This window comes from Mobula birostris, chromosome 2, assembly GCF_030028105.1.
Source record: "Mobula birostris isolate sMobBir1 chromosome 2, sMobBir1.hap1, whole genome shotgun sequence".
NCBI lineage: Eukaryota > Metazoa > Chordata > Chondrichthyes > Myliobatiformes > Myliobatidae > Mobula > Mobula birostris.
In genome coordinates, this window is record NC_092371.1 from 35,533,249 (window position 1) to 35,605,337 (window position 72,089).

Here is a 72,089-nt window from a genome sequence, read left to right on the forward strand (position 1 = left end):
TGACAAAGGCAATGTGGCTGTGGTTTCACGATGGACTGCTCTGAGCTCTGAGATATATTTAGTGCTTTTGAGATAGTTTTATACCCTTCCCCAGATTTGAACTTATCTATTATGACTTCCCTGACTTGTTTTGAAGCTCTTTTGTCTCCATTTTGGTTTGGCCTGTTGAAAATCTGCCATACTGTTGGACATGTTGCCAGAGAAGAACAGCACTTGTAAGAGCGGCAACCATGACACCAACAGTTGCTTTGGGTGAGCTACAAAAGTCATCGGCTGCAACTGGAAATGAAGTTCATGGCTCCATAGTTTCTAAACCCTTGCACAAAAAGGTATTTATGGAACAGTAGCAAGGAAGAAACCCTGGCTGAAAAAGCATATCCTTGTCCTTAAGGTCTTTGCAAAGTGGAACTTAGAAGATAATATAAAGATGTGGAAGAAGCTATTGTGGTCGAGTGAGAAAAAAGTGGAACGTTTTTGGCCTCAACACTAAGCGAGTACATCTAATACTGGGCATTAGTCAGGGAACACCATCCCTATTGTGAAGCATGGTGGAGGTAGCATCGTGTTGTGGGGATGTTTTCCACAGTAGGGACTGAAAATCTGGTCAGGATTGATGGGAAGATGAATGCTGCTAAATACACAGGGATCCTATATAAAAACCTGCTAGCTTCTGCTAGAAAGCTTAGGCTGGGAAGGAAATTTATCTTTCAGCGAGGCAATGACCCAAAGCACACCGTCAGAGCAACTATGGAGTGTTTTCAAATAAAGAAAATTGATGTCCTTTCGTGGCCTAGTTAGAATCCTGACTTTAACTCTATCAAACATCTCTGGTAGGACTTCAAGATTGCTATCCACCACTGCTCCCCATGTAACCTGGCACAGCTTGAGAAATTTTGCAAGGAGGAGTGGGCAAACCTTACTCCATGACATTGTGCAAAGCTAATAGTGAGTTATCCAAAATGACAATCGCTGTGATAGCTGTGAGAGGTGGTTCAAACAAGTAGTGAACAAAGGGGGCTGAATACTTTTGATGTGCTAACGTTTCAATTTTTGAATTTTTAGATTCTCATGCTTTACAATTTCCCTGGTTTTTGGGCTTTATTGTGAAAAAAGAAGCATACGATTTACAAATAAAAATACTCAGCTAAATTGTTTAAAATCCCTGGTTGTAATTTATGTGAACAAAGCATTGTTTGCCGAATACTTTTTCAAGGCACTGTATTTTCAGTATATTTTAGTCAACTCTGCCTTTGTACATTAGTAATTACCTTTATTTAAAGTTTAAGGTTTTAACTCCAAACTTGTTTTGTTGCATCTTCGCAACTGAATATCAAATAAAATTTTAAAAATGTACACATGGGAGATAGCTTTAACTGGTGTATTCACATTGCAGAGAAAGAAAGAAAGGGATCAATAGGCCTGTGTAGACAACAGAACAATACACATGTGTAGATGACAGATCATACATAGCGCTAAGGGAAGTCATTACTTTAAAAGACATTGATCCATACATTACACTTCCTCCCTCTTTAGATTAATGTAATATAAAACTGAATATCTACAAAACATTCAATTTCCCTTTATCAAACCATATTCAAATAAACATGCTTTCACAATAACAGTCCACAACTAAAGTCACAGTTCTAAAGATTCCGTCTTTTGGGTGGTGCTCTTTTTTCTTTCAGGATAGTGCTTCTGGACCTGTGGAGCAGAACCAGGTTTGGCAGGTGTCTTGTCAATGACAATGTTCTCAATTTCCTGTGTCATGTTGCTGTTAGTGACATGATCATCACTGAGAGGTAAGTCCGGTGATTGTAATTTGTCCATCTTGTTGGATGCAGTTGACTCAGGTGTGTTCTTCGGTTGTGCATCTAGTATCTGGTTTACATGACGTTTCCATGTATGATCTCCAACATCCACTGTGTACATCAGTGGTCTAGTTCTTCGTAGCTATCCTACTGGGTGTCCGCTTGTCTTCTTGATAATCACCCGGCTAAGATTTCCTGTTCAATTTTGAACCTCCTTGTTGATCCACCTGGCAACTGGCTGAACTGTTTATTCTGCACTTCCCTCCTTAGATCTCACTTCAGGAGGTCTATGCAAGATCTCAGATTCCTGCTCATGAACAGCATTGCAGGTGTTTGATTTGTCATCATATGAACAGAGTTCCAATACATAAAAAGGAAGTTCTCCAGCTTGTGCTGTAGAGAAATATGCTCCTTGTCCATCACTTTAATGGACTTTTTGAAGGTTTGGATAAATCTTTCCACTAACTCATTCATTGCTGGCTGGTGAGGAGCTAAATTCAAATGTCTGATGCCATTTTCCTTCACGAACAGTTGAAATTCTTCTGATGTGTATTGTGGTCCATTGTCACTCACAATTTGTTCTGGTAAGTTATTTCCAGTGAAGATAGTCCTCAGAATGGAGACGGTCTTTGCTGAGATGGTTGACTTCATTGGTATAACCTCCAGTCACCTTGAATGAGTATCCACAGCAATCAGAAACATGGAGTCCATGAATGGTCTTGCAAAGTCAATAACTACTCTTTGCCGTAGTGATGATGGCCACTCTCACAGATGTAACAGTGACTGTGGGGATGCATTTTGAACTTCTTGGTATCATGAACAGCTTTTGCCCAGGTCTTCAATCTGTTTATCTATTCCCAGCCACCACACTTAGCTCTGGGTGATACTATTCATCTTAGCTATACCCAGATGTCCTTCATGCAGATTCTCTAACACGCTAGTGTACAGTTTAGAGGGAACCATAACACGAGATCCATACATCAGCATTTTTTGACATACGGGCAGTTGGTCTCACCTTACTGGGAACTCTAGGAACATGGGGTTACCATGAGTTGGCCACCCTTGCATGATGATTTCATAGACTTCTGATAATGTTGGGTCATTCCTTGTCTCTCTTTGTATTTACAAGTTAGTTACTGGCAACTGGTCGACCAATGCTGTATGGAACACTTCTGCTGGGTCACAGTATGAAGACTTTTCTTTTTCAATTGCCAGCAGTGGAAGATGTGACCAGCCGTCAGCTTTGCTGTGTTGTTTGGTACCCTTGAACGCTATGTTTTAAAAGCGGGCTCTGAGGAACACAGCCCAACAATGTAACTGGGTAACAGACATCACTGGAATTCCCTTCCTGGGACACAAGGGGATGATGATCTGTCACTTTTGCATGTAGAGTAAGTGGTGGAACTTCTTTATTCCCTATACTAGACTAAGGACATCTTGGTCAATCTGTGTGTAGTTGCCTTGTGCACTTGTCAGTGATCTTGATGCAAATGCAATCGGATGTTCAGATCCAGCTTTCATAAAAACAACTCCAATGCCATATGGGAACACATTGCATGGCAGTCTGACGGGAAGTGATGGACCATAATGGGTGAGCAGTTCATCTAATGTTATTAGTCTCTTAGTTTCCTTGAATACTGTTTCATATCTTTCTGACCAGTCCCACTTTGCTCCTGTCTGTAACAGTAGAGTTCAATGGGTGCAGCTCTGTAGCAACATTTGGGAGAACCTGGCGGAAGTAGTTTACGAGGCCCAAGTATGACTTGAGTTGTGACACAGTTTTCATTTTGTGTGCCTGTAGCACTGCTTCAATCTTCTCTTGTGTGAAATTTATTCAAGCAGTGCTTGTCAATGACATGTCCACAATATTCTTGGAAAATGTCATTCTTGAAAAACTCACATTTCTCTCTCTTTGCACACAGACCATACTCATTCAGCCTGGTAACACTTAACCAGAGTTTAGGAGATGCTCGTCATCATTCTTGCCAGTCACAATGATGCCATCGAGGTAACGTTGTAATCCCAGGATGACTTAGAGCACTTGATCTACTGCTTTTTGCCCAATTGCTGGAGCAGATGTGACACCAAGAGCAAGGCAATTACAAAGTCCCTCGTGACTCTTGGTTGTGAGGAACTTCCTGACTGACTCCTCAATCTCCATTTGCAGACAGGCTTGTGACAAGTCAATCTTTGAAAACCTCTCCCCACCTGCCAAAGATGTAAAAATGTCTTCTATTTGCAGCAGGGGATATTTCGCAGTATGCAGTACTGGGCTGATGCTTGATTTGAAGTCCCTGCATATGCAAATGGTTCCAGGCTTCCCTTTCTTGATCAACAGGACAATGGACATGGCCCAACTGCTCCACTCAACTTTGGAGAGAATTCCAGATGTCACCAAGCTCTGAAGTTCAGCATCAACTTTAAGATGTAGTGCATAAGACACTGGACATGTTTTACGCAATCTTGGTGTTGCTGTTTCATCCAGTTCACTTCTGGCCTTCATGCCTTTGAGTTTACCAATACCTTTCTCAAAAACATTCTCATTAGCATTAAGTAGCTGTGCCAGTCTCATATGGGCTGCAGTTCCTTGTTGATGCCACATTGAGAGCTTTGACTGATTGCCAGTCTGGTTGGATTTTTCTCAACCATTCACACCCAAAACCGCTGGCCCTCCAATTTCAATTCATAAAGCTCTAGTTGCTATGTTTAGCCTCCATACATCATATTCAGTTTCATTTTCTCTTTGGGAGACACTTTTTTGCCTGTGTGGGTCCTTAGTATCACTGAGGTCTTCTCTAATGGTAGCTTTGAAAGCAGTCTGCTGTAGTTAGCCTCTGATATTATACAAACTTTGTAGATAAACCTGACCCTGTATCCAGGTTTATTTTCAGTTTACACCACATTCATCTATTGTGATGCATGTGATTTTGTGATCTACTTCAGTAATACTGTGCAGTTCTAGGCATGACAGCTCACCTTTATCAAACTCTGTGTTGTTCCAGCTTCTGCAGATTTTCTCTTCTCTGTGTTGTTTATTTCACATTTGGTCACTTTATGCATTTGCTTAGTTTTATGCATGAGACTTTTCTCTCGGTGTGATGTTTCTCTTTGGTTGTGCTTTTTGTCTGCCTTACACACACTCACTCTATGAGACATTGCCTGTGACACTTACCGCAAACTTCTTCTTTGAACCAACAGTAATTTGCATCATGTGAGGATTTGCTATGTCGATAACAATTTTGACTTTTTGCACTATTCAGAGATGTTTTGTGCATTTCACATTCTAAACTCCTTTTCTGTAGTTCTGTAGCATCCTTTGCTGCAGTCTCTAATGATATTGCAATGGTCAATGCCCATTCTAAGGTTAGGTCTCTTTCTGCCACTAGCTTCGTTTGAGTGCTTTGACTATACATGCCACAAACAAGCCTGTCCCTTAATGCATCAGAAAGTCCACCTCTAGAATCACAGTACTAGGAAAGTTTGTGCAATTCTGCAATGTATTCAGCAATGCTTTCATCCTTTGACTGTCTCCTTTTGTAAAATTCAAATGTCTCAGCTATTGCTAGTGGTTTAGGGCTGAAGTGATTTTGTAAAATTGTAACAATTTCATCAATTGTCTTGCTTGCTGGCTTTTCAGAGGTTGATAGGTTGCATAAGATACTATGTCCTTGCACACATAAAGCTAAGAAGTGTGGGGAGCTTTCTTTTGCTCATCCACGTCGCTTGCCTTACAAAACAGTTCAACCCTTTCAATAAATGACTCCCAGCCTCCATTAGTATCATGAAATTCATCAACTTTTCTGACTAAAGCCATTGGAACATTATTTTCATTTTAACTTTATTGGTTGTGAATCTTTCAGTGTGCACTATGCAGTGTACTCATGTGTCCCTTTGTTAACATCCATGATGGGCTACTCCATACTGTTTAACTCTTTCCTTTCACTGTTTCGTCCCATAACTATTCATGCAGTTTGTGATATCTTTCTAACATTCATGTTTGTACTCGTTGCCAATTTGTTGTGTCTGTGCAACTATGTATCAATTAAAATAAAAAAACTCACACGCGGGAGATGTCTTGATGTCTTTAACTGGTGTATTTACACTGCAGCGAGAGAGAGAGGGCAATCATTAGGCCTGTGTAGACAACAGATCAATGGGCATGTGCAGACAACAAATCGTACATAGTGCTAAAGGGAGTTATTGCTTTAAAAGAAGTAGATTCATAAATGTTTCACGCTGTCAAACTGAAACCCATGCTACAGTCTAGCTTCTGCTAGCTTCTACCTATAATCTACTTCCTTCAGTGACTGTTTTCCCTTGTTACTTTGAATATCCATCCAAACTGATTCTATATCTTGATCATCTGGGCCAGATCTTTTCTCATTGCTGCAATTATTTTACAGTTTATTGATAGAGATACTTCAGCTGCTTTTCTCTTTCTGTCTCAAGGTCTATTGATTTTCTAGTTGAATCATTCCTGAAGTCAGGTTAGTGTTGCTATTTGTGTACATTAGACTTAGCCAGACAACAATCAGATGGCCAATTTGCTGGATTTTATTAAGCAATAATGTTGGCTTGGACATCAAGCTTAGCATCCTTCTCTTCAGTCCTTTTGAAACATTTATTGCTACCTTAGAGGGCAGATTTGGTTCATATGCACTGAAGTTCATTCCCAGACAGCAACACTAAATGCACTGCATAGAAACATCAGTCAACAGAAAGAAATTCAGAAACAAAATATAATGTCCTTTTGCTGCTATAAACAATGTTAATGCTGTAGATTAGGGATAAATCTCCTGGAAGACATTTTTTCCACGTCATGTCACAAAAGACAATGATTAATATAAGAAATCACGATAATTTATTTTTTTTTAATCTATGTTTTTATAACTTTTGTAAAAAGTCTCAAATCTTTCTGTGTTGTTGAGGCAAATGTAAAACCATTATATAAGCATTTTCAGATTACAATTTTATTCCACAGCAATAACAATGCAGTGTTACGAAAATGTGAATGAGCAACGTAAAAATTCAGATAGTAAGTTAAGAAGGTGCATCTTAAAACAGAAGGTGCTTACATTGTGCCTCTGGGAGCCTTAAGTCCTTCAAATATAATCAGTCAATTTGACAAATCTATTTCAAATGTCTTCCTTTCCAAGCTGATATACCAGAGCAAAGTTAAATGGTGCAATTAGAAATAATAGAAGCCGGTCCATCAGTTGACTAAACACCGGATTGTGCATATTTTAGATTAAAAGTTAAAAAAAATACTTTAACTGAAAGTGTATAAAACTGGAATAGAAATGCTAGTAATCTCCAAACAATTACAAAACAGTATTCCGGCAAAATCTACAATAAGAATTATCTTCAAACTGGAGCTACTTTGCAATGAAAATTTGATACCAGTTCATGTTACAGAATAGTAAAATAGAATCTATAAAAATCACGAAAGAATTACATTTAAGATGTGGTTATTTATTAGCTGCATGCATTATAGATATTTTAATGAATATCTATAGTTCTAACATTATTAATGATTGCCTAACAATAATTATAGATCAACCACTGCTATCGTGCCCTGGCATTTACAGGTGTCCTGAGTCTTCAGTTAAGATTTGCAGTCCTCTAACAACACAATTTTGACAGCCAGCACAGAGATTTATTGCTCATACTGTGCTGTTTGGGGCTGAACAACAGTGTCTTGGTCTCCAAGGACGCATTCTGATAGATGATGTTTCAACTGAGGAATGAATTTTGTTATTCTCAGCAGCTTCTTGAATAGTAATGAAGCTCTTCAAACTGCAGGTTATGCAGTTAGGTAGGGTTTGGAAATAATATACTACACACATGGTCATGCTGCTGTGTAGGATTCATTTCCCTCGGTAATTAGGGATTCTGTTTGAGGAACAATAAAACAGGTGTAATTATATGTAGACATTCAAAATTACCCCTCCTCTCTAACATATATCTTTCACATTCACTCAACATACAGTAGTCCAATAGTATAAGCTCAAAGAGATAGGAAACACTTAGAAGATTAAATACAAGCAATGAAAAGGTCTAAAATCAACTGGGGTGAAAAATATTATTGCATCATGACAGCCAATACAAAAGTTAAGACAAACCTACAGCTTTGAAGAATATTTGGTAAATCTTCAGTAGTGTGAAATTGAGCTTGCAGTCATAGTCAAATTATCCTATGAATTGAGACAGACTTTAATCAACTGGGCTTTGGGGCAAAGGAGTTGTTGGAATGGAAAAAGCATCTGAGGAAAACCACAGAGCTAATTAAAAAAAGATCTTCAATATTAGAGTTATCGAGTGATACATCATGGAAGCACATCCCACAGCCCAAAGAGACAATGCTGACCATCAATATTCTGTTGATATTATCTACCACTTTCTGATGTATTGCTTCAAATTTAAGTTTGCTGTAGTTTGAAGAATACAGCAACGATTTTTAAAAATATATGCATGACTTACTTGAGGGACAGATTCAACTGCATTTGCGACCGCGTCATTGGACTCCACACAGAGAAATACAAGGGAATTGCCCTCTCTGTGACAAGTCAGACAAGCCATTAGCTTAGATTTGAAATTAGTTTGAATGAGGATTTCTGATCAGGAGATTTGGAGCCAGTTACTTAATTTAAACTTAATTATATCTTAGCATCTTAACATGTGTTTAAATAAGCCCATCTTTTTAAAAAATCTGCAATATTTTCTGCCTTTTAAAAATCATTTACATTTACTGTCATAACTTTTAAATATTGCTGAGGTAAAGATTCACCTAGGCTTCATAGATAGGTTAATTAATTTCAGTATCTGCAGTGACTTTGAGTATATTCTTGATATGGTTCCTCTGACTACATGGTAATTGCTTGCCGTGATGGAGCTTGGAATGATGCATGCTAACAAAATGGACTGCCTATGGGAGCTAACTGAGCATAATTAAGTCATTAGTGTTAGTAATATTGACCTATGAGATGACACTGATGCTGGTTTGCTTACACTAATGGGTCTGGAGAATTTTCCAGAGCCAAGTCTGTTCTCGTCTGTTAGGGGCTTATGGTGCCTGCTACAAGTAGCTCATGCTTTAGAAAAGCAAAAGAGGTCAAGGATCACTATTAAGTAGTGGACTTTCAACTTTATGCCAAGATTGAAGTTTTGGTCTTCAAATGATCTTTCCACAGACATTCAAAGGCTGTAGGGTGATGGGTAACGGGGATGCGGCATGATCAGAAGCAGGATTGGGGCGAAGGGTATGGACAAGAATAGGCTGGGAGTGTGGGAGTGGATGTGAGTGAGCAAAACGCAGGGGGTGTCTGAACTGAAGCCAGGATGAGGAGCATGGCTGGGTGTGGTTGCAGGACAGAGGTGTGACGAGAACCATGGTCAGCAGTGTGAACAGTTGGGGTGCAGTCGTGCAATTGTGGAGGGACAGGTGAGCAACTGGGAATGGTAATGAGTCTACTAACATAGGTCTGTCAATATTAACCATCCCTCACCCTAGTGTGGCCCTTTACTGATTGTGAAATGCTCAGTGATGGTGCAAATATAGGTCAGCTGTCCCAAGACTTTATAGAGACTGATGGAGGATGTAGGGAAGAGTTGGACAATAAGTGCCGTGAGAAAAAGTGAGTGCGGAAAGGAAGATGGGCCAAATTTGGAGAGTGGAAAAGAGAATGAAGGGGCTTTAAGTGTTGATGGGTGGTGTTCTGAAGGAAGGTGTGAGGTAGTCGGGATAGGAGGGGAGATGCTAAAGAAGAAATTCAGGGATGGAGTAGGAAAAGTGTGTGAATGTCAATGGTAAAGACTCAAGGTCCTTGCAACAAAATTTAATTCAGTTTCTGTTTAATAATCATTCAACCATACATGAATTCTCATGAATACAGCCAAATGTGCTGGGGTTACTCTGGGGCCAAGGTGCAAAACAAAGTACCAAAACTCACGCAGTACACATAGCACATATAGCATGGACAAGTACATAAAGCAAGCACATTAATAAGATGCAGACAGCCACACAAGAGAAGAGTCCATCAATGCCGCAGTAATCTGGAGTTCACCACAACAGAGAGCTTGTTCTCTGCTGAGCGAACACTGGGAGTGGGGCATGGGGACAGCCCTGACTCCAGCCCGGATGCCGTGACACACTGATCTTGGTGGTACAGACTGGCTTCAACGCCTCTCTGCTGGTGGCTGTAACCAGATGACACCGCAGCTTGACGCCAAGTCTTCACTATAACTGAGGCCTTGCAGTTCCCCCACCATTTTCCCCTGCTCTCCGCTAAAAAAAAATCAGTGAATCAAACTTGCAGTCTTCCACATTAATGATGTCCAACAGGATCTTGCGATCACAAGAGAAGTGACCAAGACTGTCACTTGCTCGTAGACTATGCACCTCCTTCGACACAGACAGCAGCACCATGTGCAGCTCCTTCATTTTCTCCACCAACCAGCAGCTCGCTTTTGGGGTACCTGCAGTACTTTAAGTTCTTAATGTATAGCAGGATCTTGTAATCATTAAAAATACATTTAAATGGGACAGTAGCACTTCTTGTTGACCCGCTGTGACTGAATAAGCCACTAACTTACTGGAAGTAAAAGTTGTTTCTACCAAAAACTGAAGGCAAGAGCAAATGCATCACAGCATGGTGTAATCCTCCCAGTAGACCAGAGCTCTCTAAAGAAGCTGAGAAAAGAACAAACACTGACAGATTGGTGTCTATTGACTGGTTATTGCTAATAATCAGCAATTAACTTGCAAATGTTAATGATGTTTTTGAATTTGTGCTACTGGAATGTTCTTTTTACTGCTGAACATAGAAGAGCTGGGCTGAGCTCCAATTTGGCAGCACAGGGTTTGTAAACACGGAACTTTGACTGACATCACATTTTGTAACTTGGAGGATATCCATCTGCCAGCAGTATCATGCACATCAATGCTCTCATTAATACTGTCTCCAGTCAGACCCATGGTGCAAATGCATTGGTCATCACACCTTACTGGAACTAATTTGGCTCTCATAGCTTACAAACAACACAGTACAAAGACAATCTTGTGGCCGAATTATTAATGCAAATTTTGTCCCCTTATTTAGTACCTTTTGAATAAAATGAGCATTCTAATTTTGGCTCAAATTGACATATACAAATTGCAATCATTTTGATGACACTAATGGGAAATGATAGCTTGAAGTAATGTAACCACTGTTTCTCAGTCATTGCAATAGATGTAGAAACCGGCAGCCATAACTGCTAATAGTGGTAGCTGAATATAGGAGCATGAAGGCAGTCATGAGAACAGGATTAATTTAAGAGGGTTACTCTAGCTATCTAATACTTCTGAAGAAGATCCATAAATAGTGAGAAACCTCACAACTGAATGGAACCAATTCAGTAAGTGACAATATATCTGTTACACTACAGGCATGACATGTTTCTTAGAATTAACCTCCTCCTTCAATTTTTTCTTGTTAGGGCTATGAATAAATACATTGAGAAGGAAGCACAAAAATAAATATCTTGAGAAAGTATAGAAATCAACATGAGAAATTTAGCCTTCAAGAAGGCAATACAGCGATAGCACTCTGTAAGAGCAGTCCAGTTGTTCTTATTGTATAGTACTTTGCTCTCTTAAGTATCTATCTAATTGTCCTTTTGAAAGTCATGAATTAATCTGCTATTTTTTTTTCTGACAGTGAATTCCAGATCATGATCATTGTGAATTGTCTTGTGATTATGCTAGGGTTAAATCGGGGGTGAGGCGGGGGGTGGGGCGGGGGGTGGTGGGTGCTGGATGGTGCAGCTCAAAGAGCCAGAGGGGCTTATTCGGTGCTGTATCTCAAAACTTCAAAGGTTACAAAAGGTTTCAAAAGTACATTTAATGTCAGAGGATTGTATACAATAAACATCCTGAAATGCTTTTTCCTTCGCAACCATCCACAAAAACAAAGGAGTGCCCCAAAGAATGGACGACAGGTAAATGTTAGAACCCCAAAGTCTCCCCCAGCTCCCCTCCCTCCCACATGTAAGCGGCAGCAAACAACAATCGTCCCTCATCCCACCAGCAAAAAAAAGCATTGGCACCCACCACCGAACACTCAAGTGTGAGCAAAGTAACAGCAAAGACACAGACCTACAGTTACCACAAAGACTTTGCATTCAACCTGGTTTTCAACATAACATAGGCTCTCTCTCTCCCTAATAAGGGAGAAAGAGGTGCTTCCATTTTCACAGTGAACGGGAAGATATAACAACAACTCTCTGGTTTACGATGTTAAAAGTCCATTACATCGCTTTTTTTTAAGCTCTGTGCCCAAAGATCTGGGCACACAGCCATAGATATTCAAACACTTCGACAACACACGGGTCTCCTGCCATGACACCGATCTTTGATCCGTTCATCTCCAGAGCCCCGAGGTCCTAGGCCTCCAAAGCCAAGCCAGACTCTTAGGCTGAATCCTTGGCATGCTGAACAACAATGGCCAGTTATGAAACTCCAAGAGCGGGTCCCATTCCAGCAAAGAACTGTAGTCAGCGTGTAACTCCAGGTCAGAGTCTTCAAAAGAGCACTGAGAGGGAAAATAAAGATATTAAAAATGGAAATAGAGCTGTTTCTGAAGATGCAAGCAAAGGAGTTGCTGTTTGGCGCCATCATCACGCCACCTCTGTAAACTGTAAACAAATAAATAAATATTGTACTACGCAAATTGTTTTTCTCGTGTAAATCCTGGTTTATTAGACAGTCACTTTATATCTGCCTTTTAACTATTGATACCATGTCAAAAGCAGCAATTTTTCTTTGTTACCTTTGTCCTGACACCTTAAGATTTTGAAAACCACCATCAAGTTGTCTCCTAACCTGATCTTCTATGAGGAGAATTATCAGACTTCCTGAAGTCTGTCCATATATTTGTCATTTCACATCCTTTCTGTAATGCAATGGTAGAAACTCAAAGTCAATTTCCAAGTAAATTTATTATCAAAGTATGTATATGTCACCATTTGCTATTTGAGATCCATTTTCTTGCAGGCATTGACAGAAAAATAAAGAAATTCATTTGAATTTATGAAACAAAAATACTATACATTGATAATGACTAGCAAACAACCAAGGTGCAAGAGAAGACAACTATTGCAAATAAATAAATATATAAAACTGAGAACATGAATTATTGAGTCCTTAGAAGTGAGTCTGTAGGTTGTGGAATCAGTGCAGAGTTGAGGTGAGTAAAGTTTTCTGCAATGGTTCAAGAGCCTGATGATCATAGGTAACAACTGTTCCTGAACTTGGTGGTCGGGGACTTCGGCCTCTTGTACCTCCTTCCTGATAGTAGAAGCAAGAAGAGATGGTTGTTACTTGATGATGAATGTTGCTTTCTTGTGTCTGCATTATCATCATCATCATCAGGTGCCATGCCCAGTTTGAGTTTTGACTGCCATGGCCCACACACTCCTGTTTCGGGTCAAGTGGATCAATTCATTGGTATTCATTTCCAGTTCTCTTGCTGCGGTCTCCATCATCATTTGTCTTTGTCTTCCTCTTGCTTTTTTCCCTTCAATCTTTCCCATAATTACTGTGCATTCTAACTCCTCTTTCCCTATCACATGTCCAATGAAGTTACATTGCCTTTTCATGATCTCATACATTATTTCTCTTTTTGTATTTGGTCTGTTCATGAACCCTTGTAAATGTGCATAGTGGTGGGGGAGGGCTTTGTCATTGGTGTTTCCATACCAGGCTGTGGTGCAACTATTCAGAACACTCTCCACCATGCAAATACAGAATTTTGTCAAAGTTTTAGATGGCATGCTGAACCTACACAAATTTCTAAGAAAGCAGAGGTGCTATTGTGCCTTCTTTGTGATGGCACATAAGTGCTGGTCCTTGGACTGATCCTCTGATATAACACCAAGAAATTTAAAATTACTGACCTTCTGCATCTCTGATCCCCTAATGAGGACTGGCTTATGGACCTCAGGCTTCTTCCTCCTGTTGTCAATGATCAGGTCTTTTGTTTTGCTAATGTTGAGTGAGATGCTGCTGTGGCACCAAACAGATTTCTATCTCCCTGCTGTATCCCGACTGGTAATCACTTTTTATTTGGCCAATAACAATGGTGTCATCACCAAAATTAAAGTGATATTGAAGCTGTACATAGCCACACAATCATAGGTATGAAAAGTAAGTAGAGCAGGGGGCTAAGTACACAGTCTCATGGTGCAGCTGTGCTGATGGTGATTTTGGAGGAAATGTTGTCGCCAATCCATACTAACTGGGATCTGCAAGTGAGGAAATCAGGAATCCTGTTCCACATGGAGATATTGTGACCTAGTTTTTGGATCTTATTGATTAGTTTTGAGTGGATAATATGTTGAATGTTGAGGCACAGTCAATGAACAGCATCCTGATGTATGTATCTTCATTGTCCTGATGTTCCAGAGCTAAATGACGGCAAAATGGTATCTGGAAGAGGTGGCGGGGTGGGGGGGGGGGGCGTCGATGAGGAAGGAAAAGATGCTTGAAGTACAGGAGACCCCGGGGGATGTAAACAGGCTCACGCTTTTGGAAGCTGTCGGGACAGAAGACACTGCCAGCCTGAGAGGTGGTCAGGTCTGCGAGTCAAAAGTTGGTGCTGAAGCAAAGCCGAGGAGACAGACGCCAGGCAGAGCCGTGGTAGTAAGGGACTCCATAGTTAGAGGTACAGAAAGGAATTTCTGCGGTAACAGGCAAGATTTAAGCATGGTGTGTATCTTCCCTGGTGCCAGGATCCAGGACATCATGGACTGATTGCAGGACATCCTCAAGGGAGGAGGTGATCAGCCAGAGGTCGGCACAAATGACGTGGGGAAGAAGAGAAAAGACATTCTACAGCGTGACTTCAGAACTTGGAAGAAGGCTGAAAAGCAAGACTTCCAGGGTGGTTTTCTCTAATTTGCTTCCAGTTCCTCATGCTGGAGAGGGCAGGAACGGGGAGATAATGGATCTGAATGTGTGGCTGAGGAATTGGTGCAGGAAGCAAGGATTTACATTCTTGGACCACTGAGATCTGTTCTGGGGCAAGGATGAATTGTACAAAAGGGACGGGTTGCACCTTAATAGGCCGGGGACCAGCATTCTGGCAGGCAGGTTTGCCACTGCAACACGGGTGTGTTCAAACTAAGTAGTGGGGGGGAGGGGTCGAACTGGAAACATAAGGATGGAGATAAAGGAAAAGTGAGAATAAGAAAAGTTAAGAAAGACAACAGAATCAATGGAGCAGAAAGCTCAAGAAGGGATCGTACAGTATGGCCAAGTGAAATAGGAATTGATATGCAAGGGGAGGGGAGTAATGAATTAAAAGTATTATATGAATGCATGGAGTATAAGAAATAAAGTAGATGAGCTTGAGGCACAGTTGGAAATTGGCAAGTATGATGTTGTGGGAATAACAGAGACATGGTTTCAAGTGGATAGGGCCTGGGAAATGAATATTTAAGGGTATACATCCTATCGAAAGGACAGATTGATAGGCAGAGGGGGTGGGGTGGCTCTGTTGGTGAGGAATGATATTGAGTTCCTTGAGAAGGGGACATAGAATCAGGAGACGTAGAGTCAGTATGGATAGATCTGAGAAATTCTAAGGGTAGAAAGACCCTAATGGGAGTTATCTACAGGCCCCCAAACAGTAGTCTGGATGTAGGGTGTAAGTTGAATCAAGAGTTAAAATTTGCATGTAGCAAAGGTAATGCTACAGTTGTTATGGGAGATTTCAACATGCAGGTAGACTGGAAGAATCAGGTTGGTACTGGACCCCAAGAGAGGGAGTTTGTGGAGTCCCTTCGAGATGGATTCTGAGAACAGCTTGTACTCGAGCCTAACAGAGAGAAGGCAATTCTAGATTTAGTGTTGTGCAATGAACCGGATTTGATCAGGGACCTCGAGGTAAAGGAGCCATTAGGAGGTAGTGACCATAATATGATAAGTTTTAATCTACAAATTGAAAGGGAGAAGGGAAAATCGGAAGTGTCAGTATTACAGTTGAACAAAAGGAACTATGGAGCTATGAGGGAGGAGCTGGCCAAAGTTCAATGGAACAATACCCTAACAGGGATGACAGTGGAACAGCAATGGCAAGTGTTTCTGGAAATAATGCGGAAGGTGCAGGATCAGTTCATTGTAAAGAGGAAGAAAGATCCTAAGGGGAGTAAGGGGAGGCCGTGGCTGACAATGGAAGTAAAGGACAGTATGAAAATAAAAGAGAAGTATAACATAGCAAAGACAAGTGGGAAGCTGGAGGACTGGAAAACTTTTAAAGAGCAACAGAAGATAACTAAAAAGGCAATACGCAGAGAAAAAATGAGGTATGAAGGTAAACTAGCCAAGAATATAAAGGAGGATAGTAAAAGCTTCTTTAGGTACGTGAAAAGGAAAAAAAAAATAGTTTAAACTAAAATTGGGCCCTTGAAGACAGAAATGGGTGAATTTATTATGGGGACCAAGGAAATGGCAGACGAGTTGAACAGGTACTTTGGATCTGTCTTCAATAGGGAAGACACGAACAATCTCCCAGATATAATAGTAGCCAAAGGACCTAGGGTAATGGATGAACTGAAGGAAATTTATATTAGGCAGGAAATGGTGTTGGATAGACTATTGGGTCTGAAGGCTGATAAGTCTCCAGGACCTGATGGTCTGCATCCCAGGGTACTTAAGGAGGTGGCTTTAGAAATCGTGGACGCATTGGTAATCATTTTCCAATGTTCTATAGATTCAGGATCAGTTCCTGTGGATTGGAGGGTGGCTAAAGTTGTCCCACTTTTCAAGAAAGGAGGGAGAGAGAAAACAGGGAATTATAGACCGGTTAACCTGATGTCAGTGGTGGGAAAGATGCTGGAGTCAATTATAAAAGATGAAATTACGACACATTTGGATAGCAGTAACAGGATGGATCTGAGTCAGCATGGATTTACAATGGGGAAATTGTGCTTGACTAATCTTCTGGAATTTTTTGAGGATGTAACTATGAAAATGGACAAGGGAGAGCCAGTGGATGTAATGTACCTGGACTTTCAGAAAGCCTTTGATAAAGTCCCACATAGGAGATTAGTGGGCAAAATTAGGGCACATGGTATTGGGGGCAGAGTACTGACATGGATTGAAAATTGGCTGGCTGACAGGAAACAAAGAGTAGCGATTAACAGGTCCTTTTCAGAATGGCAGGCGATGACCAGTGGGGTACCACAGGGTTCAGTGCTGGGACTGCTGCTGTTTACAATATGCATTAATGATTTAGATGAAGTAACATTAGCAAATTTGCAGATGACACAAAACTAGGTGGCAGTGTGAAATGTGAGGAGGATGTTATGAGAATTCAGGGTGACTAGGGCAGGCTGGGTGAGTGGGCAGATGCATGGCAGATGCAGTTTAATGTGGATAAATGTGAGGTTATCCACTTTGGTAGTAAAAACAGGAAGGCAGATTATTATCCAAATGGAGTCAAGTTAGGAAAAGGGGAAGTAAAACAAGATCTAGGTGTTCTTGTATGTCAGTCACTGAAAGCAAGCATGCAGATACAGCAGGCAGTGAAGAAAGCTAATGGCATGCTGACCTTCATAACAAGAGGAATTGAGTATAAGAGCAAAGAGGTCCTTCTGCAGCTGTACAGGGCCCTGGTGAGACCACACCTGGAGTATTGTGTGCAGTTTTGGTCTCCAAATTTGAGGAAGGACATTCTTGCTATTGAGGGAGTGCAGCGTAGGTTCACAAGGTTAATTCCTGGGATAGAAGGACTGTCATATGTCGAAAGATTGGAGCGACTGGGCTCGTATACACTGGAATTTAGAAGGATGAGAGGGGATCTGATTGAAACATAAGATTATTAAGGGATTGGACACGTTGGAGGCAGGAAGCATGTTCCTACTGATGGGTGAGTCCAGAACCAAAGGCCACGGTTTAAGAATAAGGGGTAGGCCATTTAGAACGGAGTTGAGGAAAAACTTTTTCACCCAGAGAGTGGTGGATATGTGGAATGCTCTTCCCCAGAAGGCAGTGGAGGCCAAGTCTCTGGATGCTTTCAAGAAAGAGATGGATAGAGCTCTTAAAATACCTGAATCAAAGGTTATGGGGATAAGGTAGGAACTGGATACTGATTGTGGATGATCAGCCATGGTCACAGTGAATGGCAGTGCTGGCTTGAAGGGCCAAGTGGCCTAATCCTGTACTTATTGTCTATTGTCTATTGCTATTGACCTGTTGTGATGGTAGACAAACTGGTGCAGATCTACGTTGTTCCTCAGTTAAGCATTCATGACGAATCTCAAAGCATTCCATCACAGTGAATGTAAATGCTTCTGGATGATAGGCATTGAGGCAGTTTACCATGTTCTTTTTGGACATTGGCATGATTGGCGCCTGTTTAAATCAGGTGTGTACCTTAAACTGCCAAAGCAAGATGTTCAAGATGTCCGTAAATGCTCCAACCAGTTGATTAGCACAGGTCTTCAGTACTTGGCCAGATAAGCCATCTGTGCTAGTTCCTTCACCAAGGATGCTGTCATGTCAGCCTCCGAGTCAGAAATCACAGGCACAGTGTGGGAATATGGAGGTTCCTGAAGGTGCCTTCGCGTTCAGTTGTCAAAGTGACCATTAAAGGCATTGAGTTCATCTGGGAGCAAAACTTTGTTGTCATTGATGTTGCTTTGTTTTGGTTTGTAGTACGTTAAGCCCTGCCACAGTCCTTCTGTAATTCAGATTTAGTCCGGAGTTACCACTTTGCATTTGAGATGGCTCTCCAGAGGTCATACCTGTTCTCCTTTCTTGGATTGCCAGTTCTGAATGCTACTGATCTCGTCCTCAGAAAATTATGAATCTCTTGGTTCATCTCGGGCTTCTGGTTGAGGAAAACTGATTGATTTTGTGGGCATACATTCACCCACGAGTGTTTTTATAAAGTCTGTAACATTATCCAGCTATCACTCCTGCTGACTACAGAAGAAAATTGCACTGCCTTCTCAATTTTGACTTTTAGTACCTTCAGTAGCTTGAAATATATTCCATCTGAATCTGATAACTTATCCACCTTAAGTATATTTGACCTTATGTTAACACCCTTTTACAAATTTGTAGTTACCAAGTTTTATTAAATTAAAAAAAAAGTCATTTTTTCAAAATCACTTGAAAATGTTTTAATTTGTTATGTTGTAGATATCATTGTTTTAAGTACTTTAAAGTCTTAAAAATATTTAGTTTCTTTAAGTTTCAGTAATTTCTAAGGTTCATTCAATAATTTTGAATAATACTGAATGTATATTGAAAGTCAGAATTGTTCAGAAGTTCTGCGATGCGGAATGATGTTTATTTGTGCTTTGCAATAGATCTTCTCTGTGAAGAATTCAGGTGAGGACAACTGAGAAGATAATGCTGTGATCTTTCTGCTGGGTCACTGAGTCAATAAGGTGTTGATGTATAGACATTCATGCATTATGCAAGGAGTTCAAATGTTACAATCGATTCATGTCTGGATCTTCAACAATTTTCATCATGTTTGTATTGCCCTTTGAACTCACTTATCCCAAATCTTACTAACCCTATTTTCAAACCCAAATCTTCTCTCCACTCCAATTTTAACTGACTCAATTTATGAAGAACCTATTTTCCACTTCAAATACAATCTTGTTATCTACCTTCATTGAGGAATATGCCTTTCAATTCCACCAAGTACTCCACCCTAATAGCAATGCAACCCAGAGCATTTTTAAATGTTAGGGTTGGACAGCAATCTTAGCTAATCAGAATCGTGGCACAGTAGTGTAGTGGTTACCACAACACTTTACAGTACCAACAACCGGGGTTCAATTCCCACCACAGCCTGTAAGGTATCTGTACGTTTTCCCCATGACTGTAAGTATATGCTTATATTTAATATTTAACACACACACACACACACACACACACACACATGTATATGTTACATTTACATTAAATAGTTAAATTAAATAAGTAGCGCAAAAAATAGAAATAAAAAAAGTAGTGAGGTAGTGTTCATGGGTTCAATGTCCAAGAAATCTGATGACAGAGGGGAAGAAGCTATACCTGAATCATTGATAGTATGCCTTCAGGTTTCTGCACCTCCTTCCTGTTGGTAGCAATGCGAAGAGGGCATGTCCTGGGTGATGGAGGTCTTTAGTGATGGATGCCACCGTTTTGAGGCATCGCTCCTTGAAGATGTTCTGGATACCATGGAGGCTAGCATCCAAGAAGAAGCTGACTAAGGAAATTTACAAATGTTTTAGGTGACATGACATCTCCTCAAACTCCGAATGATATATAGTTGCTGTTATGCCGTATTTGTAGCTGCATCGACATGTTGGGTCCAGTTTAGATCCTCAGATATTGACACCCAGGTACTAAGTTTATTATTCTTTCTTCTTACAGAAAGATCTTCTTCTTCTTCTTTCTTCTTACAGAAACATCTTTCCACTTCTAATTGCTTGAGCACTGGTGTGTACTCCTTCAGCTTAACCTTTCTGGAGTCGACAATCAGTTTTTGGTCTTACTGATATTGAGTGCAAGGCTGTTGCTGCGACGTCACTCATCTAGATGGTATACAGTATTTCGCTGCTGTACGTCCTCTTGTCACCTTCTGAAATTCAGCTAGTAATGCTTGTATCTTCAGCAAGTTTATAGATGGCATTGGAGCTGTGCCTAGCCACACAGTAATGAGTGCAGAGAGAGTAGAGAAATGGGCTAAGCATACATCCCTGAGGTGCGCCAGCGCTGATTGTCAGTAAGTTGGAGATGTTATTTCCAATCCGCACAGATTGTGTTCTGCTTGTTAGGAAGTTAAGGCCCTGGCTCTGTAGCTTTTCAATTGGAATGATAGTGTTACACACTGAGGTGTAGTCAATAAACAGCATGGTTGTTTATAGAGAGAATAGACCAGTGGCAGCATCACTTATTTAGTACTAAAGGGCATGGCCTCAGAATCAAGAGGCATCCTCTTAGCATGGAGATGAAGAGCAATTTCCTGAGCCGGGAAGTGGTGAACCTGTGTAATTCTTTGCCTCAGGCAGTTGAGGAGACCAAGTCTTTATGTATATTTAAGGCAGAGTTTGATAGATTCTTGATTGGTCAGGACAGGAAAGGATACAGGGTGGAGATTGGGGCTGATGGGAAAATTGGATCTAATGGCCTAATTCTGTTCTGATATCTTAGACTCTTATGGTCTTATTATCCAGGTGATCCAAGGCCATGTGGAGAGCCAATGGGATTGTGTCCACTGTAGATGTATTGTGGTAGTAGGCAAATTGTAGTGGGTCCAGGTCCTTATTGAGGCAGGAGTTGATTCTAGCCATAACCAACCTCTCAAAGCACTTTATCAACATAGATGTAAGTGCTAATGGACATTAACCATTAAGGAAGCTCCCCCTGCTCTTCTTAGGCACCAGTATAATTGTCGCCTTTTTGAAGCAGGTGGGAATTTCTGACTATTGCTATGAGAGATTGAAAATGTCTTTGAACACCTCCTACTAGTTGGTTACACAGGTTTTCAGAGCCGTACCAGGTCCTCCATCAGCAATGGATCTTAATCTAGTCTTCATATTGACTGATTTCTGATTTTACAGATGGTGATACTTTTATAGTTATTTAGTATCTGAGGAAAATTTGCAAGGCTTCGCTGCTGAGAGACCACCCAGCAATTTGTTTCAGTTGGACCTTCATTGAAAGGTATCTGATATTTTTATCAAAGTTGCCTCACAACTGACCACTAAATTGAGGCATTGGACTGAGTATTTTGAATTGATTTTTCCTCAAGTAAACATTTAATCTTCAGAAAGAAACAGTCATTTCCAATTTCAATTGGTTGTTAGTTTCATTCTGGATTAAAATATGTCTGTGAGTCTAAAGGTATCAGGGATTGTATGCCGAGTCTCTCATTTAAATGACATTATGTGTTAACATGAAGATCTATTTTTTAAAAAATTGCTGCTGCTCATGCCCTTATGCTGAGAAAGCATGTGAATTGAGGTTTGAAGTTACCTGTAGAATCTGGTATTTCACTCCAAGCTTCTTTTCCCCATTTGAACTGATAACTACATCTTGAGAGAGTAAATCGGGGAGAGGTTATTAATTTTATTTTGGAAGCTTTAACATCTGATAAAACACAGATTTTAACTTTGAACCATGAAAGAGACAGCACAAATATACTTCAGAATTCCAGGACACAGGTCACAGTGGTAATTTAAAGCTGAAAGTTTGCTTTCTCAAACAGGAGATTACAACATTCTTTATTTGTAAACTTAAACATTGGTTGTTATTGATATTACGCTTTCAGAATATAATTGTCATCAGACTGAATATCCTGTACTGAACAGCTGATGATCTGAATGTAAATCAGTAACTGGTCCCAGAATATGTAATTTAAATGAATACCCAGAATTTTAGATTCAAGCAAGGGCAAGTGTCTTAATTTCTGTGGTCAGGTCTGCACCATGCTCAGCTATTCCCCAGCTGAGCGTCTTCACACTCATTTTAAATGCACTGGCATGCATCAGTGGTACTATAATAAAGCAAGATTAATCCCATATGATATATTCTAGAGCTATTTAAATTTCTTAACATCTTTATTCCTGCCTGAGTGCAAAAGACAACATTTTTTCACATTCACTGCCTTATTACTGTGCATTGCAATGGCTCACTGCATCAGTGAAATTTCCATCACATAATATTTCAAGCAAGTATCAAAGATATTTCTTTACAAGTTTAGTGTTTGTCAGGAAGTAGTTAGCAGAAGTCATCATCACACAGCAAATGTGCTCTTCATAGCTTAATAGACAATAAAAAAATCTTGAAAACTGTTTACTTTATCAGAAGAGTTCTTCAGATTCAGAATTATTTCTCATTTATACATCAAAACATACAGTGAAATGTGTCATTTGCATTAACAACTAATTCAACCTAAGGAAGTGCTGGGGGCAGCCCAGAAATGTCACTGTACATCCCAGCATCAGCATAACATGCCCACAATGCTCTGGGACTAAACCAAAGCACAACTTTCATTTAGAGGTAAATCTCATTGAGTTGTACCTGTTGCATGAGACCTGTCCCTTCCCACTCTACCGCAACCCATCAACCCCCTTTGTCCTCTTCACCACTGGCAGCTATGTACACCTTAAGCTTGTGAATTTCATTTGTTAAACCTCATCAACTTGTCAGTTTGTGGGTCTTCACAGTACTTAAGGACCTAGTGAATGGAGTAATGTTATGATCAAAGTGCAAAGAAAATCATTTTGAATATATAGTACATGCCTGGCTAACTGGAAAATTCCCAGTGTCTTTAGTAGAGCGATGGAAATTCGGAGATGGCAAATTTGAGAGTGATTGGGAATTTTAGTACCATATACCAAGCACTGCCATCAACTCTGACAGAGAAAAGAACTTTCTGTGGGAGGTTTTGGATATTCCTCCAAGAGGTTGATGAAAATGTTTCAGTGTAGGTTCCACAATATGTGAAGTGCCTCCTCTCCCCTGAACTCATGCTGCTCTCATTACATAAAGTTGTCTTTGTTGGACATACTGATATTTTCCCCTTTTCAGACAAAGGAACCTCCCATTCAATCTCATCAGCTTAAAGGCTGGAAGAAGCTGAATTCCAACAAGCATTCCCTACTAGACAAAGGTATCAAATTCAATTAGGGAGCATTTATTTAGATGAAACAATGACAAATTTGAATTCTTATTGGACCTTATACTCAAACAAATTTCCATTACCACAAATAATCTCTGTCCATCATACTCAAAAGTACTTGGTCTCAAATTAAAAATAATAATATTGTTAAATCTAAGGATATTCAATTGTAACAGTTAGGTGGTTCAATGCTAGGCAGAGAGAACCTTACTCTCAGTGTAGTTCTTCTCCCAGACCATTACTGTGGTTTTCTCTTGGTCTTTCTGACTTAATCATTATAATGTCAGCTACATTGATCTTCTACCCATCTAACCCATAATTGTGTCTTGACTGTGGCAATTGTATATTGCAAAATCCTTAAGAAAATAACAGCTGAAGAAAGACCATGACAGTAAGTGGTTGTTGATGGAATTTTATTATTTTTGGATTAAGAATATAACATAGAACACTACAACACAGTATAGACCCTTCAGCCACAATATTGCACTGACCTATTAACCATCTCTAATATCAGCCTAAACTCTCCCTTCTCTATCCTTTCCATTTTTTTTATCATCCATATCCCTAATGTATCTGCCTCTGTCACCACCCCCGCAGGGTGTTCTACACACCCACCACTGACCTCCCTCCTATACTTTACTCCTTGTCACCTTAAAATTATGGCCCCTGGTATTAGCTATTTCCAAGCTGGCTATCTACTTGATCTATGCCTCTTATCATCCTGCACAACTCATTCGAGATGCTTCTCATCCTTTGCTCTAAAGAGAAAAATCATAGATCACTCAACCTATACTCACAAGACATATTCTGTAATCCAGGCAGCATTCTGGTAAGGCAATAAGACCAGAAGACATAGGAGCAGATTTAGGCCATTCAGCCCATTGAGTCTGCTCCACCATTCCATCATGGCCGGTCCCGGATCCAACTCAACCCCGTACACCTACCTTCTTACCATATCCTTTGATATCCTGACCGATCAGGAAACGATCAATTTATGCCTTAAATATACATATGGACTTGGCCTCCACCACATTCTGTGGCAGAGATTTCCACAGATTCACCACTGTTTGGCTAAAAAAAAATCCTCCTTACCACTGTTCTAAAAGTTTGCCTCTCAATTGAGGCTATGCCCTCTAGTTCTGGATATCCACACCATAGGAAACATCATTTCTATATCCACCCTATCAAATCCTATCAACATTCAGTAGGTTTCAATGAGATCCCCCTCATTCTTCTAAATTCCAGTGAGTAGAGGCCCAAAGCTGCCAAATGCTACTCACATGTTAACCCCTTCATTCCTGGAATCATCCTTGCGAGCCCTCTCTGGACTCTCCAATGATAACACATCTTTTCTGAGATATGAAGCCCAAAACTGTTGACAATACTCCAAATGCAGCCTGACTAGTGTCTTTTAAAGGCTCAGCATTATTTTCTTGCTTTTATATTCTATTTCCCTTGAAATAAATGCCTTCTTTGCCATAGATACAACCTGTAAATTAACCTACTGGGAGTCTTGCACAAGGACCCTAAGTCCCACTGCATCTCTGATATTTGAACCTTCTCCCCATTTAGATAATAGTCCGCACTACTGTTCCTTTTACCAAAATGCATTGTTACACATATCCCAACACTATATTCCATCTGCCACTTTTTTGCCCATTTTTCCAATTTGTCCACGTCCTGCTGCAATTGCATTGCTTCCTCAGCACTACCTACCCCTCACCTATCTTTGCATCATATGTAAACTTTGCCACAAAGCTTTATCAATTCCATTTTCTAAATCATTGACAAACAATGTGAAAAATAGCTGTCCCAATACTGACCTCTGACGAAAAACACTAGTCACTGGCAGCCAACCAGGAAAGGCCCCTTTTATTCCCATTCACTGTTTCCTGTCTGTCAGCCATTCTGCTATCCATGCCAGTATCTCTCCTGTAATGCTACAGGATTTTATCTTGTTAAGCAGCCTCATGTGTGGCACCTTACCTAATGCCTTGTGAAAATCCAAGTAAATGACATCACTGTCTCTCCTTTCTTCAATCTGCTTGTTACTTCCTCGAAATGCTATAACAGATTTGTCAGTCAGGATTTCCTTTAACAGAAACCATGCTGACTTTGACTTATTTTATCATTAGGCTCCAGGTACCCTTGATAACTCTTCCTTAATAATAGGCTCCAACACCTTACCAACCACCGAGTTTAGACTAACCTGCCTATGATTTATTTTCATTTGCATTCCTCCCTTCTTAAGGAGTGGAATGACATTTGCAATCTTCTAGTCCTCTGGGACAATGCCAGAATCAAGTGATTCCTGAAAGATCATGACCCATGTATTTGGTATCTCTTCAATATCCTCTCAGTACTTTGGGATACAGTCCCTCTGGTCCAGGGAACTGTTCGCCATAAGACCTTTGAGTTTGCTTAGAACATTTTTCTTTGTAAGAGCAATGGCACTCATTCCTGCTCCTTTACACTCACAGACCTCTGGCATGCTGCTAGTGTCTTCCACAGGGAAGACAGATGCAAAGTACCCATTAAGTTCATCTGCCATTTCTTTATTCCCCATTACTATCTCACTAGCATTATTTTCCAGTCTCCCTTTTACTCTACATAACCCTCACCTCCCTTTTACTCTACATAACTGAAAAAACTTTTGATATCTTGCTTCATATTATTGACTAGTCTGCCCTCATTTCACCCTTCCCCTTCTTATAACATTTTTATTTACCTTTTGTTGGATTTTAAAAACTTCCCAATCCTCCAACTTTCCACTTACTTTTGCTAAGTTATATGCCCTTTTCTTGGCTTTTATGCGGTCCTTAACTTCTTTTATCACCCACGGTTGCCTATCCCTGCCATTTGAGAACTTCTTCCTCTGTGGGACATATCTATCCTGCACCTCGTGAACTATTCTCAGAAACTTCAGCCATCTCTACGCTATCATCATCCCCAACAGTATCCTCCACCAATCCACAAAGGAAAGCTCTTCTCTCACACCTCTGTAAATCCCTTTAATCCATTACAATAATGATACAGTGACTTATGCTTCTCCCTCTCAAATTGCAGTAGGAATTCAATAATATTATGATCATATTATGTCTCCTAAGGGTTCCTTTACATTAAGCTCCCGAATAATGTCTGGGTTATTACACAACACCAAATCTATGATCGCCTTCCCCCAAGTAGGCTCAAGAAGAAGCTGTTCTCAAAAGCCATCTCGTAGGCATTCAATAAATTCCCTCTTGAAATCTCTTCTGCATGTTCTCTAAATCTTCCACATCTTTTGTATAATGAGGCGATCAGATCTAAACACAATAATCCAATCATGGACGAATCAGGGTCTTACGGAGTTGCAACCTTACTCACAGCTATTGAACTCAATACCCCGACTAATGAAGGCAACATACCATACACCTTCTTAACTTAAGTGGCAACTTTGAACAATCTATAGAGATGGACCCCAAGATCCCTCTGTTCCTCCACATGGCGAAGATTCAAAAACATAATGTAATCATGACAATCTCATTAAATTATCTTCTGTTCCCATTTTTATTTATTCTTTTGTACTTCGGTTTCCTTTGAACTATTTTTGCAGTCCATTCACGCCGTTCAGTTGGATATACTGTGCTGTAAACATTTGGATTAATCCTGCATATTTTTAAGTAGAGCAGAGCAAAACTCTTACTTTTCACCCACGGGCTATTGTAGCTATCGCTTTACGAGAACCCTACTTGCAGCACTGCTAGCTGATTTGCATTTTTGCAGTAGTTTTCTTAGCTTCTCTGATTTGACACTGAGTATTGTGGGGCCCATATTTTTGATTAACTATATCAATGATGCCAAAATTCATTTCAGGTTATTCATCCATTTCATTGGGGCTCCCAGAATCATTTCATTGAGGTTATTTCAAACCCACGTCCTGCAAGCAAACTACAGTTTATGACACAACATAGTCTTGTTAAAACTGAGGATCAGAATTTGTACCAGTACAGCTTAATTCAAACACATGTTTGCCTTGAAAATTGCAAGCAAAGTAAATGGTACAGATGCTTGAAACCTGTACAGAAACAGTAAGTGTTGGAGACACTCAGCAGTCAGGTGGTATCAATAGAAAAAGCAACACTTTCAAGTTGAAGATCAGGAAAATGAGAAATAAAGAAGTGTTAACTTGCAGAGAAGTGGAGGGATAGGATGATAAGAATGTCTGTGATAAGCTGAGGCTCAAATAGTTGTGTTTTTTTTTTGTGAGTGGGGCAGTTGGAGGGAGAATCGCCTGATCTGTTTGTTGCAAATGGCTGGTCAGTGTAGGTTAATGGAGTGGGAAAAAAAATGAGCCAGTATCACAATTTACAGCAAAGGTATCCTGTTCCACTCTCCTCTGCATCATATATACACGGTGGGCTCTCAGCCAGAATGACAGAAAAATCAACTGATAGCCGAAAACCAAGGCATGTCGAAGAGAGCAAAGAGGAAGAGGATCTGTTATGGAAGACTGAAGTACCTTGAAGATCCATTCACTTGACTCTTTTGCTGAGGAGTTAGATAGGCCACTGGTCTTCCTGCATAGGACTGTTTTGACCACACAAGTAATTCCAGGATTTCTAACGTCATGCTCTTATTTCACACTGGTCAGCAGCTCTTCAGAGCATAGGCAGTTGTTTTACTTGAGCATGATTGCTTGTTCTTGAAAAATAGCAAGCTTGGCAATAAGAAATAGGCAAATCTCAGATAAGAAGGCTCTGAATAACACTGGTTAGGATGGATAGCCCCAACCCATTTTCTGCTACAACAGCATCTTATACCTGGCTGTTCAGTGAAATAAATTCCACTCTTGAATGAGGATAGTTGATTGTGCAAATGGTTATTATTTACAAGAAACGTTTACATAGATCTGGAACATATTGTACAATGTTCTGTGTTATGCTTTAATTATATGATGACAGTTATTGTAGTTTTAATAGCTAATATATTCTATTGATTTACAGAAACATCAACATCCAGTTAACGCCCACTAACTCATCAGTATTGTTCCAGTGCAGGGTTTTTCCATGGACAAGAAATTAATCAGAATAGAACAGGACTTTATTTTCACCAAGGTGGATTATGGGGCAATGGATAGATCATTTATAATTTTAGAACTAATACCTACACTTTATCTGAGAGCACTACAGTCACATTTGTTCTGGTATTAACCTTCTACTTAAATAGTCATCTTTATTTTGTGTCAATAGACCCTTAACAAAACAGTTGGTGGGCTGGTATATATCTGAAATCTTTCAATTTTTGCCACTGATTTCATAGCTTTTATTTACATTAATAAGATAAATTATCATGTAAATGAACAATACATTTTAATTCTATTGTCTTACAAATCCTCCTTTTGTTTACATTAAACGAATCTAAACTCTATTAACTCTTTAAGAAGAGAGGGAGGCAAAAGATAGGAAATTATAAGCTAGTTAGCCTGATTTTAGTGGTTGGCAAGATATTAAAGTCCATTATTAGGGATGATGTTTCAGGGTACTTGGAGACACACACTAAAACAGGCCATGGGGAAACATACAAAATCCCTTACTGCATTCTATATACACCATACCCACCTTCAACAACGTTCTTTGTCACATCCTCAAAGAATTGAATAAGGCTTGTGAGAAAGTCAGTGCTGACTATCCCTAATCAGATTACGCTTCTCAAATACTTGTAAATCCTGTCTCTAAGAATGTTATCCAAAAATTTGTCCACCACTGAAGTATTACTCACAGGTCTATAATTTGCAGGCTTATCTCTACTTCCTTTCTTGAACAAAGTAGTAATATTTTCCACCCTCTTATCTAGTACTACTCCTGTTGCAAATGAGGACGTAAAGATCATCAAAGGTTGTACTGTTTAGGGAAAGCGCTAAATTTGAGGTGGAGATACACATACCTGGTCTGAAATTCAAGTGCTGCCATGGGAAGCTGTCAGATGTTTGTAAAAATAAATTACTCTACATATTGTTCCAAGGTCTGTCTTCATGTCCAATGATTCAAAATAGTTGCAGCATGGTTGATAGAAGATTGCTGATTTTCAGTTTAATTGATTAAAAGTGACTTTCTTTTGAACGCAACCTCAAGATGCTTCAAAACCTCACTTCAGACAGCACTGGCTCGTCAAACTAGGCTGGTATACCAGTGGAAGTGATGGGAGGATGAATGTATTCTGGGAAGATGTCAGTAACAAGAACATTCTGGTGCCTCTGATGCATCAGAAATTCTAAAATATGTTGGAAGATAGTTTGCTGGACTACTGTGCCTGGTGTACACAACTAGGGTGGCAGGCTTATGAGGTTACATGATAGTGGATTGGGTTTCTATCATAGATGCCTCAGCTTCAGCTTCAGCACAAGGACAATGGATGTAATTTCTTTGTAGTGGAATAAAAGGCTTGACATCAAGCATTATACTTCATATTAAAATCTAGTCCAGTATGACTCAGTAATTAAATCCATGGTGCATTGGCAAGGCTGGCAAGTAGTCAGAACGTCAATTGATGTTGGGGAATCCAACAATGCTTTGTCAGTTTTGCACGTAGCTTTGCACTATGGGGCAGGAACGTGGAGGGCAACTCTGTTGGCATAAATAAAAACAGAAACTGCAGGATCCCGCATTCCACTCAACATGCCAATATCTTTCCCGTAATGCCATAGGATTTTGAGCAGCCTCATATATAGCAGCTTATCAATTACCTTCGGAAAATCCAAGTAAATGACATCCACTGTCTCCTCCTTTGTCCAACCTGCTTGTTACTTCCTTGAAGATCTCTAACAGATTTGTCAGTCAGGATTTCCTTTAAACAGAAACCATGCTGACTTTGACTTATTTGACCTCGATACCTCATCCTTAATAATAGACTCCAACACTTTACCAACCACTGAGGTTAAACTAACCCACTTATTTCCTTTCATTTGCTTTCTTCACTTCTTAAAGAGTGGAGTCTTGCAATCTTGCAGTCCTCTTGGACCATGCCAGAATCAAGTGATTCTTGAAAGATCATGACCAATGCATCGGTTATCTCTTCAACAGCCTCTGTCAGGACTCTGGGATGTAATCCATCTGGTCCAGGTGATTTATCCACTAAATTGAGTCTGCCTAGTACTTCTTCCTTTGTAATAGCTATGGCACTCATACCTGCTCCCTGACACTCTGGCAAACAGCTAGTGTCTTCCACAGTGAAGACAGATGCAATGTACCCATTAAGTTCATCTGCCATTTCTTTGTCCCCCATTACTATCTCACCAGTATCATTTTCCAATGGTCCAATATCAACTCTCACCTCCCTTTTTTTCTTTACATAACTGAGAAAACTTTTGGAATCCTGCTTTATATTATTGGCTAGTCTGTCTTCATATTTCATCTTTTCCCAAAGCTTTTTTACTAGTCTTTTGTTGGATTTTAAAAGCTTCCCAATCATCTAACTTCCCACTCACTTCTGCTACCTTATATGCCCTTCCTTTGGCTTTTCTACAGTCCTTAACTTCCTTTTTCAGCCACATTTGCTGACTTCTGTCATTTGAAAACAACTTCTTCTGTGGGGCATAGCTATCCTGCGCCTTGTGAACTATTTCCAGAAACTTCAGCCATCACTCCTCTGTCATCATTGCCACCAGTATCCCCCACCAATCCACCTGGGAAAACTCCTCTCTCATGCCTCTGTAATTCACTTTATTCCATTGTGATACTAAAACATCTGACCTCTCTTTCAAATTACAGTGTGAATTCTATCATATTATGACCATTGTCTCCTAAGGGTTCCTTTACATTAATCTCACTAAAACGTTCTGGATATTATGCAAAACCCAGTCTATGATAACCCTTCCCTAAGTAGGCTCAAGCACAAGCTGCTCTAAAAAGCCATCTGGTAGACATTCAACAAATTCCCTCTCTTGTGATCTGACACCAACCTGATATTCTCAATCCCCTTGCATATTGAAGTCCTTCATTACAATTGTGTCATTGCCTTTATTACATGTATTTTCCAGCTCCCTTTGCAATCTTAAACCCACATCTTGGCTATTGTTTGGAGGCCTATGATTTCCATAATGTTTTTCTCACCCTTGCAATTTCTTAACTCCACCCACAAAGATGCAACATTCTCTGACCCTATGCACCACTTTCTAAAGATGTAATTCTATTTCTTACTGACAGCCACACTATCGCCACTGAGTTCCTACCCGTCCCTTTGATATAAAGTATATCCTTTGATGTTACGCCTTCTTTCAGCCATGACCCAGTGATGCCCACAATGTCATACAGGGGGATGGGAACCAGTGCAGAGAGACAGAGGGGTGTAAAGTGAGGGTAGAAGCAAAAAGTACTAAGGAGAAAAGTAAAAGTGGCAGGCCAACAAATCCAGGGCAAGCATTAAAAAGGGCCACTTTTCAGCATAATTGTATAAGGGCTAAGAGAGTTGTAAAAGAGCACCTGAAGGCTTTGTGTGTCAATGCAAGGAGCATTCGTAATAAGGTGGATGAATTGAAAGTGCAGATTATTATTAATGATTATGATATAGTTGGGATCACAGAGACATGGCTCCAGGGTGACCAGGGATGGGAGCTCAACGTTCAGGGATATTCAATATTCAGGAGGGATAGACATGAAGGAAGGGGAGGTGGGGTGGCGTTGCTGGTTAAAGAAGAGATTAGCGCAATAGAAAGGAAGGACATAAGCCGGGAAGATGTGGAATCGATATGGGTAGAGCTGCGTAACACTAAGGGGCAGAAGACGCTGGTGGGAGTTGTGTACAGGCCACCTAACAGTAGTAGTGAGGTCGGAGATGGTATTAAACAGGAAATTAGAAATGTGTGCAATAAAGGAACAGCAGTTATAATGGGTGACTTCAATCTACATGTAGATTGGGTGAACCAAATTGGTAAAGGTGCTGAGGAAGAGGATTTCTTGGAATGTATGCGGGATGGTTTTCTGAACCAACATGTCGAGGAACCAACTAGAGAGCAGGCTATTCTGGACTGGGTTCTGAGCAATAAGGAAGGGTTAATTAGCAATCTTGTCGTGAGAGGCCCCTTGGGTAAGAGTGACCATAATATGGTGGAATTCTTCATTAAGATGGAGAGTGACATAGTTAATTCAGAAACAAAGGTTCTGAACTTAAAGAGGGGTAACTTTGAAGGTATGAGACGTGACTTCGCTAAGATAGACTGGCAAATGACACTTAAAGGATTGACGGTGGATATGCAATGGCAAGCATTTAAAGGTTGCATGGATGAACTACAACAATTGTTCATCCCAGTTTGGCAAAAGAATAAATCAAGGAAGGTAGTGCACCCGTGGCTGACAAGAGAAATTAGGGATAGTATCAATTCCAAAGAAGAAGCATACAAATTAGCCAGAGAAAGTGGCTCACCTGAGGACTGGGAGAAATTCAGAGTTCAGCAGAGGAGGACAAAGGGCTTAATTAGGAAGGGGAAAAAAGATTATGAGAGAAAACTGGCAGGGAACATAAAAACGGACTGTAAAAGCTTTTATAGATATGTAAAAAGGAAAAGACTGGTAAAGACAAATGTAGGTCCCCTGCAGACAGAAACAGGTGAATTGATTATGGGGAGCAAGGACATGGCAGACCAATTGAATAATTACGTTGGTTCTGTCTTCACTAAGGAGGACATAAATAATCTTCCAGAAATAGTAGGGGACAGAGGGTCCAGTGAGATGGAGGAACTGAGCGAAATACATGTTAGTAAGGAAGTGGTGTTAGGTAAATTGAAGGGATTGAAGGCAGATAAATCCCCAGGGCCAGATGGTCTGCATCCTAGAGTGCTTAAGGAAGTAGCCCAAGAAATAGTGGATGCATTAGTGATAATTTTTCAAAACTCGTTAGATTCTGGACTAGTTCCTGAGGATTGGAGGGTGGCTAATGTAACCCCACTTTTTAAAAAAGGAGAGAGAGAGAAACCGGGGAATTATAGACTGGTTAGCCTAACGTTGGTGGTGGGGAAACTGCTGGAGTCAGTTATCAAGGATGTGATAACATCATATTTGGAAAGCGGTGAAATGATCGGACAAAGTCAGCATGGATTTGTGAAAGGAAAATCATGTCTGACGAATCTCATAGAATTTTTTGAGGATGTAACTAGTAGAGTGGACACGAAGCTGGGTAGTGGTGTTGGCTGTGAGGAGGATGCTAAGAGGATGCAGGGTGACTTGAATAGGTTGGGTGAGTGGGCAAATTCATGGCAGATGCAATTTAATGTGGATAAATGTGAAGTTATCCACTTTGGTGGCAAAAATAGGAAAACAGATTATTATCTGAATGGTGGCCGATTAGGAAAAGGGGAGGTGCAACAAGACCTGGGTGTCATTATACACCAGTCATTGAAAGTGGGCATGCAGGTACAGCAGGCGGTGAAAAAGGCAAATGGTATGTTGGCATTTATAGCGAGAGGATTTGAGTACAGGAGCAGGGAGGTACTACTGCAGTTGTACAAGGCCTTGGTGAGACCACACCTGGAGTATTGTGTGCAGTTTTGGTCCCCTAATCTGAAGAAAGACATCCTTGCCATAGAGGGAGTACAGAGAAGGTTCACCAGATTGATTCCTGGGATGGCAGGACTTTCATATGAAGAAAGAATGGATGAACTGGGCTTGTACTCGTTGGAATTTAGAAGATTGAGGGGGGATCTGATTGAAACGTATAAGATCCTAAAGGGATTGGACAGGCTAGATGCAGGAAGATTGTTCCCGATGTTGGGGAAGTCCAGAACGAGGGGTCACAGTTTGAGGATAGAGGGGAAGCCTTTTAGGACCGAGATTAGGAAAAACTTCTTCACACAGAGAGTGGTGAATCTGTAGAATTCTCTGCCACAGGAAACAGTTGAGGCCAGTTCATTGGCTATATTTAAGAGGGAGTTAGATATGGCCCTTGTGGCTACGGGGGTCAGGGGGTATGGAGGGAAGGCTGGGGCGGTGTTCTGAGTTGGATGATCAGCCATGATCATAATAAATGGCGGTGCAGGCTCGAAGGGCCGAATGGCCTACTCCTGCACCTATTTTCTATGTTTCTATGCTTCTATATCACCAAGATACTTCAAAGGATTTTGATGACAAGAGCTAAAAGTAAGAAACAAGCTGAAATAGGTAAAGAACAATGTGGTTTTGTGAAAGACAAAGGTACAAGAAATGCAATATTGACGTTGAGGATACTATCAGAACGAGCTATTCAAGTGCCAAAAGATTTGTTTGTTTGTTTTATCAACTGCACAAAAGCATTTGATAAAGTGAAGCACAATAAGTTATTTGAAATATTACAGAAAACTCTAGATCTAGATTTGAAAGACCTCTGCCTAATCAGAAATTTGTACAGGGAACAAACTGCCACTATAAGAATATATGGAGAAGTGAGTCCGTTTGTGAAAATCCAGAGAGGCGTTAGACAAGGGTATGTTTTCTCCCCTGATTTATTTAATATGTACAGTGAAACAACATTACAAAAATAAGTGACATCTTGGGAATCAAAGTTGGCAGTGAAAGCATCATTAATTTCAGATATGCAGATGACACTGTTAGTTGCAAGTACGGAGGAAGAACTACAAAACTTAATTGATATAGTTGTTGAGGAAAGTGCATAAATGGGTCTATCAATTGCAAAAAGACAGAATGTATGGTGATATCCAAAAGAAGGAGAATCCTATCTGCAGGCTGAGAATAAATTGGGGGGGGACATAAAACAAATACACAATTTTTGCTACTTAGGAATCTGGGTGACATCAGATGGCAGGTGCAGCTTGGATATCAAAAGCAGAATAGGGATGGCAAAAGATACCTTTACAAGAATGAAGAGTATACTGACCAACACTAAACCAGGCATGACAACCCGCCTCAGAGTACTGAAATGTTACGTTTATCCAGTTATGTTATATGGCTCAGAATGTTGGACAATATCTAGTAACATGAGGAAACAGCAATTGAAGCAGCAGAGATGTGGTTTTTGAGGAGGATGCAAAAAATATCATGGATGAAACGAATATCTAACAAGGATATCGTGAACAGAGCAAACATAGAAAAAGAAATAATGTATGAGATCATGATAAGGCAACGTAACTTCATTGGATATGTGATTAGGAAAGAGGAGTTAGAATGCACGGTAATTATGGGAAAGATTGAAGGAAAGAAAGCAAGAGGAAGACAAAGACAAATGATGATGGAAACAGCAGCCAGAGAATTGGAAATGAATACCACTGAATTGATCCACTTGACCCGATACAGGAGTATGTGAGCCATGACAGTCAAACCTCAAACTGGGCACGGCTCCTGAAGATGATGATGACTGTTGAAGGGGACAGCCACAGGGGTGCTCTCCACTATCTGATATTCCTCCTTCCCTCTCCTGACAGTCACCCATTTATCTGTTTCCTGTAGCCTTGGGGTGACTATCTCTCTGCAACTCCTCTCTATCACTGCTTCACTGTCCCTAACAAACCAAAGATCATCGAGCTGCAGCTCCAGTTCCCTAACACGGTCTTTAAGGAGATGTATCTCAATGCATCTGCTGCAGATGTGGCCATTGAGAAACCTGGCAGTCTCTTGACATTCCCACATCTGACACCCGGAAGAGAACACTAGGTCAGTAGACATAATCCCTATTTTCTCAAGATTTAAATAAGAAATAAGGAATGACCTTACCTACTTATCGTACCTCCACTTGTTCTTGCTGAAGCCTTGTTGAGCCAAGGCCTTACTACTCTGCCTCAGACTACTCCGATGACGACCACTTCCCATGGTGACTGCTCCACTAGGTGCCTCTGTTTTATAGAGACTTGGTTTCCCATTTAAAATCTTTGTCAGCCTGAGTGGGAACACTCCTGTTTCGTCTGCGCAGTACTCCAATCTACGACTCCTGTTGAAAAATTTGCTGCTTTTTCAAACTCTTTGTTGGATGTGCATGAGAATACTTCTGTTGTATCTGCACAGTACTCCAATCAATGGCTCCCATCGAAAAACTTGCTGCTTTTTCAAGTTCTGTGTCAGACATGCGCAGGAATGCTCCTGTTGTATCTGCCCAGTACTCCAGTCAAGATCACACTGAGGATGGAGGAACAACACCTTATATTCCATCTAGGTAGCCTCCAATTTGATGGCATGAACATCGATTTCTCAAACTTACAGTAATAGCCCCCCTCTCCTTCACCACTCCCCATCCCCTTTTCTCTTTCTCACCTTATCTCCTTGCCTGCCCATCAACTCCATCAGGTGCTCCTCCCTCTTTTCTTTCTTCCATGGTCTTCTGTCCTCTCCTATCAGACTTCCCCTTTTCCAGCCCTGCATCTCTTTCACCAATCAACTTCCAGCTCTATACTTCACCGCTCTCCCTTCCAGTTTCACCTATCACCATGTGTTTCTCCCCCCACCTTTTAAATCTACTCCTCATCTTTTACCTCCAGTCCTGCTGAAGGGTCTTGGCCAAAAAGTTGACTGCATTCTTTTCCATAGATGCAGTCTGGCCTTTCGAGTTCCTCCAGCATTTTGTGTGTTTTCTAAAAAAAAAATCTTGTTGGCATTCTACACATTCCTTCTATTTCCTATTTTACTGGCATAATGAAAAGTTTGCGTGACCATCATAACATTGCCCTTTTTACTTACCTTCTCAATGTCCTGTTGTAATTTATCCCTCACATCCTGGCTACTTTTTGGAAGCCCGTATATAACTCCCATTATGGTCTTTTTACCCTCACAGTTTCTTAACTCTGCCCATAAGGATTCTACATTTTCCGATCCTATGTCACCTCTTTCTAAGGACTTTGTTTCATATTTACCATCAGTACCATTGCACCCCTCTGCCTACCTGCCTGTCTTCATGATTCTTTCAGCTACAAATCAGTGATGACCACATCATACCTGCCAATATCTAACTGTGCTACAAGATCATTTACCTTATTCCATTACACTGTGTGCATTCAGGTATACAGTAGCACCTTCAATTCTGTATACATCATTCTTCAATTTACAATTTTGTGCCCATTACTGAAGATAAATTCTTATCCCTTTCTAAAGTTTTTTTTGTCTTTTTATTTATTCTGGAGACTTTCATAACCTCTCCTGCACTCTCCTTCCCTTTTGCTTTATCCTTACTTTTCCAGACTGTTGACCTGTTGAAGCTACTGTTTAGTTTAAGGACACGCTTTGACCAATCTCACTGACTGCAATTTTAAACTATAAGCTGCCTATCCTTCCTCACAGACTCACTACACACTGTATGTCTCTGAATAACAACTGCCCCATCCTCTGCTCTATTCCTTTTGTCTCTTATCCCTGTGCTAAATTAGCTTAAACCTTTCCCAATGGCTCTAACAAACCTGCCCACAAGGATATTGGTTCCCCCTCAAGTTAGGGGTAACCCCCCAGCAATGATTAACAAATACTCTCTGATGACACCAACAGAATTTGAGTCAACTTGGTCTCTAGCATATCAACAACATTCTCCTTGTTCTCTCTACCCTTCTCCATTCTGCAAAATTAAATGAGTTCTGGTATATCCAATGAGATTTTTTAAGTGCAGTAATGGGGAAATGAGTAAAAAGAAATGGAATGACCATCCTCAAAGCCAAAGGGGATACCTCTATGTGTGGAGCCACAGGAGCTTTTGTTGTGCAGAAAGAAATGAAAACTTCTGAACCAGCGAAAGTAAACGGAGAGTTCGTGGGGATAGTGTGGCATTACAATAGAGGAGGTGTTGGATATCTTAAAAGACATAAAGGCAGACAAATCTCCAAAGCCTGACCAGGTATATCCAAGAACATTGTGGGAGTTAAAGATGAAATTCTGGGAAACCTGGCTGAGATATCTGCAACATAGTTACCTACAGTGGAGGTGGCAGGAGACTAGAGGATAACAAATTTTGTGACTTTATTTAAGAAGGGTGGCATGAAAAGTTTGTGATCTATGGACTACTAAGCCTAACATTTGTGGTAATAAGTTATTCCAACTCCTTGTGTATTGCCAGTTAGCCAATCATCTGTCCATGTTGGTATTTTTCCTATAATACTATGGGCTCTTATCTTGTTTAACAGACTCGGGTAAGGGCACCTTGTTAAAGGCCTTTTGAAAAGCCAACTAAATAATATCCACTGACTCTCCTTTTATCTACTTTACCTATATTTCCTCAAAGAATATCAACAGATCTATCAAGCAAGATTTTCCCTTAAGTACACTATGCTGATCTCAGGGGATTTTATCATTTGCCTCCAAATACTCCAAACCCTCATCCTTAATGGAATCTAACATCTAACTAACTACTGCATTCAGGCTAAGTAGCCTATAATTTTCTATATTTTGTGTCCCTCCCTTCTTAAATAGTGGAGTAATATTTGTAATTTTCCAGTCCTCTGGAACCATTCCAGAATCTAGTGATTCTGAAAGAACATTACTAATGCCACCACAATCTCTTTAGCTGTCTCTTTCAGAACCCAAATTAACATACACAAAGTGCTGGAGGAACTTAGCAGGTCAGGCACCATCCATGGAGATAAACAAACTGTCAACATTTTGGGCTGAGACCCTCCTTCGGAACTGAAAAGGAAGGGAGAATAAGACAGAATGAAAAGGTCGGAGGAGGGTAAGTAGGATAACTAGAAAGTGATTGTGAAGCCAAGTGGTTGAGAAAGGTTAAGGACTGGAGGTGAAGGAATCTGATAATCTGATAGGAGAGGAGAATGGACCATAGGAAAAAGGGAAGGAGGAGGGGCACTAGTGGAGTGGAGAATAGAAGAAGAGGAGAGAGTGAGGGATTTTCTTTTACTGGAAGAAGAAAACAATATACAGATTGAAGGCTACTCAGATGGAATATAAGGTGTTGCTCCACCACCCTGAAAGTGGCCTCATCATGGCCTAAGAGGACCAACATGTTTTTCAGAACCCTTCTGTGTAGTCCATCTAGTCCAGACAACTTATCTTCTTAGTTTATCATAGGTAAAGCCATCCCCACCATTTGCATTGTCCATCATCAAGAACACCCACTATTTTGGCCATGGTCTCTTCTCATTTCCACCATCAGGTACAGGAGTTTAGATCCCAAACCACCAGGTTCTGGAATATTTATTACCCCTTAATCAACCATCAGAATGGATAACTTCACTCACCACCTCACTAAAAAGACCGCACAACCTATGGACTCCCTTTCAAGGACAGTAAAATTCATTTTGTCAATATTATTTGTTTACTTCTCTTCCTTCTCCTTCTTCTTCTTTTGTTTTTATTTTTGAGTTAGCACAATTTATCATCTTTTGCATACTGGTTGTTTGTGTGTAGTTTTTCATTGATTTTATTTTTTGTTTCTTTCTATCTACTGTGAAATCCTGCAAGAAAATGAAGCTCAGGGTAGTATATGGTGACATATATTGTACGTACCCTGACATTAAATTAACTTTGAACTTCCACCTTTTAGCTTCCCAAGCACCTTCCCTTTAGTAATAGTGACTACACTCACTTCTGTCCTCTGTCAATCTCAAACTTCTGGCATGCTGCAAGACTAATACAAAATACTTATTCAGTTTGTCTGTATTTTCTTTTTTCCCCATTAGTACATCGCCAGCATAATTTTCTAGCAGTTTGATGTCCACCCTTGCCTCTCGTTTACTCTTAGTGTATCATAAAATCTCTTTTATATTATTGTCACGCTTACCTTCATATATCTCATTGCTTTTTTAGTTGCCTTCTGTTGGTTTTATAAGCTTCCCAATCTGCTAGCATCCTACTAATCTTTGTACTATTTTCTGATCCTTTTTGCTCTTATGCTATCTTTGACTTCGTTTGTCGGCCACTGTTGTCTCATCCTCCCCTTAGAATGTTTCTTTTTCATTGGGATGAGTGGATCAGGCATCTTCCAAGTCGCTCTCAGAAACTCCAGTAATTACAACTCTAGCATCATCCCTGCTAGTATTCCCTTCAAATCAACTTTGATCAGCTCTAATCTCATGCCTCTGTAGTTATCTTTCTTCACAATGATACTGATGCATCCAATTTTTTCAAACTGCAGAGTGAATTCCATCATATTATGATCACTGCCTCCTAACCTTCAGCTCCCTAATCAATTCTGGCTCATTACACATCACCAAATCCAGAATTGTCTTTTCCCTGCTGGGAGCAGCCACACGTTACTCAAAAAGTCACCTCATAGGCTTTCTACAAATTCATTCTCTTGAGATACAGGCAACAACTAATTTGCAAACTACTTACATATTGAATTCCCCATGACCAGCGTAACATTGCCAATTTTACATGCCTTTTCTATCCCTTATTGCAGTTTGTACCCCACGTTCTGGCTAACGTTTGGATGCCTGGATGTTACTCTCATCAGGCTCCTTTATACATCTTCACACTACCCACAAGGATTCTATATCATCTGATCCTATGTCACTTCTTTCTGAGGATTTGACTTCATTTTTACCAACAGTGTTAGCTTAGTTCTCCTGTCCAACTGCCTGTCTTTTCAATAGACACACATAAAAAGTGCTGGTGAACGCAGCAGGCCAGGGAGCATCTACAGGAAGATGTACAGTCGCCATTTCGGGCTGAGACCCTTCGTTTGGACTAACTGAAAGAAGAGATAGTAAGAGATTTGAAAGTGGGAGGGGGAGGGGGAGGGATGGAGCCAAGAGCTGGAAAGTTGATTGGCAAAAGGGATACGAGGCTGGAGAAGGGAGAGGATCATGGGATGGGAAGCCTAGGGAGAAAGAAAGGGGGAGGAGAGTCCAGAGGATGGGCAAGGAGTTATAGTGAGAGGGACAGAGGGAGAAAAAAGAGAGAGTGAGTAAATAAACAGATAAATAAATAAATAAATAAGGGATGGATTATGAAAAGTAGGTGGGGCATTAACTGAAGATAGAGAAGTCAATGTTCATGCCATCAGGTTGGAGGCTACCCAGACAGAATACAAGGTGTTGTTCCTCCAACCTGAGTGTGGCTTCATCTTGACAGTAGAAGAGGCTGCGGGTAGACATATCAGAATGGGAATGGGACATGGAATTAAAATGTGTGGTCACTGGGAGATCCTGCTTTCTCTGGCGGACAGAGGGTAGATGTTCAGTAAAACAGTCTCCCAGCCTGTGTCGGGTCTTGCCAATGTATAGAAGGCCCCATCGGGAGCACCGGACGCAATATATCACCTCAGCTGACTCACAGGTGAAGTGTCACCTCACCTGAAAGGACTGTCTGGGGCCCTGAATGGTGGTGAGGAAGGAAGTGTAAGGGCATGTGTAGCACTTGTTCTGCTTACGAGGATAAGTGTCGGGAGGGAGATTGGTGGGAAGGGATGGGAGGACAAATGGACAAAGGAGTCGCGTAGGGAGCGATCCCTGTGGAAAGCAGAAAGAGAGGAGGGAGGGAGGGAAAGATGTGCTTAGTGGTGGGATCCCGTTGGAGGTGGCAGAAGTTACGCAGAATTATGTGTTGGACCCGGAGGCTGGTGGGGTGGTAGGTGAGGACAAGGGGAACCCTATTCCTGGTGGGGTGGCGGGAGAATGGGGTGAGAGCAGATGTGCGTGAAATGGGAGAGATGTGTTTGAGAGCAGAGTTGATGGCGGAAGAAGGAAAGCCCCTTTCTTTAAAATAGGAGGACATCTCCTTCGTCCTGGAATGAAAAGCCTCATCCTGAGAGCAGATGTGACAGAGACGAAGGATCCTCGTATTTGTGTCTTTTCAATGGGATATGTTTCAATAGGTATATAACCATCCTTCTTCTCAATTTTGTCCCCATGTTATTTCTTTCTAAACTCTCTTACTCTTTATTCTCTCCCTTTATTTTTTCCCTTCTTTTCCAAGTTGTTGAACCCACGCCCCAACTGCCTCACCTCACTTAAATACCTGAATGATCTCCTGTTCCTAATAAAGTGAACACAAAATAATCTGCAGATGCTGGGGTCAAAGCAACACTCACAACACACTGGAGGAACTCAGCAGGTCGGGCAGCATTCGTGGAAAAGTTCAGTCGACGTTTCGGGCCAGAAGCCTTCATCAGGACTGTGGAGGTGCCCCTTCCCCACCACCTTTATAAGGCCTCTGCCCTTTCCCTCCACAGTCCTGACGAAGGGTTCCGGCCCGAAACGTCAACCGATGATTTCCATGGATGCTGCCCGACCTGCTGAGTTCCTCCAGCGTGTTGTGAGTGTTCCTAATAAAGTGAAATGTTTGTGATCTTCCGTTGCTGTAGCCCATACACTTCAAGATCTGGTGTTGTGCATTCAAAGATGCTCTTCTGCACACATCATTGTTGTAACACATAGTTATTTGAATTACTGTCACCTTCCTGTCAGCTTATGCCAGTTTGACCATTCTACTCTGTCCTCTCTCACTAACAAGGTGTTTTTGCCCACAGGACTGCTGCTCACCATTGTCTGTAAACTCTAGAGACTGTTATTCATGAAAATCCCAGATCAGTAGTTTCTGAGATACACAAACCACCGCAATCTGGCACTAACAATCGTTCCATGGTCAAAGTCATTTAGATCATATTTCTTCCCCATCCTGATATTTGGTCTGAACAACAACTGAACCTCTTGACCATGTCTGCATGCTTTTGTGTACTGAGTGGCTGCCACATGATTGGCTGTTTAAATATTTGAATTAATGAATAGGTGTACACCTGTGCCTAATAAAGTGGTCACTGAGTGTATACTTTATTCAGTCAGAGAGATTACAGCACGGAATAGGACTTTCCAGCCCAGCGAGCTGCGTTGTGTATAACCCACCAATTTACTTACTTATCTACTCTCCATTATGCCGCTGGCGATTAAGGCTGCAATGAATCTCCTCCATCAGCTCACAGATTTAATCCTAGCCTAAACACGGGACCATTTACAATGACCTAAAAACGTACTAAATGCTACACCAATAGACTGTAGGAGGAGACCAGACACCCAGAGGAAACCCATGCATTCACAGTATGAACTCCTTACAGTTGACATCAGAATTGAACACCGAAATCCAACACCCCAAGCTGCGATCGCATTGTGCTATCTGCTACGCTACTGTGTCGCCCATCTTGAGACCCATTTTGAACACATACCACCTTGAAGCTCAAGGTATACCAAACAGTAGATTTTATAAACAAAACTATATATGAACAAAGATTGACAAGCAACTCATGTTGAATAGAAGACAGATTGCGCAAAATAAATAAATACTTACATACGTACACAACTAAATACATGAGAACATAAATTTGTAGAGTTGTTGTAAGTGAATTTGTAGGTTGTGGTATTGGTTCAGAATTGAGGTGAGTGAAGTGAATACAGAAGGTACTTAATAATGTGCCCACTGTATGTAAATATTCTTTGAAAATAAATTTGCTTTGATTTTGACTTTGATAATTTAGTTTAAAAACTTGTTCACAACCCTAGTTATGCAATTCACCAAGACTTAGGTCACAGCATAGTTCTGGTGGAGCCTGTCCCATATTTTCTTTGAACCGGTTCCATGGTGCTTCTTTGTTTTCGGGCTGTCTGTGGGAAGCCAGATCTCAGGGTTGTATACTGCATACATACTTTGAAAATAAATGTACTTTGAATCTTTGAACAGTTCCCTTCTTTTCCAACACTGGTGCCAATATCTTTTAAATTCAAACCAGTACCTCTCACATAAATCTTTGAACTGCAGATTTATCTCTCTTCTCACTGTTACAATCAGGTAGGAGATACAGGAGCCTGCAGGCACACACTTAGTGATTCAGGAACAACTTCTTCCCCTTTGCCATCTGATTCCTAAATGGATATTGAACCCTTGGACACTATGTCACTTTTTAAAAAACAAACTGTATTTCTGTTTTTTGCGCACTTTATTAACCTATTAAATATAGGTATACTGTAATTGATTTACTTATTTATTTATAATTATTTTTTATATTTTATTTATTATTTTTTTTCTCTTCTCTATTATGTATTGCATTGAACTGCTGCTGCTAAGTTAACAACTTCACGTCACATGCCGGTGATAATAAACCTGATTCTGATTCTATTAACCCTGAGCCTATATGCACATGGCTCAGGTACAATCCAGAGATTATTATCTTTTTGCCTATGTATTTTAATTTAGTCCCTAGCTGCTCAAATACCCTCTGCAGAAATTCTTTCCTTGTTCATCATACATCTTTGATACCCATATAGACCATGACAACTGGATATTTTCCCTCCCACTCCAAATTCCTCTGTAGATCAGATGAGATGTCCCAATCCTGGGCACCAGGCAGTCCACACAGCTTTCAAGACTCTTCATCCTTGCGCAGAGAATTGTGTTTATTCCACTGACTATAATATCCTGAATTACAACTACATTTCTCTTCACCATGGTGCCATGATTCAGTTGCTCATCCTTCCTTCAGGCCCCACTCCATCTGCCCTGGAGCAGGAATCTCAGATCCATTGGACGAGTTCAAAGACTGTGGCTCCTCCAGCACTACCACCTTCATCCCCTTATCTGCCTCAACCACAGTCACATTCTCTTACAACAGACCAAATCTGATGTAGTTAATCTAATGGGTGTGAATTCCTGCTGGAGCACAATGTTCAGTTAACTTTCCACCTTGCTGATGCATTGCAATGTTTGAAGTTCAGATTCCTGGGTATCAAATTTGAGCCTGAGTTCTTCGAGCAACGAACACTTACAGGAGAATTGATACCTGGAACCATAATGGGGTCCATTTGCTCTCATGTCATGCTGCTACAAGGCAACACCTAATCCTGTATTCCTACTTTACTTAATTAGTTATAATTAATTTTCTTTTTTGTTAACTGCTATAAGACAACCTTATCTCTTCTTACCAGCTACTCACCTGTACCTCCTTGTCAAAGCCTCTTGATCAAAAGTCTCTGGTTCCCACTCCTTCACTGGTTCACTCTCACAATGGCCACTCCAAAATGGCAGTTACCAGCAGTTCCTGTACCAATGCACCATAGATTTAAGTAGTCAGAGTCATCAGCATTCTTCTGGGGCCTTACTGCTTCAAGTATTGCTGCAATTCCATTGCCAAAATATATGCCCTATAGAACTGGCTTTTACATCACATTTGCTAACTGTCAAGTTGCAGACAGCTCAAATCTGGTGCTTAACCATATGTAGATCCTTTCTAGATTGTGATATCTGTATTGGTATTAAATCTATTGATCACACTGGTGATATTTGTCTCTGGTATTTATCATTTTTCCTGGTGTCTTTCAGCTCTTTTGCAGGATTGCTTATAGGATCAAAGTACTTTAATCCTTAATAGATAAAGGCGGGACTGTGGTGGAAGATGATGTGGCTTGTGGAATTAGTACTGCTTCACTTCTTGCACCTTCCAACTAAGGAAAGGTTATAGGATGAGGCTGATGAGTGGGAAGTAGGATATGTGAAGGAGAATGAAGGAATAAAAATGTTGTGAAATATTTCCAGATTTTCTTACAACATAGAAAGCCCATCAATGCCAGGTCATTAAGCAATCCTATTCCCAGTCTTTCCCATTCTATTATCTTGCATCATTCAACCCTATACATGGCTACAACTTCAGCATGATTCACACAGTGATGGAAAGTATCATAACTTCTGCACCATTGCAGTTTAGCTCTTCATTGCCTCTGGCTGTGTAACACTTGTCTAGAATAGAGTAGTAAATGCCATGAAATACATTGAAGCAATGTGACTGAGCTGTTGGTGCATGCAAGTTTGAAATGAAAATGCAATCCTGCATCAATACCAATTATATTGCAATGAGACAAACAAGTCTGTTGGGCATTACACCTAATTGACTGAGATTGATGGTCAATGAGTAACTGAGATGTGGAGTAATGTGGTGGAATATCCTGACTTTGAATCTAGTAATGCAATTGCTAGAATATAAGATATAAAGGTATACTCACTAATGTGGAGCTCACATTTGAGGTTATTGAACTTTTGTGTTTCTAAATCCAGATTGGAGCCTTAAGCGCTGTGCCGAATTGGAAAGGTTGATTACAGGTCAAATCAAGGCAGCGCGATCCAGGACTCAGAGCGCATTCAAGCGACGGAACCTGATGTTTGGGCGCTTGACCAGATTGAAAAGGTCAGGGTATCAGGGCCTGAGGTGAGGGATGGGCCATTCTGCTCCACTCTGCTGAGCTAAGGGCCTGTGGATGAACTTACATTGGAGACTTCATTTGAAAATATTTGCTTGTTTTTATTGGTTGTATCATTTTTTCCCCCTTGCACATTGGACATTTGACTGTCTTTTTTTATGGGTTCTTTTGAATTACTTTGTTTCATGGCTGCCTGTTAGGAGATGAATCTGAAGGTCATGTAGTGTATACATATTTTGATAATAAATGTACTTTGAAATTTATGCCTCTTCCTTAATGCCTATTGAGCATGTTTGCAGAAAGTTGCCTGGCCCCTGTGTTTGAACACCTCTTTAAGCCTCCATAATGGCTTCAAAATCCAGGGCATGAACTCACTTTTCAGGTGCCATTATTTTGTTTTTCTTATCCATGCCGGACAATATCCACCACCTGCTCCAGCCTTAGTCCAGCTCTCCTTTAAAAGGTGCAGATTTTATTTAATTAATGCAAGCTATCCTGACATTTGTACACTTTGCTGTGTTATTGCTGAGACATGCAGCCACTCAACAGTACAAATATCACTGTCTAGAATCGAGCTAATTAGCATCAAGTTGGCATCCTGCTTGTTTCAGAATCAATGGGAAAATCCCATATTAGGAATCCTGTCAGGGCTGTAAAATTTGGTGCCTGGGTGTCTCTTTCATCGAGCATTACAAATTGTAAACACGACATTCTCCATGACAATTCATGCACAGATGGGCTCAGTGATGTACAAGTAAAATACATTGTGACGTGCTCCTGTGATGGAAACACTGCCTCTTCAAGTTTGTTTTCCTATTTGTGCAACCACTGAGCACATTTACAATTCATGGTTCTGTCCTTTAGCAGACCTATTCCATTTCTCACATGTTCAACACTGACTCAAAGGGATGAATATATGCAAGAACTGGTTGCAAAAGCAATGGTTTTAAACCTATTTAATCATCAGCGAATGTCTGCTACATTTGTGGAAAATATCTGCTGTAATTTTTATTGCAAGCAATCAGATTGAACCTTCCTTCAGTCATGTTTTACTACATGTGATTTTAGTGAAGAGATGGAGGTGTATAACTTGTATAAGCAGCTGATGGTGTGCCCACATTTTCTGTTCAGTGCTACGTATTGTTCAGAAGAAAATGTCTCCACTTTTAACATTTTTTGCCTGTATTATTTCTAATTAAAAATCCCACATCTTTATATATTCCATATGGTTTATGCATTAATTTACATCACTATTTCTCAAAGAACAAAGTGCAAGTAGACTGCATGTATCATCTTATCTCATCTGATTACACCTGTCACTTCATAGACTATTGTTCAGCCAGCCTCTATGTTTCATGAAAAATTCAAGTTGTATTTCTGTCAGAGTATTTCAGCATTATCATATAGTTTCCTGGCTGGGTCAATAACCCAAAACCAGTGAAATGCAATAAATTACCATCTGATGTCTTTGATGACAGCAGCTCATGTGACATTAAGATAATCTTTTTCAACTGATTCCAACTAGGTCACAGTATTGACTTGTAAAATGCTATCAGTGTCAACCCAGTCCTTGTAACCCTTGAAAGCTTGCCAGTATAACACTGCCAATTAGACACCAAGGATTTCTGCAAGCCACTTGACATTTATCAATAACATCACTCAAAGCCCCCATTTGAGTGTAATTTTGTAATAATAACTGCACAAGCTGTGAAGCAGAACTTGCATTATCTATGCAAAAACTTGAGATTCAAAGCAACAAAAGATAGAAATACATTTTTAATGTTCATTTAGAGAAGGATATTAACGTTAGATAATATTTTTTTCCAAAGTCAGCTTCAATTGCTCGAAGACCAGCTACAATACATTCAAATAACATATACATTTCCCTATAGCATGCTAAAGGGAAATCTGCGCCAGTGTGATACTGAAGCACAAATGGAAAATATTTTTATGTATCTGCGGTGAATATTACCACTCAGAAGATGTACCTTACTAACCGTTAAAAGTTTGTTACTCTATATGCCTTAACTTGGGGGATTGTTGGTATGATATGGTGTGATAGCTGTCTGTGATATGACATTCATTGTAATCTTTAACAGCAGTGCAGGGCTGTTCAAATATTGTGTGAATGTGGCTTCAGTATTGTTGTAACTGCACTGTGTTTGTCAAATAAAATTAACGATACCTTCTGTAGAAATATTGAAAGAAGCATGGGATATTCATGTCCATTGAGTTTGTGATACAATTCTATTCGAATATTATCCTTCACTGACTAAAATCTATTCACCTCAGTCCTGAAAACTCCAAATATCATGGTATCATTAGTTTTGAGATTGAAGAGATTTCTGCATTTCAACAGCTATTAAATGAAAAAAAAAATCTTCTCAATTTCATCCTGAAGTCACCAACCTCTAATTTTAGATTCTGGTTCCACTTACATGATTGTCTCCACCAAAAACATAGTTTATATCTGTGCTTTTAAATCTGTTTAATATCTTAAGCACAAAACTGTCATTTATGATCTCTACTTTAATTTTTAATATTTAATCTCTACATTATTATAACAATATTTTCTGTCAGTCACTTTTTAATGGATACTCTATTTCATTTATTCAGAGTATGAAGAAAACAACTGCATAAACTCAAATATCTCTCACTCCTCCTGCTGAAGAAAGATTATGTTATACATAATGCATATTCACAGATACACAGTCTAGTCTGGATATAATTTTAATATGGAGAGCACATAAGGAAGACCTGGGGTCATGGACCATACCATGAGGCAAGGAGGAGATCTGTGTGCATCCTGATTCCTAAAGAATCACAAAAAGAAATAAGAAAGACTGGTATTTTTTGTAGTTAATAAGGCAGTAGCCAACTAACCTACCAATCTGCACATCTTTGGGACGCAAATGAAAATTGGCAGGAAACTTATGCAGTTTCCAGGAGAACAAGTACACTCCACACTGACTGCTCCAGGGGTTACTGGAACTGACAGACAGTGGCTCTACACTTTGAAGGGGAGAATAATACTACACCTGTGTGAATCCTTGCAGCATCTGGGGAGCCTGTGATCTTTGTCTTGGAAACTGATGTCAGGGCATCTTTCATGAGGACAAACTTGTGCAAGGCGTCAAGTACTGGTGGTGTACCCTGAAGGGCACTGAAAACTGACGGGATCTTTTGCTACTGTAGTTCACACAAGTTTCAAAAGGGCGACAATCATACCAGTGCCCAAGAAGAGCAGGGTGAGCTGCGTCATTGACTATTGCCCGGTGGCACTCATGTCACTGTGAAGTGCTTTGGTCATGGCCAAAATCGACTCCTGCCTATGCAAGAACTTGGACTCGGACTCGCTGCAATTTGCCTGTCACCACAGCAGATCTACAGTGGATGCAATCTCACTGGCTCTCCACTCGGCCTCGGATCATAGCCGTACCTACGTCGGACTGCTGTTTGTTGATTACAGATCGGTGTTCAACACAATCATAACATTAGCACTAATCAACAAGCCCAAGAAACTGGACCGCTGTACCTCCCTCTGCATTCTTGACCTCCTCAAGGGGAGACCAACAGTCAGTGCAGATTGCAAATAACATCTCCTCCTCACTGGCACACATCAAGGATGTGTGCTTAGCCCACTGCTCTATTGTCTCTACACCCACAACACTGTGGCTAAGTAGAGTACAAATGCCATCTATAAATTTGCTGATGACACAACTATTGTGGCAGAATTTCAGATGGTGATGATTGTGGATACAAAAGTGAGATAGATCAGCTGGTTGAGTGGTAGCACAAGAACAGCCTTGCACACAACATCAGGAAGACAAAGGAGTTGATTGTGGACTTCAGGAAAGGGAAGTTGAGGGAACATTCACCAGACTCCATCAGGGCATTAGCAGTGAAAAGTATAGATAGTTTCAAGTTCCTGGGTGCAACATCTTTGAACATCTGTCCTGGGCCCACCATGTTGATGGATTTACACAGAAGACGTGGCAGGAGCTATATACTTTATTAGGAGTTTGAAGAGACTTAGTATGTCACCAAACAATCTCGCAAATTTATACAAGTGTACCATGGGGAATATTCTAACTGGTTACATCACCATCTGGCATGGAGGGACCACTGCACAGGAAAAAAGCTGCAGAAAGTTGAAAACTCTGCCAGCTACGTCAAGGGCACTGGCCATAAGACCATAAGACATACACCATTTGGCCCATTGAGTCTGCTCGGTTAATCATGGCTGATCCTCTTTTATCCCCTCCTCAGCACCACCCCCAGCCTCCTCCCTGTATCCTTTGATGCTGTGCTGTGTCTAATCAAGAGCCTATCAATCTCCACCTTAATACATCCAGTGACGTGGTAACAAATCCCACAAATTTACTGCCCTCTGCTAAAGAAATTTCTCTACATCTCTGTTAAAATGGATGCCCCTCTATTCTGTGGCTGTGTCCTCTTGTTCAAGACTCCATCACCATGGAAGAAATCCTTTTTAACCTTTATCCTTGTGAATCTCATCTGAATGCTCTCCAATGCATGCACATATTTTCTTAGATAAGGAGCCCAAAACTATTCACAATACACAATCCTCAGCATCACGTCCTTGCTTTTGTATTCTAGACCTCTTGAAATGAATGCTAACATTGCATTTGTCATCCTCAGCACTAACTCAATCTGCACGTTAACCTTTAGGGTATTCTGCACAAGGACTGCCAAGTCCCTTTGTACCTCAGATTCTTGAATTTTCTCCTGATTTAGAAAATAGTCTACACATTTTCTCTTCTACCAAAGTGCATGACCATGCATTTTTCAACATTTTATTTCATTTGCCACTTTCTGCCAATTCCCCTAATCTGTCTAAGTGCTTTCACAGCTTTCCTGTTCCCTCAACACTACTCTTCCCTTCCACCAATCTTCTATCATCTGCAAATAAAGCCATTAATCCCATAATCTAAGTCATTGATATACAGCATAAAAAGAAGAGGTCCCAACTCTTACCCATGTGGAACACCACTATTCACTGGCAGCCAACCAGAAAAATGTCCCTTTATTCCTACTCGCTGCCTTCTACCAATCAGCCAATGCTCCAACCATGTTAGTAACTTTCCTGTAAGACTATGGGCTCTTAACTTGGTAAGCACCCTCATGTGTGGCACTTTGTCAAAGCCCTTCTGAAAATCCAAGTACACAACACCCACTGCATTGCCTTTATCTATCCTACTTGTAATATCCTCAAAAATTCCAACAAGTTTATCAGGCAAGATTTTCCCTGAAGGAAACCATGCTGACTTTGACCTGTCTTGTTCTATGTCACCAAGTACTCCGTAACCTCATCTTTACCAGTGGACTCTAACATCTTCCCAACCTCTGAGGTCAGGCTAACTGGTCTATAAATTTCTTTCTGCTGTCTCCTTCCTTTCTTAAAGAGTGGAGTGCCATTTGCAATTTTCCAGTCCTTTGGAACCATGCCAGAGTCCAATGATTTTTGAAAGATCATTTCTAATACCAGCACAATCTCGAATGCTACCTCCTTCAGTACCCTGGTGTGCAGTTCATCTGGTTCGAGTGACTTATGTACGTTTAGGTCTTTCAGATTTTTGTGCACCTTCTCCCTTGTAATAGTAATTGCACCCACTTCTCTTCCTTCACACACTATGACATCTGGCACACAGCTAGTGTCTTCCATTGTGAAGACTGATGCAAAATACTCATTTAGTTCACCTCCCATCTCCTTGCCCCTGTTATTATTTCCCCTGCCTCATTTTCTATTGGTCCTATATCCACTCTCATCTCTCTTTTATTTTTTTTTAATACTTGAAAAAAGCTTTTCCTGTCCATCTTGATATCGTTTGCTAGTGTGCATTCATATTTCATCTTTTCCTTCCTAATTTGATTTTTTAGTTGCTTTCTGCAAGTTTTTTAAATCTTTCCAATCCTTAATCTTCATGCTAATTTTTACTTTGTTGTATGCCCTCTCTTTTGCTTTTACGTTAGCTCTGACTTACCTTATCAATTATGGTTGTACTATGTTGCCATGTGAGTATTTATTTGTTTTTGGAATACATCTATTAAGCACCTTCCTCATTGTTCCCAAAAACTCATGTCATTGTGGCTCTTCTGCCAACCCTGCCAGCATCTCCTTCCAATTTACTTTGGCCAACCCCTCTCTCATACCACTGTTACTTGCTTTACTCCACTGAAATACTGCTATGTCAGATTTTACTTTCTCTCTATCAACTTTCAATTTGAACCCAGCCATATTGTGATCACTGCTTCCTAAGGGTTCCCTTACCTTAAGCTCCCTATTCACCTCCAATTCATTGTGTAACCCACATTCCAGTATAGCTGTTCCCCTTAGTAGGGTCAATGTCAAACTGCTCTGAAAAGTCATAGACATTCAACAAATTTACTCTTTTGTGATTCATTATGAAACTGATTTTCCCAATCTATATGCATATTAAAATCTCCCATGACTATAATAACATTGCCTTTCTGACATGCCTTTTCTATTTCCCACTGTATTCTGTAGTCCGCATACCAGCTACTGTTTGGAGGCATGTAAATAGCTCAACTTTATGGGTGGAAGGGCCTGCCCTATGCTGTACTGATCTATACTCTATGTTCCATTTCCACAATGACAGCAACCCTATTATTTTTGTATTTCTCCAGAATCTGCCTGCCTATCTGCTCCCCAGTGCCTCAGTTGCTATTGGAGTTCAATGGAACACTCCCAACAGAGTGATTGTTCCTTCCTGTTTCTGATTTCCACCTGCACTGACTCAGTAGATGATCCCGCCACAAGGTCTTTCTTACTAAAGCTCTGATCCTATTCCTGATTAGCAATGACAGTTCCCTCCCACTACACATTTCTCTTCCCCCTATCTTTTTTTGAAATATCTTAACCTCAGAACATCAAGCAGCCAACACTGCCCTTGCAACAGCCAAGTCTGTATAATGGCCATACCATCTCATTTCCATTTACTGATCCATGCTCTGACTTCATCACCCTTATTCTTAATTCTTCTCACATTTAAGTAAACACATTTCAACCCATCCAATTGGTAGCATTTATGACCTATCCGTTGCCTAACCTTTTTCACAGTCTGTCTGCAAGTTGTATCTACCTTTACACCAACTGCTTCAGAACCGAACCTGAAACATTGGTTCCTACACCCCCAGAAACCTTGTTTAAACCTCCCAAGCAGTGCTAACAAATCCCTCCACAAAGTGATTGGCCTCTTTTGAGATGTAACCTGTCCTTTTTGCACAGGTTATAACTTCCTCAGAAAAGATCCCAATGATTCACAAATCCGAAACTCTGCTCCCACACCAACTCTTCAGTCATGCATTCATCTGCCAAATCATCCTATTTTTATCCTCAATGGCATGTGGCATGGCAGCAATCTAGTGATTATTACTACTCTTGAGCTTCTGCTTTTTAAATTTCTTCCTAATTCTCTCCTCAGAAACTCATCACTTTACTGTGATGGTATTGGGTTTGCTGACTACAAAATTCTAAACTCAAACAAAGATCTTAAACTCTATCTGATACAGATAGCCTCAGGAACCCTCACTAAAGGAAGATAATATTGTAACTACCCAATCTTCAAAGACTAGTTCACTTCCTCGTTTATCCTCCGCAACAGGCTTAGCTGCCAAAACCCACTGTTTAAGAATTGTGTGTCTCCTTCCTACCAAGGATGAGATACTTCTCGCTATCAAAGTAGTTTAAACACATTTCATTTAATTTTAGAGGTTCATGTTTACACTTAAACAATATTCTTAAAACACATTAAAAACCCAGAGGATTTCTATCTTATAAAAGATTTCTAAATTACAAACCATTTCTAAAGCACAAAGGATTTCCAAAACACAGGTGCAATTCCTATAAGCTAAAAAGACATACAACAATTAGTTGTCCCATCAGAGAAATTGACGGCAGAGAAATGGATACTATTTCACCCTGTTTTTCTGCCATTCTTCTTAATGATCCTGAATAATTCTTAATAAGTCTGGGCTGCGCTCTTCATTTATATTGTTTCTTTTAAAGTTCAAAGTAAACTTATTATCAAAGTGCATATATGTCACCATATACAATCTTGAAATTTGTTATTTTGCAAGTGTACACAGTAAATACAAGAAACACAATCGAATACAAGAAAAATTGCACGCAACAGAATGGACAATCAACCAATGTGCAAAAGACAACAAACTGTGAAAATTCACTAGAAATAATAATAATAATAATAAATAAATCAGCAATAAGTTTTGAAAATATGAGGTGAAGAGCCATTGAAAGTGAGCCCATAGATTGTGGGAACAGTCCAGTGATGGGATAAGTGAAGTGAAGTGAAGTTATTCCCTTTGGTTCAAGGGGGTAACCCTATGAGTAACCCTAGGTAATTTCTGAAGTAAGGACATGTTCAGCACAGCACTGTGCACTGAAGGGCCTGTATTGTGATGTAAGTTTTTCTATGTTTCTAAGAGCCAGATGCAGATGGATCTCGAGGATGTACTATATAACATACATACTTTGATAAGAAATGTACTTTGAACTTTGAAGTGATGGTTGAGGGAGTGTTACGTACCCCATAACAGGTTATAGAACCAGCAGAAATGGAACACAGCTGGGGTCCGGTATTACGGTTAACCAATTCTATTTTATTAGTAACTACGCAATAGGAGGTAAATGGATACAGTGTTACGATGGAATGTAAGATAGTTTAGTTCAATGCTCAGGTTAATTATTCAGAGTTATTTGAAATCCAAAAGGTAAATGTTGTGAGAAGGCAATTATGTTGATTTTACACAGATTCCACAACTGCAATACAAAATAACAATAGTAGTAGGTTTTATCTCCGAAGTTGTTCCACTCCACACACAAAGTATCACCGACAGTGATCTTCAGCAAATATCCTTTCAACACAAGTGGTACCACACCCGAATTCAGCTACAGGTCATCCCAAAGTGGTGGCTACAGGATACTCAAACAGAATCCATGTATGGATCATCACCAACAGTAGCTTATCACTAAGGGGACCCTCTTCAAGGGAACCACCACCCAGGCAAGGGTCGACACACTGGTAGATTCCACAAGGTTACCCCAAACACACAATATGATAGCCACTTATCCAGTTCCATGACATACGAAATAACTTCAACAGTGATTTGCCACAGGGGTGTCTTTCTTCAGTGAACTACCGCACCCAAACAAGGGTAACACAAAAGTAGTATTCACAAAGGTACTATCCTCACCAGAGAACCCACTCCTGTGGATTAACTACGTGACAGTCACACCTTCTGTCATAAAGTGAGGCGCTGGGAGCAGACCCAAATGCAAGATACAGACACTGAAGTACTAGGAACAGGACTAGAGTTAGGGATGACATTGGATGCAGACTAGGAGCTGGAACAAGAACACAGACTTGACTAGGAAAGTGGGACCTGGATGAGGAACTACGAACTTGGAACCTGGACAAGGACTCCAAGCCAGAGACTGGACAAGGACCCGAAACCTGGATCTTGACTTAGGCTCGGACCCCGGATCTAGGCGAGGACACAACAAGGCTTGGGTTCCTCGAGGCGAGGACATGATGAGGCTTGGGTTCAGACTCCGAGCCAGAGACTGGACAGGGACCCAGAAACGGGGTCTTGATTCAGGCTCAGACTCTGGAACTAGGCGGAGCCATGACGTGGTCTTGGAAATGTGACAAAAGAACCAGTTATCAGAAGATTGATGCCGATAAGAGGACAATGGGGGAACATGCAAGGTGCTAATAAGAGAGAGACGAGAGAGATTACCGAAAGGAGACACGGTTCCGAGTATTGTCAGAGACCGGTGGCTTTGAACCCTGAACTATTTGAAGTCTGATGGACAGGCGATACCCCAGCAAGGGGATAAAAAGGGACAGGTTCACTAAGGCAACAGACACACGACTCCACGAGGTAACAAGACCCTGAAAGCGGTGTGCCCCCCCCACAAGTTGGTGGAAGTTTTTGGAGGTCTGGTCGCGGGACCAGCCATAGACGGACAGGGTGGAAAGATACGGTCGGGCGGGAACCTGGTGTGTGTGCGTCTGCCCTTGCCTGGGTGCCGGGTTCACTGCAGAAGAACGATCGTATCTGGAACGGAGGGGTCACAGTGGGTGACCTCAGAAGACATTACAAAGGGCTCGCCCGAAAGCTACCTGCGAGGAATATCGAAGGTCTGTTTGGAAACCGATTTGCATATTCATTCGTTCTCTCTCTCTCTCCCTCTCTCCCCCCTCCCCAACGACATGATGGCGACAACTGCGAACTGAATTAAACTGAACTCTGTGTCACTTGATGACTGATCATTTTACCCCTAGACTGCAATAGAACTTGATTGATCCTATTATCCTAGTTCTGTGTACATGTGTGTTTTATCATTGCTAAACTGTTGCATTTATATCCTTTTGATTAGAGTACTGTGTTGCTTATTTCTTTAATTAAACTTTCTTAGTTCCAGTAATCCAGACTCCAACTGAGTGGTCCACTTCTGCTGGTTTGGCAACCCAGTTACGGGGTAAGTAACAGGAATCAGGAACCTCTGAACACAAAACCTTGACTTGGTTGAGAGAGAGACAGGAATGCAGAGCGTTGGTCGGGGGAGAGACAGGAACGCAGGGACATGGAACACAGAGTCGGGACCCCTCCTTGGGAACAGGATGTAGGGCCGGGTCTCATATACAGAATGCTGAACACGATGAGACAGTTCCCAACACTAGGTAGAGGCAAACGGCCAGACCTACCTAGTGAAGGCGTGGACACAGAGACAGTTCAAAACAATGATAGGCAGTTCCTTATCTTGCTCCGGCAGTTGAATTTGACAGCGGTACAGGCAAGACAAGGCAAGGCTTCAGGAGGAAGGTAAAGGGAAGGGAACAGTCCAGCAAATGAAGCTGAACCCAGGAGCTATTTACGTAGCAGCCCAAAATGTGAATCAACTGCTTCAATTAGAGCACCCAATGGAAAAACGGAAAACCAGAAAACCTGGAATAAGGAACAATGGACCGGACCGTGAACCGGAAACCAGATTTCATAGACCGGACCATAACACCTTCGTATCCGAATGGAACTCAAACTCACCCTTATGGGCTACTTAGAGAGAGAGTCCAAACAGTGACCTCTTTGTCACCAGGTTTCTTCTGTTTCAAACCTTCCTGTCCCCTCTTCTCTTCCTTTAAAGTCACTGAATGTGACCACAAAAAGGAGACCGTCTTCCGTGGTAAAGTTATCAACCCAGGCAAGGGTTGACACACTGATAACTTCCCACCGGTCACACCTTTTCCACACTGCAAGAGCCACTGATCAGTTCTCCCAATCGATCGTCCAAAACCCACCTTTCTGTGGGCACACAAATCTCATCCAGTGTCCAAAATCATGTGTGTATGTGTGTCTGTAACTGTCCTTGTAAAAAGTAAACATGCTACAGAGAAACCATAACACAAGATGGTCACCATAGCAACCAAGCAATTCTGCAGACAGTAGAAAATCACAGAGTCCAAAAATCAGTCTCAGTTCGTTCTCTCTCTCTCTCTTTCTCTCTCTCTCTCTCTCTCTCCCTCCCTCCCTCCCCTTAAAGTGACAGTCCAAACCTTAGGGGTACATAGCAGGGCATAATAAATATTCCTGAAACAGATTAAGTGCCAAAGACCCATTCACTATGGTTTCCTCTGTTACCCTTCCCCCCAGAACAGTATTCAAAGCAGTATACTAGTTATTAATGGGCATCATGCACTGATTGTCTGTCCCCATTGCCACTCCTGATGGTCATGCAGATACCTGCATGCTTCAACCTAGGTGTGACAGCCTACCTGTAGCTCTTATCTATCAACTTTACTACCTCCCAAATGATCCTTAGGTCATCCTGCTAAAGCTCCAGTGCAATAACACAGTCTATAAGTGCATACATTCTCACAGGCATATTCATCGGGGACACTAGAGGTCTCCTTGATTTCCCACATCCTGCAAGAGGAGCATTATACTGCCCTGACTGCCAATCGCAGTGTTATAACTGTGCAATGAAATAGAAAGAGCCCTTATCTGAACCTCACTTTAGTCATTACTCCCATTGCCTCCTGAGCCAGTGCCTCAACGTTTCCCACACAGCACTTCTTCTCAGCACAGCCTCTTTACTGAAGTATTTCCTAAAGAGCTGCTCTATCTTTTTCTCCACACCTGGGCCACTTTGAATTTTTTACATCGAAGCCTCTTGGACTAAAGCCTCAGCTCATTTCTCCTCTTCAGTCAGCCCAATGAAAGTAGTAATCACACTGTATTTGACCACTTTCAGTGAGACACCCAAACACATATCTGAGCCTCTGGAGAAATTTGAAAACAGTGATCTGTCATCTTTCAAACAATATCAACACCACAGCTATTGGCCAAATAAAAGATGGTGACAAATGAGCACGTAGGAAGAAGATGGAAAATCTGGTTGACTGAAGCCACAACAAAAGCTTCTCACTCTCAGTAAAAACCAAAGAGCTGATTGTTGATTACAGAAGGAAAAAAATTAGGGTTCTGTGAACTAGTGCTCAATAGGGGACTGGAGGTGGAGAGAGTCAGTAACTTTAAATCTCTGGGCATTATCATATCAGAGGATCTGACCTGGATCCAGCACGTAAATGCCATTTCAAAGGAAGCACGGCAGTGTCACACTTTCTTCAAAGTTTGTGGAGTTGGCAGGACATTTAAAACTTTGACAACTTTCTATAAATGCATGGCAGAGTGTGTCCTGACTGGTTGCATCACAACCTGAATGGCAACATCGGTGTAAAAGAACAGAAAAGCCTACAAAAAGATAGAAACAACCCTGTTCCTCACAGGAATAACTCTCCAAATCTACAGAGTATTGTTGCAAGAAAGCAGCATCCAGCATCAAGGAACCACACCACCCCCCCACCCCATCCTGGCCATGCTGTCTTCTTGCTGCTGTCATCAGGAAGCAGATTCAGGCACTTTAGGTTCCATACCACTGGGTTCGGAAACAATTATGACCCTGCAATGATCAGGCCCCTGAAGCAGCACAGATATTTTCACTCACCACAACATACTGAACTGATCACTGAACACAACCTAAGGTCTCACTTTCAAGGACTCTACAACTCACATTCTCAGTATTGTTTATTTGTTTATTTATTTATTATTATTTCTCTTTCATATTTGTGCATTTTGTCTTGACTTGCACATTGGTTGTTTGACGGTCTATGTTTCTGTGCAGTTCTTCATTGATCCTGTTCTACTGTGAATACCTGTAATGAAATGAATCTCAAGGTAGCATTTGGTAACATACTGTTGTAAGGGGATTTCGATTTTTATGTTACTGCGGAGGCCAATTAAAATGGCGTTTTTGTTATGTTAATCTGGGGAATGCAGCTTTGTCGTACTTTAACGCTGAGAAAGTTTGCGATAGCAGCTTATTGTGGTTTAGAGGGTGATAAGAGGGTGCTATTAACCAATTGGGATAGTTGTTATGGTTTTGGTATATTTGAAGATACCGTTTGCGAGGGGGTTTGGGGGCAGAGGGTGGGAGAGCGAGACAGAGAATGGACCAGGTGCTGTGAGTCCGCTAACGGGGTCGGACCCCGAGCGGGACGTTCGGCGAGGAGAGGAGACGGAGACGGACTCGTATGGAGCGTCTGGTCGACCACCGTTGTTGGTCCCAGGCGGCCGGTCGAGGTAGTCCGAGGGGGTCGCAGGGTGAAGAAGAAGGTCCTTGAGCTCCAACGATTTTTGTGCACGAAGAGATTGGACTTTGATAAGTGTGGCGCCTTTTATTTTCCTTTTATATTTTATTATCTATTAATTATATAGTTCCAGTAATATCTATAAACTGTAAATCATTTAATTGCATCTGGTGTATTGTCTGTTATTTGGGCGGGGTGGGGTACCTCACACAGCATCCACACAAACGAATTATCCAGTTTGGTGGGGCCGAGGCTGTTTCCCTAGACGACAGCGAGCCGAGCGACCCTGAGGGTGGCCGGGGGGCTGCACTGTACACACAGTTTGATAATAAATTTACTTTGAACTATGAATTTTGATATTGAGATGGTTATAATGTAGACATAGACCATTCTTCCAAAGTTATAAGGAGCTGTCTCCATTATCACAGAGTAATACACATACATTTTGCTTGTCTTCGGAAGGCATGGGATCCAGGGAAGTTTGGCCAGGTGGATTCAGAATTGGCTTGCCTGCAGAAGGCAGAGGGTGGTGGTGGAGGGAGTACATTCAGATTGGAGGATTGTGACTAGTGGTGTCCCACAAGGATCTGTTCTGAGACCTCTACTTTTCGTGATTTTTATTAATGACCTGGATGTGGGGGTAGAAGGGTGGGTTGACAAGTTTGCAGACGACACAAAGGTTGGGGGTGTTGTAGATAGTGTAGAGGATTGTCAAAGATTGCAGAGAGACATTGATAGGATGAAGAATTGGGCTGAGAAGTGGCAGATAGAGTTCAACCCGGAGAAGTGTGAGATGGTACACTTTGGAAGGACAAACTCCAAGGCAGAGTACAAAGTAAATGGCAGGATACTTGGTAGTGTGGAGGAGTAGAGGGATCTGGGGGTACATGTCCACAGATCCCTAAAAGTTGCTTCACAGGTGGATTGAGTAGATAAGAAAGCTTATGGGGTGTTAGCTTTCATAAGTCGAGGGATAGAGTTTAAGAGTCGTGATGTAATGATGCAGCTCTATAAAACCCTGGTTAGGCCACACTTGGAGTATTGTGTCCTGTTCTGGTCGCCTCACTATAGGAAGGATATCGAAGCATTGGAAAGGGTACAGAGAAGTTTTACCAGGATGCTGCCTGGTTTAGAGAGTATGCATTATGATCAGAGATTAAGGGAGCTAGGACTTTACTCTTTGGAGAAAAAGAGGATGAGAGGAGACATGATAGAGGTGTACAAGATAATAAGAGGAATAGATAGAGCGGATAGTCAGTGCCTCTTCCCCAGGGCACCACTGCTCAATACAAGAGGATATGGCTTTAAGGTAAGGGGTGGGAAGTTCAAGGGGGATATTAGAGGAAGGGTTTTTCACTCAGAGAGTGGTTGGTGCGTGGAATGCACTGCCTGAGTCACTGGTGGAGGCAGATACACTAGTGAAGTTTAAGAGACTACTAGACAGGCATATGAAGGAATTTAACGTGGGGGCTTATATGGGAAGCAGGATTTGAGGGTCGGCACAACATTGTGGGCCGAAGGGCCTGTACTGTGCTGTACTGTTCTATGTTCTATGTTCTATGAAAGATTAGACAACATGGATTCTATTCTACAATCTTTTTGTCTTAATCCTTGCAGATTTGGCATCTGGTTCAACTCAAACACCAATGCTATTATGGAATTAATTTGATGTTTTATTATTAGTTTGCCTCTTTAGAGTTTACAGAGCATCAAGGAAACAAATATTGTTGTTTTAAGTCATTTTTAAAAACAATATTAACATATAAGTTTTGGTGTATAATAATACATTTGAGTTATCATTTATTTTGCACCAGAATTTTTTTAAAAATCTTGCTTTTCAATAAGTTTGCTATTTCAATCTTTCAACCTTCAGGTTTCTTCTTGAGTTGTTCTGACAACCTTTGCATGACATGATAATTAATATTGCCACTGTAACCATTACATTTTCATCAATGCTTAGCTTGGAAACAGACGGAGACTAAAGCAGTTAGAAAGATAGTTTTGTGGTTTCCGTGGGAATCAAGATGTCATTTAGATGAGAAACATGCTGCACCATTTCTCAAACAACACACTTTTTAATAAAAATTGATAATCCTTCCCTTTAAACTTTGAAAGTAAAGCTGGAGGCACTGATTCTTCCTGCTTTTAAACTGGAATTCTTTGCCTCTAATTAATTCCTCTAATCTTGAAGTATTCTTTAAAGTTCTCCATATTAATTATCTTATTGAGCAATACAATGATAATTATATTATTTTTATACCTAAACTGTGACTGATACCTAAACTTGCAGTTAATGCAATTAGTTTCATTGACGTATATCATTTCAAATTGCAGGATTAAGAATGTATTGCATATGTAATATTTAATCAGTAAAAAAACAAAATAATGAAAATATTTAATGAAAATTTTTAATCAATGTTTGTTTCATTGTAGTGCAAATACTAACAAGCTGTGGACTGGAATGTTTGTATTTCTAATAATTTCTTCATACTAAATAATCATGAGATTATGACAGAGAAAAGTACAGAATATTTTATATAAGTATCTATTTTTTTTTTACCAGCATCATTTCAGTTATTGTCATCTTAGATTTGGTTTTTATCAATAATGCCGTGGTTAAAATTCAAAGAAAAGAAAGGAAATTCTCCCACGCATCTTAACCATTTTTTTTCCCTCCAACTTCAGTGAATTAGATGATCTGATGGCTATCACATTGGTAGTAATGGGACCTTTCTGCATCTAAACTGGCTGCGTTATTTCCCCAACAGTGACTCCACTTCAAGAACTTAATTGACTGAGAAGTGCTTTAAGATCCCAAGATCATGAAAGGCAAATGCAATTCTTTATTTTGTTCTATCATTGCTTTTGCTGTGGCAGGTCGATGAGAAAGATAACTATGTCTGCAAGGGATTCCTCTCTACCAGGACATAGTGAACCAGCCACTAAAGGCAATTCTTCCTGAACACTAATGAATAACCTTTTTTTACAATAAAAGAACTCTTTAAAATGGAAGAACAGGAGCAATGCCTGAATTTGTATTTGGAAAGATATATCTTTAAGCATCTTACTCACTGACTTGCAGAATGCCAACAAGTTTACGTTTGAAATGAATTTAAAAAAAAATCAACTCCCTAATTGTGCTTTAAGATTTAAATCTTCTCTTTCCTTCCTAAGGAAACTGGACACCCAGAGCACACTTGGAAAGCAATCAGTGGTTCCAACAGATTAAATATATGAGGGATTACTGCATGTGGGCTTGTTACTTGCATATATATTCGCAGTTGAGTATCTATGCTCCATGTGATTTATTAAATTCATCTGGTTCAATATTCATTGTCAAGCTCCTCAGAATATATGAATGTCTACTGTTGGGGCAGCTTCAGTGCAGAAGTGAGCAACTGGTGGTTGGAGGGTGGGGATGTAATACGGAAGCAGAGGGGTAATGGCAAAATGGGTACTAGAGGGAGTAGGAGCGTGGCTCAGAGAAAAGGAGGGAGTGAAGAATGGGATAGATAACAGAGTGCGATATATTGAAGCAATGGGGTTAAAGAATAAAGGAGTGGGTTAAGAAGAGGGAGAGAGTGAAGGAAGATATGCATCAGGAGGAACAAAAGTATGGGCACTAGATGATAAACTGTTGGAAAGAGAATATGATGGCTGAGCTAATCAAGTTCTAGACCAATCAACTGAAGAGAACAACCAAATTAACATGGAGTTAATCTTGGAATTTTGCTTCTTATAACATTTAAGTTCCAAAGATCTTCCTTCAATTTGTGTTTGAACAAAATCCTAAACTCTTCTACAGTTTGTATGTTAATTTTTTCTATCTCATGAGGCATTAAAGTCCTCATGCACTCTGTGGACAACACAGAGTTATTTATATAATGCATGCATTCTTATAGATATTGTGCGGAGCATTCGGTCCATGATGATAGATGAGAAGATCTTGTTTGTCTCAACTGCGGTTTTTACTGCGACAAGCACAGTGACAGACAGAGCACCGTCACTTGGTGAGAACCAACTCAGTCGCATACAGATTATTACACACCCTAGTTACAGTCAGGGTGGCACATAAAGACACAAACAAATGACTGTATAACCTGTCCTGTGTGACGCCCAGCAGAGGTTCCGGAATTTGATGCTAATGAGAGAGATAAGAAAGACAATGGAGAAACATTCAAAATGCTAATAAGAGAGAAGAGAGGAGGGATTAATGGGAAAGAAACACAATTCAGCTGTTGACAGACCGGTTGCTTCGAACCTGAACTGTTTGAAGTTTAATGGACAGGTGATACCCCAGCAGGAGGATAAAAGGAGCAGGTTTGCTAAGGCACACGACACCACAAGACCCTGGAAAGAGCAGTGTGCCCCCACAAGTGGTGAGAGTTTGGATGTCTGGTTTGCGGGAACCGACCAGAGGCTCACAGGGTGTATTGGTACGATCAGTGGGAAACTGGGGTGTGTGTCCGCACTTGCCTGGGTGCTGGGTTCACCGCGGAAGAATGATCGTATCCGGAACGGAGTGGTGACAGTCGGTGACCACAGCGGGATAGAAGACATCAAAGGGTCTGCCCGAAACCAACCGCGAAGCCATCAGAAAGGTCCGCTTGAAACCAAATTGCATTCCTCTCTCTCTCTCTCTCTCCAACAGTATGACAACAGCAATTACTGCAAACTGCACTTCAACTCTGCTCTTAAACGCATCTCCCCCATTTCACGTACATCTGCTCTCACTCCATCCTCCCGCCACCCCACTAGGAATAGGGTTCCCCTGGTCCTCACCTACCACCCCACCAGCCTCCGGGTCCAACATATTATTCTCTGTAACTTCCGCCACCTCCAATGGGATCCCACCACTAAACACATCTTTCCCTCCCCCCCTCTCTCTGCATTCCGCAGGGATCGCTCCCTACACAACTCCCTTATCCATTCGTCCCCCCCATCCCTCCCCACTGATCTCCCTCCTGGCACTTATCCGTGTAAGCGGAACAAGCGCTACACATGCCCTTACACTTCCTCCCTTACCACCATTCAGGGCCCCAAACAGTCCTTCCAGGTGAGGCAACACTTCACCTGTGAGTCGGCTGGGGTGATATACTGCGTCCGGTGCTCCCGATGTGGCCTTTTATATATTGGCGAGACCCGACGCAGACTGGGAGACCGCTTTGCTGAACACCTACGCTCTGTCCACCAGAGAAAGCAGGATCTCCCAGTGGCCACACATTTTAATTCCACATCCCATTCCCATTCTGACATGTCTATCCACAGCTTCCTCTACTGTAAAGATGAAGCCACCCTCAGGTTGGAGGAACAACACCTTATATTCCGTCTGGGTAGCCTCCAACCTGATGGCATGAACATCGACTTCTCTAACTTCCGCTAATGCCCCACCTCCCCCTCGTACCCCATCTGTTACTTATTTTTATACACACATTCTTTCTCTCACTCTCCTTTCTCTCCCTCTGTCCCTCTGAATATACCCCTTGCCCATCCTCTGGGTCCCCCCCCCGTCTTTCTTCCCTGACCTCCTGTCCCATGATCCTCTCATATCCCCTTTTGCCTATCACCTGTCCAGATCTTGGCTCCATCCCTCCTCCTCCTGTCTTCTAATATCATTTTGGATCTTGCCCCTCCCCGTCCAACTTTCAAATCCCTTACTCACTCTTCCTTCAGTTAGTCCTGACGAAGGGTCTCGGCCTGAAACGTCGACTGCACCTCTTCCTAGAGATGCTGCCTGGCCTGCTGCGTTCATCAGCAACTTTTATGTGTGTTGCTTGAATTTCCAGCATCTACAGAATTCCTGTTGTTTGAAACTGAACTGAACTCTGCTTCACTTAAGACTGATCATTTTACCTATAGACTGCGATAGAGCTTGGTTGATTCTTATTACCCTAGTTCTGTGTATATGTGTGCATTATCAATGCTAACCTGTTACATTTATATCCTTACGATTAGTGTACTGTATTACTTATTTCTTTTTAAAACTTTTTATTGAATATGTATACAAAAGGGTAAGCCATATAGGCACTAATGCACTGTTAGAATATAATAAAATTACAAGAAATATTAATACAGAAAAGAAAGTGATACAAACAATGTAATTTAAACATAACATACTAAGGTAACTAATTTATATATATATATATATATATAACAATAGAGAAAAGGAAAAAAAAAACCCAAAAAAAAACCACCGTGCAACTAAACTAAAAGCAAAGCAAAGCAATGGGCTAACTTGGAACCAAGCAGAGTTAAAGAACTTAAAATCACGTCCTCAAACCCGACCTCCATTAAAAACAGTAAAAAAAAACAAGAAGGGTATATAAATATGGAGCAAAAAAGAGAAGAAAAAAATTACATTAAATGAAAATATTGAATAAAAGATCTCCAGGTCTGTTCAAATTTAAGTGAGGAATCATAAAGATTGTTTCTAATTTTCTCCAAATTCAAGCATAGTATCGTCTGAGAAAACCAAAAAAAGGTGGTTGGAGCGTTAAGCTCTTTCCAATGTTGTAAGGTACATCTTTTCGCCATTAAAGTAAGAAATGCAATCATTCTATGGGCTGAAGGAGAAAGATTACTGGAAATTTTAGGTAGTCCAAAGATAGCAGTAATAGGGTGAGGAGAAATATCTATATTCAATACCTTTGAGATAATATTAAAAATGTCTCTCCAAAAAGTTTCCAAAGTAGGACAAGACCAAAACATATGTGTTAAAGAGGCTATCTGCCCCGGACATCTATCACAAAAAGGATTAATATGAGAATAAAAGCGAGCTAATTTATCTTTGGACATATGTGCTCTATGAACAACTTTAAATTGAATTAGGGAATGTTTAGCACAGATAGAGGAAGTATTGACTAATTGTAAAATCTGCCCCCAGTCATCCACGGAAATGATAGACCCCAATTCCCGTTCCCAATCTACCCTAATCTTATCAAATGGAGCTTTCCTAAGTTTCATAATAATATTATAAATCATAGCCGATGCACCTTTCTGACATGGATTAAGGTTAATTATAGTATCTAAAATGTATGTAGGAGGAAGCATTGGAAAAGAAAAAAAGTATAGTACTGAGGAAATTTCTAACTTGTAGATATCTAAAAAAATGTATTCTTGATAAATTATATTTATTAGATAATTGTTCAAAAGACATAAGGGAACCATCTAAAAATAAATCCAAAAACCGTGAAATACCCTTAGTCTTCCAAATTTGAAAAGCACGATCCGTAAAAGAGGGAGGAAAAAGTATGTTACCTAAAATACGAATCACTAGCCCAAATTGGTTAAGATCGAAAAATTTTCTAAATTGGAACCAAATATGTAAGGTATATTTAACTATCGGGTTAGATACCTGTTTAAGGCGTTTCAAATCAAAAGGAAGAGAGGAACCTAAAATAGAGCCAAGTGTATAACCCTGAACAGATTGTCGTATTACTTATTTCTTTAATAAAACTTTATTAGTTCCTAGTAATCCAGACACCAACGAGCATTCCATTTCTGCTGGTTTGGCAACCCAGTTACGGGGTACGTAACATAAGTGAGGGTCTCGTCCGGGATTTTGAACACCAAATTTGGGACTGGGTAAATTGATTGGGTTAAAATTCCTGAAAGAAAGAAAGGGCAAACAGCAGAAATGGAGATTGAGGAATTTCTAAAGGCGTCAACCTTGGAGGCATTAGAGGATGCCAGGAAATCGGAATTGGTGATTGTTGCAAAATGGTTGAATCTTTTTAAGGGGAAGCCGACAATGAGGAGAGCGGAGATGCACAGAGCTATCATTGAGCATTATGTATCTAAGGGTGTGTTTCCCCACGGGGAGTTGGAGGTGGTACCTATGAGCAAACCTGGTGGAGAAGCAGTGCAGCTGCAGATGGAAAAATTGAGACTCGAGCACGAGTTCCGAAGAAAGCAGTTAGAATGGGAAGAGAGAGAGAGAAGCAGAAGGAAAGGGAGTTTGAGCTGGAGAAGTTAAGGATAACGCTAGAGAGGGGCCAAATGCTGAACCAAGGTGGAGGGTTCAGGGCGACCCAGGAGGTTAGGTTGGTTCCCCCATTTGAGGAGGCCGATGTTGATTGGTACTTCCCACATTTTGAAAAAGTCGCTGCTGTCAGGACTGGCCAAGGGATAAGTGGGCTGTTTTGCTTCAGAGCATACTTAAGGAGAAGGCTCAGCAAGCTTACTCGGCATTGTCCGCAGAAGATGCCCAGAGGTATGATGTGGTGAAAGAGGCTATACTCAGGATTTATGAGTTGGTCCCGGAGGCATACTGGCAAAGGTTCCGGAATGTGAGGAGGCAGTGGGGCCGCACGTATTTAGAGTTTGCCCGTGAGATGCAGATGTATTATGAGCGTTGGTGCATATAGGGGTCACTGGGGATTATGACAGACTGCTACAGCTAATACTGATAAAGCAATTTAAAGATCGTGTCCCTGAAGGTTTGAGGCCCTATCTAGATGAGAAAGAGGCAGAAACCTTAGCCGCAACTGCTAAGTTAGAGGATGAGGTCGCGTTAACACACAAAACAAAGTTTACCCCGAGTAAAAGCTACCAGAAGGGTAGTCGAAAGGGCGCAGAAAGTCCACCGGAAAAGCCAGAAAGTAAGCTGGGGACTAGTGAGAAGGATAAGGAAGACAGGAAGCAGTTTGATAGGAAGTCTTCTGGGGTCGTATGCTATAATTGTGGGAAAGCCGGTCACATTGCGTCCAGGTGTTTTGCCCCAAAGAAGGAGACGGGGAAAGGAAAAATGATGTCTCTGACTGACTGTATTGAGCCGGCAAACAAACCACTAGGGGAGAAGAGGTCTGATAGAGTTCAGGAAGGGCGCGAGAAGTTTATTTCGGCCGGATTGGTGTCGGTGAAGGAGGGGTCAAACCCAGTTCCAGTACGGATCTGGAGAGACACTGGGACTTGTCAGTCATTGATCTTAAGGGGGGTGTTAGACTTCAGTACAGAGTCCGAGATTGGAGATGTCAGTGTGATAAAAGGCATTGGGAAAGGGACTGAAGCAGTACCTTTGCATCAGATACACCTAAAAGGCGACTTGGTCTCTGGACCGGTCATGATAGGGATGAGGCCCAAATTACCGATGGAAGACGTGGAGGTCTTACTCGGTAATGACCTTGCAGGTGAAGATGTTTACCCAGCAGTAAAGCTGACAAGCAAGCCTGCCAGGACTGAGGACCCGCACATGGACTCACAGGTTTATCCCGTTTGCGCAGTGACTCGGCGCATGTACAGAAAGTCTGCCGAAGTGAATGTAGATTTAGTTGAGACGTTTTTGCCAGTCTTGTACCAGGAGGGGTTAGAAAGTGCAAAGAAGGAGCATAGTGGAGCGGAAGGAAGTGAGGGAGTTGAGGCAGATTTATCATTAGCGAGAAAGGAATTTATACAGGCACGGGAACGAGACGAGGAGCTGATGGTTTTGACAGAGACAGCTCTCTCCAAAGCAGAAATAAAAAAGGAGCCAGTGGGCTATTATGTGAAGGAGGGAGTACTAATGAGGAAGTGGAGACCAAGTACCATGCCCGCAGATGAGGAGTGGGGGGTGGTACACCAGGTGGTAGTGCCGAAAATTTATAGGGACGAGATTTTTAACCTGGCCCACAAGATACCCCTTGGTGGACATTTTGGGGTGAGGAAAACAGTCGATAGAATTATGAAAGAGTTTTACTGGCCGAACATGAGGAAGGATATTTTTGAGTATTGTAGATGTGAACGGATACAGTTAGAGCCCATCAATATGTTGAAAGATTATCACGATCAGAAAGCAGATCTAGTTGGTGTTATCATGAAAATTAATGAGGCTGGGGTGCCAAGTGATAAGGGGAAAACCCATCTTGAAAAGATAAGTACGGTGCTGAGCAGATTGGAGAACTCTATTGTTTTGGGCAACTTTGCTGATAAGGTCTCTCACTTAACCCCTGAACAGAGCGAGCCACTGATAAAGCTAATTAACCGGCATGCAGATGTATGTCCGGATGTCCCGAGGCGATGCAAAGGGACGGTACATGATGTTGTTGTCACATCAGATCAATCTATTAAGCAACACCCTGAGAGGATGATTAATTCAGTGATAAAAAGGTTAAAGAACGCAGAAGCGTATATTGACAATTTAGTGGTCTGGAGTGACACGTGGGAGGAGCACAGTGTGGCAGTAGAGGAACTGTTTAAACGGTTGTCTGAGGCCAACCTGACAGTGAACCTCGTAAAAAGTGAGTTCGGCCACGCTGAGGTCAACTATCTGGGATATGTGGTAGGACGGGGCAGCTGCCACCGATGCAGGCTAAGGTGCAGGCTATCTCTGAAGTTCCCATCCCGACAGACAAGAGAGCCCTGAGAAGGTTCTTGGGGATGGTGGGGTACTATTGGAAGTTTTGCAAAAGCTTTGTGGATATTACCCTCCCCCTTACTAAGCTCTTGCCGAAGAATGCGAAGTTTGTGTGGAGCGACCTTTGTCAACAAGCCTTCGAGAGTCTGAAGGTGATTCTGTGTCACCATCCTGTGCTGAATGCACCTGACTTTTCAAAACCCTTCTCCCTAGCAACAGATGCTGGCGACGAAGCGGCCGGGGCGGGGCTGTTGCAGACAGACAAAGAGGAGTTTTACTAGTCAGTGGCTTATTTTTCTAAGAAGTTTAATGTCCATCAGAGAAATTATTCCACTGTGGTGAAGGAATTACTAGCAATCATACTAGCATTACAACATTTTGAGGTTTATATTTGTCCGGCACGGAAACCACTGATAATTTACACTGATCACAATCCATTAGTGTTTTTGGCCACTATGAAGGATAAAAACAAACGCTTATTAAGTTGGAGCCTGGTCTTACAGGAATTTGATATCAGAATAAAACATATAAAAGGAACGGACAATGTGATTGCTGACTGTCTGTCAAGGTGTTAAAACTTAAAGTTCTCTGTATTAGCCGAATAGCTGATGACTACCTGTATATTAGTGTGTATCTAATAATGTGCATTCATGCCCATAATTTTTACCCCGGTAAAAATCCTTTTAAGGGTGGGGGTGTCATGTGTAACGCCCAGCAGAGGTACCGGACGGATGATGCCAATGAGAGAGATAAGAAAGACAATGGAGATACATTCAAAATGCTAATAAGAGAGAAGAGAGGGATTAACGGGAAAGAAACACAATTCAGCTATTGACAGACCAGTTGCTTTGAACCTGAACTGTTTGAAGTTTGATGGACAGGTGATACCCCAGCAGGGGAATAAAAGGAGCAGGTTTGCTAAGGCACGCAACACCTCAAGACCCTGGAAAGAGCAGTGTGACTCCACAAATGGTGGGAGTTTGGAGGTCTGGTTCGCAGGAACCGACCAGAGGCTCACACGGTGTAAAGGTACGATCGGTGGGAACCTGGGGTGTGTGTCCGCATTTGCTTGGGTGCCGGGTTCACCGCAGAAGAACGATCATATCCGGAACGGAGGGGTCACAGTCGATGACCACAGCGGGATAGAAGACATCAAAGGGTCTGCCCGAAACCAACTGAGAAGGCATCAGAAAGGTCTGCCTGAAACCAAATTGCATCTCTCTCTCTCTCTCTCTCGCTCTTTCTCTCCAACGGTACAACAACAGCGATGACTGCAAACTGCACTAAACTGAACTGAACTCTGCTTCACTTAAGACTGATCATTTTACCCCTAGACTGCGATAGAGCTTGGCTGATTCCTATTACCCTAGTTCTGTGTATATGTGTGTATTATCAATGCTAACCTGTTACATTTATATCATTACGATTAGTGTACTGTATTACTTAATTCTTTAATAAAACTTTATTAGTTCCTAGTAATCCAGACTCCAACGAGCATTCCAT